Raw genomic sequence first — 72,089 nt, 5'->3', positions numbered from 1 at the left:
GGTCGTTAACTCGATCTGAAAAGTTGTTTTCTCGTTTTAGTATCATACCATATCCACAAAAGATTGTCCTAAGCTTAAAATATGGAAGAAAAAATACATTTACTCGTGTCGAAAAGACTTCACAACCTCGACCCTTACGAAATGTCCCTCGTGGAGGCACCCGAATGACTATGTGAAAAACCTTTGTTTCTTTCGATGTTTTTCGACGAATCTGTAAGGAAACGCTCAAGTTTAAGAGTCTTACACATATAAATGGTTAAAATACGAATTTTTTTCACTTTCGCTTCCGGGCCATTTTTCACTCAAAATCCATAGGTGTTAACATAGGAACTTTTTTGCCCATTGGGACAGGGTCGTTAACTCGATCTGAAAAGTTGTTTTCTCGTTTTAGTATCATACCATATCCACAAAAGATTGTCCTAAGCTTAAAATATGGAAGAAAAAATACATTTACTCGTGTCGAAAAGACTTCACAACCTCGACCCTTACGAAATGTCCCTCGTGGAGGCACCCGAATTACTATGTGAAAAACCTTTGTTTCTTTCGATGTTTTTCGACGAATCTGTAAGGAAACGCTCAAGTTTAAGAGTCTTACACATATAAATGGTTAAAATACGAATTTTTTTCACTTTCGCTTCCGGGCCATTTTTCACTCAAAATCCATAGGTGTTAACATAGGAACTTTTTTGCCCATTGGGACAGGGTCGTTAACTCGATCTGAAAAGTTGTTTTCTCGTTTTAGTATCATACCATATCCACTATAGATTGTCCTAAGCTTAAAATATGGAAGAAAAAATACATTTACTCGTGTCGAAAAGACTTCACAACCTCAACCCTTACGAAAAGACCCTCGTGGAGGCACCCGAATCACTATGTGAAAAACCTTTGTATCTTTCGATGTTTTTCGACGAATCTGTAAGGAAACGCTCAAGTTTAAGAGTCTTACACATACAAATGGTTAAAATACGAATTTTTTTCACTTTCATTTCCGGGCCATTTTTCACTCAAAATCCATAGGTGTTAACATAGGAACTTTTTTGCCCATTGAGACAGGGTCGTTAACTCGATCTGAAAAGTTGTTTTCTCGTTTTAGTATCATACCATATCCACAAAAGATTGTCCTAAGCTTAAAATATGGAAGAAAAAATACATTTACTCGTGTCGAAAAGACTTCACAACCTCAACTCTTACGAAAAGACCCTCGTGGAGGCACCCGAATTACTATGTGAAAAACCTTTGTTCTCTTTCGATGTTTGTCGACGAATTTGTAAGGAAACGCTCAAGTTTAAGAGTCTTACACATATAAATGGTTAAAATACGAATTTTTTTCACTTTCATTTCCGGGCCATTTTTCACTCAAAATCCATAGGTGTTAACATAGGAACTTTTTTGCCCATTGAGACAGGGTCGTTAACTCGATCTGAAAAGTTGTTTTCTCGTTTTAGTATCATACCATATCCACAAAAGATTGTCCTAAGCTTAAAATATGGAAGAAAAAATACATTTACTCGTGTCGAAAAGACTTCACAACCTCGACCCTTACGAAATGTCCCTCGTGGAGGCACCCGAATTACTATGTGAAAAACCTTTGTTTCTTTCGATGTTTTTCGACGAATCTGTAAGGAAACGCTCAAGTTTAAGAGTCTTACACATATAAATGGTTAAAATACGAATTTTTTTCACTTTCGCTTCCGGGCCATTTTTCACTCAAAATCCATAGGTGTTAACATAGGAACTTTTTTGCCCATTGGGACAGGGTCGTTAACTCGATCTGAAAAGTTGTTTTCTCGTTTTAGTATCATACCATATCCACTATAGATTGTCCTAAGCTTAAAATATGGAAGAAAAAATACATTTACTCGTGTCGAAAAGACTTCACAACCTCAACCCTTACGAAAAGACCCTCGTGGAGGCACCCGAATCACTATGTGAAAAACCTTTGTATCTTTCGATGTTTTTCGACGAATCTGTAAGGAAACGCTCAAGTTTAAGAGTCTTACACATACAAATGGTTAAAATACGAATTTTTTTCACTTTCATTTCCGGGCCATTTTTCACTCAAAATCCATAGGTGTTAACATAGGAACTTTTTTGCCCATTGAGACAGGGTCGTTAACTCGATCTGAAAAGTTGTTTTCTCGTTTTAGTATCATACCATATCCACAAAAGATTGTCCTAAGCTTAAAATATGGAAGAAAAAATACATTTACTCGTGTCGAAAAGACTTCACAACCTCAACTCTTACGAAAAGACCCTCGTGGAGGCACCCGAATTACTATGTGAAAAACCTTTGTTCTCTTTCGATGTTTGTCGACGAATTTGTAAGGAAACGCTCAAGTTTAAGAGTCTTACACATATAAATGGTTAAAATACGAATTTTTTTCACTTTCATTTCCGGGCCATTTTTCACTCAAAATCCATAGGTGTTAACATAGGAACTTTTTTGCCCATTGAGACAGGGTCGTTAACTCGATCTGAAAAGTTGTTTTCTCGTTTTAGTATCATACCATATCCACAAAAGATTGTCCTAAGCTTAAAATATGGAAGAAAAAATACATTTACTCGTGTCGAAAAGACTTCACAACCTCAACTCTTACGAAAAGACCCTCGTGGAGGCACCCGAATGACTATGTGAAAAACCTTTGTTCTCTTTCGATGTTTGTCGACGAATTTGTAAGGAAACGCTCAAGTTTAAGAGTCTTACACATATAAATGGTTAAAATACGAATTTTTTTCACTTTCATTTCCGGGCCATTTTTCACTCAAAATCCATAGGTGTTAACATAGGAACTTTTTTGCCCATTGAGACAGGGTCGTTAACTCGATCTGAAAAGTTGTTTTCTCGTTTTAGTATCATACCATATCCACTATAGATTGTCCTAAGCTTAAAATATGGAAGAAAAAATACATTTACTCGTGTCGAAAAGACTTCACAACCTCGACCCTTACGAAATGTCCCTCGTGGAGGCACCCGAATTACTATGTGAAAAACCTTTGTTTCTTTCGATGTTTTTCGACGAATCTGTAAGGAAACGCTCAAGTTTAAGAGTCTTACACATATAAATGGTTAAAATATGAATTTTTTTCACTTTCGCTTCCGGGCCATTTTTCACTCAAAATCCATAGGTGTTAACATAGGAACTTTTTTGCCCATTGGGACAGGGTCGTTAACTCGATCTGAAAAGTTGTTTTCTCGTTTTAGTATCATACCATATCCACAAAAGATTGTCCTAAGCTTAAAATATGGAAGAAAAAATACATTTACTCGTGTCGAAAAGACTTCACAACCTCGACCCTTACGAAATGTCCCTCGTGGAGGCACCCGAATTACTATGTGAAAAACCTTTGTTTCTTTCGATGTTTTTCGACGAATCTGTAAGGAAACGCTCAAGTTTAAGAGTCTTACACATATAAATGGTTAAAATACGAATTTTTTTCACTTTCGCTTCCGGGCCATTTTTCACTCAAAATCCATAGGTGTTAACATAGGAACTTTTTTGCCCATTGGGACAGGGTCGTTAACTCGATCTGAAAAGTTGTTTTCTCGTTTTAGTATCATACCATATCCACTATAGATTGTCCTAAGCTTAAAATATGGAAGAAAAAATACATTTACTCGTGTCGAAAAGACTTCACAACCTCGACCCTTACGAAATGTCCCTCGTGGAGGCACCCGAATGACTATGTGAAAAACCTTTGTTTCTTTCGATGTTTTTCGACGAATCTGTAAGGAAACGCTCAAGTTTAAGAGTCTTACACATATAAATGGTTAAAATACGAATTTTTTTCACTTTCGCTTCCGGGCCATTTTTCACTCAAAATCCATAGGTGTTAACATAGGAACTTTTTTGCCCATTGGGACAGGGTCGTTAACTCGATCTGAAAAGTTGTTTTCTCGTTTTAGTATCATACCATATCCACAAAAGATTGTCCTAAGCTTAAAATATGGAAGAAAAAATACATTTACTCGTGTCGAAAAGACTTCACAACCTCGACCCTTACGAAATGTCCCTCGTGGAGGCACCCGAATGACTATGTGAAAAACCTTTGTTTCTTTCGATGTTTTTCGACGAATCTGTAAGGAAACGCTCAAGTTTAAGAGTCTTACACATATAAATGGTTAAAATACGAATTTTTTTCACTTTCGCTTCCGGGCCATTTTTCACTCAAAATCCATAGGTGTTAACATAGGAACTTTTTTGCCCATTGGGACAGGGTCGTTAACTCGATCTGAAAAGTTGTTTTCTCGTTTTAGTATCATACCATATCCACAAAAGATTGTCCTAAGCTTAAAATATGGAAGAAAAAATACATTTACTCGTGTCGAAAAGACTTCACAACCTCGACCCTTACGAAATGTCCCTCGTGGAGGCACCCGAATTACTATGTGAAAAACCTTTGTTTCTTTCGATGTTTTTCGACGAATCTGTAAGGAAACGCTCAAGTTTAAGAGTCTTACACATATAAATGGTTAAAATACGAATTTTTTTCACTTTCGCTTCCGGGCCATTTTTCACTCAAAATCCATAGGTGTTAACATAGGAACTTTTTTGCCCATTGGGACAGGGTCGTTAACTCGATCTGAAAAGTTGTTTTCTCGTTTTAGTATCATACCATATCCACTATAGATTGTCCTAAGCTTAAAATATGGAAGAAAAAATACATTTACTCGTGTCGAAAAGACTTCACAACCTCAACCCTTACGAAAAGACCCTCGTGGAGGCACCCGAATCACTATGTGAAAAACCTTTGTATCTTTCGATGTTTTTCGACGAATCTGTAAGGAAACGCTCAAGTTTAAGAGTCTTACACATACAAATGGTTAAAATACGAATTTTTTTCACTTTCATTTCCGGGCCATTTTTCACTCAAAATCCATAGGTGTTAACATAGGAACTTTTTTGCCCATTGAGACAGGGTCGTTAACTCGATCTGAAAAGTTGTTTTCTCGTTTTAGTATCATACCATATCCACAAAAGATTGTCCTAAGCTTAAAATATGGAAGAAAAAATACATTTACTCGTGTCGAAAAGACTTCACAACCTCAACTCTTACGAAAAGACCCTCGTGGAGGCACCCGAATTACTATGTGAAAAACCTTTGTTCTCTTTCGATGTTTGTCGACGAATTTGTAAGGAAACGCTCAAGTTTAAGAGTCTTACACATATAAATGGTTAAAATACGAATTTTTTTCACTTTCATTTCCGGGCCATTTTTCACTCAAAATCCATAGGTGTTAACATAGGAACTTTTTTGCCCATTGAGACAGGGTCGTTAACTCGATCTGAAAAGTTGTTTTCTCGTTTTAGTATCATACCATATCCACTATAGATTGTCCTAAGCTTAAAATATGGAAGAAAAAATACATTTACTCATGTCGAAAAGACTTCACAACCTCGACCCTTACGAAATGTCCCTCGTGGAGGCACCCGAATGACTATGTGAAAAACCTTTGTTTCTTTCGATGTTTTTCGACGAATCGGTAAGGAAACGCTCAAGTTTAAGAGTCTTACACATATAAATGGTTAAAATACGAATTTTTTTCACTTTCGCTTCCGGGCCATTTTTCACTCAAAATCCATAGGTGTTAACATAGGAACTTTTTTGCCCATTGGGACAGGGTCGTTAACTCGATCTGAAAAGTTGTTTTCTCGTTTTAGTATCATACCATATCCACAAAAGATTGTCCTAAGCTTAAAATATGGAAGAAAAAATACATTTACTCGTGTCGAAAAGACTTCACAACCTCGACCCTTACGAAATGTCCCTCGTGGAGGCACCCGAATTACTATGTGAAAAACCTTTGTTTCTTTCGATGTTTTTCGACGAATCTGTAAGGAAACGCTCAAGTTTAAGAGTCTTACACATATAAATGGTTAAAATACGAATTTTTTTCACTTTCGCTTCCGGGCCATTTTTCACTCAAAATCCATAGGTGTTAACATAGGAACTTTTTTGCCCATTGGGACAGGGTCGTTAACTCGATCTGAAAAGTTGTTTTCTCGTTTTAGTATCATACCATATCCACTATAGATTGTCCTAAGCTTAAAATATGGAAGAAAAAATACATTTACTCGTGTCGAAAAGACTTCACAACCTCAACCCTTACGAAAAGACCCTCGTGGAGGCACCCGAATCACTATGTGAAAAACCTTTGTATCTTTCGATGTTTTTCGACGAATCTGTAAGGAAACGCTCAAGTTTAAGAGTCTTACACATACAAATGGTTAAAATACGAATTTTTTTCACTTTCATTTCCGGGCCATTTTTCACTCAAAATCCATAGGTGTTAACATAGGAACTTTTTTGCCCATTGAGACAGGGTCGTTAACTCGATCTGAAAAGTTGTTTTCTCGTTTTAGTATCATACCATATCCACAAAAGATTGCCCTAAGCTTAAAATATGGAAGAAAAAATACATTTACTCGTGTCGAAAAGACTTCACAACCTCAACTCTTACGAAAAGACCCTCGTGGAGGCACCCGAATTACTATGTGAAAAACCTTTGTTCTCTTTCGATGTTTGTCGACGAATTTGTAAGGAAACGCTCAAGTTTAAGAGTCTTACACATATAAATGGTTAAAATACGAATTTTTTTCACTTTCATTTCCGGGCCATTTTTCACTCAAAATCCATAGGTGTTAACATAGGAACTTTTTTGCCCATTGAGACAGGGTCGTTAACTCGATCTGAAAAGTTGTTTTCTCGTTTTAGTATCATACCATATCCACTATAGATTGTCCTAAGCTTAAAATATGGAAGAAAAAATACATTTACTCGTGTCGAAAAGACTTCACAACCTCGACCCTTACGAAATGTCCCTCGTGGAGGCACCCGAATGACTATGTGAAAAACCTTTGTTTCTTTCGATGTTTTTCGACGAATCTGTAAGGAAACGCTCAAGTTTAAGAGTCTTACACATATAAATGGTTAAAATACGAATTTTTTTCACTTTCGCTTCCGGGCCATTTTTCACTCAAAATCCATAGGTGTTAACATAGGAACTTTTTTGCCCATTGGGACAGGGTCGTTAACTCGATCTGAAAAGTTGTTTTCTCGTTTTAGTATCATACCATATCCACAAAAGATTGTCCTAAGCTTAAAATATGGAAGAAAAAATACATTTACTCGTGTCGAAAAGACTTCACAACCTCGACCCTTACGAAATGTCCCTCGTGGAGGCACCCGAATTACTATGTGAAAAACCTTTGTTTCTTTCGATGTTTTTCGACGAATCTGTAAGGAAACGCTCAAGTTTAAGAGTCTTACACATATAAATGGTTAAAATACGAATTTTTTTCACTTTCGCTTCCGGGCCATTTTTCACTCAAAATCCATAGGTGTTAACATAGGAACTTTTTTGCCCATTGGGACAGGGTCGTTAACTCGATCTGAAAAGTTGTTTTCTCGTTTTAGTATCATACCATATCCACTATAGATTGTCCTAAGCTTAAAATATGGAAGAAAAAATACATTTACTCGTGTCGAAAAGACTTCACAACCTCAACCCTTACGAAAAGACCCTCGTGGAGGCACCCGAATCACTATGTGAAAAACCTTTGTATCTTTCGATGTTTTTCGACGAATCTGTAAGGAAACGCTCAAGTTTAAGAGTCTTACACATACAAATGGTTAAAATACGAATTTTTTTCACTTTCATTTCCGGGCCATTTTTCACTCAAAATCCATAGGTGTTAACATAGGAACTTTTTTGCCCATTGAGACAGGGTCGTTAACTCGATCTGAAAAGTTGTTTTCTCGTTTTAGTATCATACCATATCCACAAAAGATTGTCCTAAGCTTAAAATATGGAAGAAAAAATACATTTACTCGTGTCGAAAAGACTTCACAACCTCGACCCTTACGAAATGTCCCTCGTGGAGGCACCCAAATGACTATGTGAAAAACCTTTGTTCTCTTTCGATGTTTTTCGACGAATCTGTAAGGAAACGCTCAAGTTTAAGAGTCTTACACATATAAATGGTTAAAATACGAATTTTTTTCACTTTCATTTCCGGGCCATTTTTCACTCAAAATCCATAGGTGTTAACATAGGAACTTTTTTGCCCATTGAGACAGGGTCGTTAACTCGATCTGAAAAGTTGTTTTCTCGTTTTAGTATCATACCATATCCACTATAGATTGTCCTAAGCTTAAAATATGGAAGAAAAAATACATTTACTCATGTCGAAAAGACTTCACAACCTCGACCCTTACGAAAAGACCCTCGTGGAGGCACCCGAATCACTATGTGAAAAACCTTTGTATCTTTCGATGTTTTTCGACGAATCTGTAAGGAAACGCTCAAGTTTAAGAGTCTTACACATACAAATGGTTAAAATACGAATTTTTTTCACTTTCATTTCCGGGCCATTTTTCACTCAAAATCCATAGGTGTTAACATAGGAACTTTTTTGCCCATTGAGACAGGGTCGTTAACTCGATCTGAAAAGTTGTTTTCTCGTTTTAGTATCATACCATATCCACAAAAGATTTTCCTAAGCTGAAAATATGGAAGAAAAAATACATTTACTCGTGTCGAAAAGACTTCACAACCTCGACCCTTACGAAATGTCCCTCGTGGAGGCACCCAAATGACTATGTGAAAAACCTTTGTTTCTTTCGATGTTTTTCGACGAATCTGTAAGGAAACGCTCAAGTTTAAGAGTCTTACACATATAAATGGTTAAAATACGAATTTTTTTCACTTTCGCTTCCGGGCCATTTTTCACTCAAAATCCATAGGTGTTAACATAGGAACTTTTTTGCCCATTGGGACAGGGTCGTTAACTCGATCTGAAAAGTTGTTTTCTCGTTTTAGTATCATACCATATCCACTATAGATTGTCCTAAGCTTAAAATATGGAAGAAAAAATACATTTACTCGTGTCGAAAAGACTTCACAACCTCAACCCTTACGAAAAGACCATCGTGGAGGCACCCGAATTACTATGTGAAAAACCTTTGTTCTCTTTCGATGTTTTTCGACGAATCTGTAAGGAAACGCTCAAGTTTAAGAGTCTTACACATATAAATGGTTAAAATACGAATTTTTTTCACTTTCATTTCCGGGCCATTTTTCACTCAAAATCCATAGGTGTTAACATAGGAACTTTTTTGCCCATTGAGACAGGGTCGTTAACTCGATCTTAATGTTGTTTTCTCGTTTTAGTATCATACCATATCCACTATAGATTGTCCTAAGCTTAAAATATGGAAGAAAAAATACATTTACTCATGTCGAAAAGACTTCACAACCTCGACCCTTACGAAAAGACCCTCGTGGAGGCACCCGAATCACTATGTGAAAAACCTTTGTATCTTTCGATGTTTTTCGACGAATCTGTAAGGAAACGCTCAAGTTTAAGAGTCTTACACATACAAATGGTTAAAATACGAATTTTTTTCACTTTCATTTCCGGGCCATTTTTCACTCAAAATCCATAGGTGTTAACATAGGAACTTTTTTGCCCATTGAGACAGGGTCGTTAACTCGATCTGAAAAGTTGTTTTCTCGTTTTAGTATCATACCATATCCACAAAAGATTTTCCTAAGCTGAAAATATGGAAGAAAAAATACATTTACTCGTGTCGAAAAGACTTCACAACCTCGACCCTTACGAAATGTCCCTCGTGGAGGCACCCAAATGACTATGTGAAAAACCTTTGTTTCTTTCGATGTTTTTCGACGAATCTGTAAGGAAACGCTCAAGTTTAAGAGTCTTACACATATAAATGGTTAAAATACGAATTTTTTTCACTTTTGCTTCCGGGCCATTTTTCACTCAAAATCCATAGGTGTTAACATAGGAACTTTTTTGCCCATTGGGACAGGGTCGTTAACTCGATCTGAAAAGTTGTTTTCTCGTTTTAGTATCATACCATATCCACTATAGATTGTCCTAAGCTTAAAATATGGAAGAAAAAATACATTTACTCGTGTCGAAAAGACTTCACAACCTCAACCCTTACGAAAAGACCCTCGTGGAGGCACCCGAATTACTATGTGAAAAACCTTTGTTCTCTTTCGATGTTTTTCGACGAATCTGTAAGGAAACGCTCAAGTTTAAGAGTCTTACACATATAAATGGTTAAAATACGAATTTTTTTCACTTTCATTTCCGGGCCATTTTTCACTCAAAATCCATAGGTGTTAACATAGGAACTTTTTTGCCCATTGAGACAGGGTCGTTAACTCGATCTGAAAAGTTGTTTTCTCGTTTTAGTATCATACCATATCCACTATAGATTGTCCTAAGCTTAAAATATGGAAGAAAAAATACATTTACTCATGTCGAAAAGACTTCACAACCTCGACCCTTACGAAATGTCCCTCGTGGAGGCACCCGAATGACTATGAAAAGACCCTCATGGAGGCACCCTAATCAGTATCGGAAAAACCTTTGTTTCTCTCGATATTTTTCGACGAATCTGTAAGGAACGGTCAAGATTAAGAACCGTACACATATAATTGGTGAAAATACGAATTTTTTTCACTTTCGCTTCCGGGCCATTTTGCACTAAAATTCCATAGGTGTTAACATAGGAACTTTTTTACCCTTTGGGACAGGGTCATTAACTCGATCTGAAAAGTTGTTTTCTCGTTTTAGTATCATACCATATCCATTAAAGATTGTCCTAAGTGAAAAATATGGAACAAACAAATCATTTACTCGTGTCGATAAGACTTCACAACCTCAACCCTTATGAAAAGACCCTCGTGGAGGCACCCGAATCAGTATCGGAAAAACCTTTGTTTCACTCGCTATTTTTCGACGAATCTGTAAGGAACGGTCAAGATTAAGAACCTTACACATATAATTGGTGAAAATACGAATTTTTTTCACTTCCGCTTCCGGGCCATTTTGCACTCAAATTCCATAGGTGTTAACATAGGAACTTTTTTCCGCTTTGGGACAGGGTCGTTAACTCGATCTGAAAAGTTGTTTTCTCGTTTTAGTATCATACCATATCCATTAAAGATTGTCCTAAGTGAAAAATATGGAACAAACAAATCATTTACTCGTGTCGATAAGACTTCACAACCTCAACCCTTATGAAAAGACCCTCGTGGAGGCACCCGAATCAGTATCGGAAAAACCTTTGTTTCACTCGCTATTTTTCGACGAATCTGTAAGGAACGGTCAAGATTAAGAACCTTACACATATAATTGGTGAAAATACGAATTTTTTTCACTTCCGCTTCCGGGCCATTTTGCACTCAAATTCCATAGGTGTTAACATAGGAACTTTTTTCCCCTTTGGGACAGGGTCGTTAACTAGATCTGAAAAGTTGTTTTCTCGTTTTAGTATCATACCATATCCACTAAAGATGGTCCTAAGTGAAAAATATGTTAGAAAAAAAACATTTACTCGTGTCGATAAGACTTCACAACCTCAACCCTTATGAAAAGACCCTCATGGAGGCACCCTAATCAGTATCGGAAAAACCTTTGTTTCTCTCGATATTTTTCGACCAATCTGTAAGGAACGGTCAAGATTAAGAACCGTACACATATAATTGGTGAAAATACGAATTTTTTTCACTTTCGCTTCCGGGCCATTTTGCACTAAAATTCCATAGGTGTTAACATAGGAACTTTTTTACCCTTTGGGACAGGGTCATTAACTCGATCTGAAAAGTTGTTTTCTCGTTTTAGTATCATACCATATCCATTAAAGATTGTCCTAAGTGAAAAATATGGAACAAACAAATCATTTACTCGTGTCGATAAGACTTCACAACCTCAACCCTTATGAAAAGACCCTCGTGGAGGCACCCGAATCAGTATCGGAAAAACCTTTGTTTCACTCGCTATTTTTCGACGAATCTGTAAGGAACGGTCAAGATTAAGAACCGTACACATATAATTGGTGAAAATACGAATTTTTTTCACTTTCGCTTCCGGGCCATTTTGCACTCAAATTCCATAGGTGTTAACATAGGAACTTTTTTCCCCTTTGGGACAGGGTCGTTAACTCGATCTGAAAAGTTGTTTTCTCGTTTTAGTATCATACCATATCCATTAAAGATTGTCCTAAGTGAAAAATATGGAACAAACAAATCATTTACTCGTGTCGATAAGACTTCACAACCTCAACCCTTATGAAAAGACCCTCGTGGAGGCACCCGAATCAGTATCGGAAAAACCTTTGTTTCACTCGCTATTTTTCGACGAATCTGTAAGGAACGGTCAAGATTAAGAACCTTACACATATAATTGGTGAAAATACGAATTTTTTTTCACTTTCGCTTCCGGGCCATTTTGCACTCAAATTCCATAGGTGTTAACATAGGAACTTTTTTCCACTTTGGGACAGGGTCGTTAACTAGATCTGAAAAGTTGTTTTCTCGTTTTAGTATCATACCATATCCACTAAAGATGGTCCTAAGTGAAAAATATGTTAGAAAAAAAACATTTACTCGTGTCGATAAGACTTCACAACCTCAACCCTTATGAAAAGACCCTCATGGAGGCACCCTAATCAGTATCGGAAAAACCTTTGTTTCTCTCGATATTTTTCGACGAATCTGTAAGGAACGGTCAAGATTAAGAACCGTACACATATAATTGGTGAAAATACGAATTTTTTTCACTTTCGCTTCCGGGCCATTTTGCACTAAAATTCCATAGGTGTTAACATAGGAACTTTTTTACCCTTTGGGACAGGGTCATTAACTCGATCTGAAAAGTTGTTTTCTCGTTTTAGTATCATACCATATCCATTAAAGATTGTCCTAAGTGAAAAATATGGAACAAACAAATCATTTACTCGTGTCGATAAGACTTCACAACCTCAACCCTTATGAAAAGACCCTCGTGGAGGCACCCGAATCAGTATCGGAAAAACCTTTGTTTCACTCGCTATTTTTCGACGAATCTGTAAGGAACGGTCAAGATTAAGAACCTTACACATATAATTGGTGAAAATACGAATTTTTTTTCACTTTCGCTTCCGGGCCATTTTGCACTCAAATTCCATAGGTGTTAACATAGGAACTTTTTTCCACTTTGGGACAGGGTCGTTAACTAGATCTGAAAAGTTGTTTTCTCGTTTTAGTATCATACCATATCCACTAAAGATGGTCCTAAGTGAAAAATATGTTAGAAAAAAAACATTTACTCTTGTCGATAAGACTTCACAACCTCAACCCTTATGAAAAGACCCTCATGGAGGCACCCTAATCAGTATCGGAAAAACCTTTGTTTCTCTCGATATTTTTCGACGAATCTGTAAGGAACGGTCAAGATTAAGAACCGTACACATATAATTGGTGAAAATACGAATTTTTTTCACTTTCGCTTCCGGGCCATTTTGCACTAAAATTCCATAGGTGTTAACATAGGAACTTTTTTACCCTTTGGGACAGGGTCATTAACTCGATCTGAAAAGTTGTTTTCTCGTTTTAGTATCATACCATATCCATTAAAGATTGTCCTAAGTGAAAAATATGGAACAAACAAATCATTTACTCGTGTCGATAAGACTTCACAACCTCAACCCTTATGAAAAGACCCTCGTGGAGGCACCCGAATCAGTATCGGAAAAACCTTTGTTTCACTCGCTATTTTTCGACGAATCTGTAAGGAACGGTCAAGATTAAGAACCTTACACATATAATTGGTGAAAATACGAATTTTTTTTCACTTTCGCTTCCGGGCCATTTTGCACTCAAATTCCATAGGTGTTAACATAGGAACTTTTTTCCACTTTGGGACAGGGTCGTTAACTAGATCTGAAAAGTTGTTTTCTCGTTTTAGTATCATACCATATCCACTAAAGATGGTCCTAAGTGAAAAATATGTTAGAAAAAAAACATTTACTCTTGTCGATAAGACTTCACAACCTCAACCCTTATGAAAAGACCCTCATGGAGGCACCCTAATCAGTATCGGAAAAACCTTTGTTTCTCTCGATATTTTTCGACGAATCTGTAAGGAACGGTCAAGATTAAGAACCGTACACATATAATTGGTGAAAATACGAATTTTTTTCACTTTCGCTTCCGGGCCATTTTGCACTAAAATTCCATAGGTGTTAACATAGGAACTTTTTTACCCTTTGGGACAGGGTCATTAACTCGATCTGAAAAGTTGTTTTCTCGTTTTAGTATCATACCATATCCATTAAAGATTGTCCTAAGTGAAAAACATGGAACAAACGAATCATTTACTCGTGTCGATAAGACTTCACAACCTCAACCCTTATGAAAAGACGCTCGTGGAGGCACCCGAATCAGTATCGGAAAAACCTTTGTTTCACTCGCTATTTTTCGACGAATCTGTAAGGAACGGTCAAGATTAAGAACCGTACACATATAATTGGTGAAAATACGAATTTTTTTCACTTTCGCTTCCGGGCCATTTTGCACTCAAATTCCATAGGTGTTAACATAGGAACTTTTTTCCCCTTTGGGACAGGGTCGTTAACTCGATCTGAAAAGTTGTTTTCTCGTTTTAGTATCATACCATATCCATTAAAGATTGTCCTAAGTGAAAAATATGGAACAAACAAATCATTTACTCGTGTCGATAAGACTTCACAACCTCAACCCTTATGAAAAGACCCTCGTGGAGGCACCCGAATCAGTATCGGAAAAACCTTTGTTTCACTCGCTATTTTTCGACGAATCTGTAAGGAACGGTCAAGATTAAGAACCTTACACATATAATTGGTGAAAATACGAATTTTTTTTCACTTTCGCTTCCGGGCCATTTTGCACTCAAATTCCATAGGTGTTAACATAGGAACTTTTTTCCACTTTGGGACAGGGTCGTTAACTAGATCTGAAAAGTTGTTTTCTCGTTTTAGTATCATACCATATCCACTAAAGATGGTCCTAAGTGAAAAATATGTTAGAAAAAAAACATTTACTCTTGTCGATAAGACTTCACAACCTCAACCCTTATGAAAAGACCCTCATGGAGGCACCCTAATCAGTATCGGAAAAACCTTTGTTTCTCTCGATATTTTTCGACGAATCTGTAAGGAACGGTCAAGATTAAGAACCGTACACATATAATTGGTGAAAATACGAATTTTTTTCACTTTCGCTTCCGGGCCATTTTGCACTAAAATTCCATAGGTGTTAACATAGGAACTTTTTTACCCTTTGGGACAGGGTCATTAACTCGATCTGAAAAGTTGTTTTCTCGTTTTAGTATCATACCATATCCATTAAAGATTGTCCTAAGTGAAAAACATGGAACAAACGAATCATTTACTCGTGTCGATAAGACTTCACAACCTCAACCCTTATGAAAAGACGCTCGTGGAGGCACCCGAATCAGTATCGGAAAAACCTTTGTTTCACTCGCTATTTTTCGACGAATCTGTAAGGAACGGTCAAGATTAAGAACCGTACACATATAATTGGTGAAAATACGAATTTTTTTCACTTTCGCTTCCGGGCCATTTTGCACTCAAATTCCATAGGTGTTAACATAGGAACTTTTTTCCCCTTTGGGACAGGGTCGTTAACTCGATCTGAAAAGTTGTTTTCTCGTTTTAGTATCATACCATATCCATTAAAGATTGTCCTAAGTGAAAAATATGGAACAAACAAATCATTTACTCGTGTCGATAAGACTTCACAACCTCAACCCTTATGAAAAGACCCTCGTGGAGGCACCCGAATCAGTATCGGAAAAACCTTTGTTTCACTCGCTATTTTTCGACGAATCTGTAAGGAACGGTCAAGATTAAGAACCTTACACATATAATTGGTGAAAATACGAATTTTTTTTCACTTTCGCTTCCGGGCCATTTTGCACTCAAATTCCATAGGTGTTAACATAGGAACTTTTTTCCACTTTGGGACAGGGTCGTTAACTAGATCTGAAAAGTTGTTTTCTCGTTTTAGTATCATACCATATCCACTAAAGATGGTCCTAAGTGAAAAATATGTTAGAAAAAAAACATTTACTCGTGTCGATAAGACTTCACAACCTCAACCCTTATGAAAAGACCCTCATGGAGGCACCCTAATCAGTATCGGAAAAACCTTTGTTTCTCTCGATATTTTTCGACGAATCTGTAAGGAACGGTCAAGATTAAGAACCGTACACATATAATTGGTGAAAATACGAATTTTTTTCACTTTCGCTTCCGGGCCATTTTGCACTAAAATTCCATAGGTGTTAACATAGGAACTTTTTTACCCTTTGGGACAGGGTCATTAACTCGATCTGAAAAGTTGTTTTCTCGTTTTAGTATCATACCATATCCATTAAAGATTGTCCTAAGTGAAAAATATGGAACAAACAAATCATTTACTCGTGTCGATAAGACTTCACAACCTCAACCCTTATGAAAAGACCCTCGTGGAGGCACCCGAATCAGTATCGGAAAAACCTTTGTTTCACTCGCTATTTTTCGACGAATCTGTAAGGAACGGTCAAGATTAAGAACCTTACACATATAATTGGTGAAAATACGAATTTTTTTCACTTCCGCTTCCGGGCCATTTTGCACACAAATTCCATAGGTGTTAACATAGGAACTTTTTTCCCCTTTGGGACAGGGTCGTTAACTCGATCTGAAAAGTTGTTTTCTCGTTTTAGTATCATAACATATCCATTAAAGATTGTCCTAAGTTAAAAATATGGAAGAAACAAAACATTTATTCGTGTCGATAAGACTTCACAACCTCAACCCTTATGAAAAGACCCTCATGGAGGCACCCGAATCAGTATCGGAAAAACCTTTGTTTCTCTCGATATTTTTCGACGAATCTGTAAGGAACGGTCAAGATTAAGAACCTTACACATATAATTGGTGAAAATAAAATTTTTTTTCACTTTCGCTTCCGGGCCATTTTGCACTCAAATTCGATAGGTGTTAACATAGGAACTTTTTTCCCCTTTGGGACAGGGTCGTTAACTCGATCTGAAAAGTTGTTTTCTCGTTTTAGTATCATACCATATCCACTAAAGATGGTCCTAAGTGAAAAATATGTTAGAAAAAAAACATTTACTCGTGTCGATAAGACTTCACAACCTCAACCCTTATGAAAAGACCCTCATGGAGGCACCCTAATCAGTATCGGAAAAACCTTTGTTTCTCTCGATATTTTTCGACGAATCTGTAAGGAACGGTCAAGATTAAGAACCGTACACATATAATTGGTGAAAATACGAATTTTTTTCACTTTCGCTTCCGGGCCATTTTGCACTAAAATTCCATAGGTGTTAACATAGGAACTTTTTTACCCTTTGGGACAGGGTCATTAACTCGATCTGAAAAGTTGTTTTCTCGTTTTAGTATCATACCATATCCATTAAAGATTGTCCTAAGTGAAAAATATGGAACAAACAAATCATTTACTCGTGTCGATAAGACTTCACAACCTCAACCCTTATGAAAAGACCCTCGTGGAGGCACCCGAATCAGTATCGGAAAAACCTTTGTTTCACTCGCTATTTTTCGACGAATCTGTAAGGAACGGTCAAGATTAAGAACCTTACACATATAATTGGTGAAAATACGAATTTTTTTCACTTCCGCTTCCGGGCCATTTTGCACTCAAATTCCATAGGTGTTAACATAGGAACTTTTTTCCCCTTTGGGACAGGGTCGTTAACTCGATCTGAAAAGTTGTTTTCTCGTTTTAGTATCATAACATATCCATTAAAGATTGTCCTAAGTTAAAAATATGGAAGAAACAAAACATTTACTCGTGTCGATAAGACTTCACAACCTCAACCCTTATGAAAAGACCCTCATGGAGGCACCCGAATCAGTATCGGAAAAACCTTTGTTTCTCTCGATATTTTTCGACGAATCTGTAAGGAACGGTCAAGATTAAGAACCTTACACATATAATTGGTGAAAATACGATTTTTTTTCACTTTCGCATCCGGGCCATTTTGCACTCAAATTCCATAGGTGTTAACATAGGAACTTTTTCCCCCTTTGGGACAGGGTCGTTAACTCGATCTGAAAAGTTGTTTTCTCGTTTTAGTATCATACCATATCCACTAAAGATTGTCCTAAGTGAAAAATATGGAAGAAAAAAAATATTTACTCGTGTCGATAAGACTTCACAACCTCAACCATTATGAAAAGACCCTCATGGAGGCACCCGAATCAGTATCGGAAAAACCTTTGTTTCTCTCGATATTTTTCGACGAATCTGTAAGGAACGGTAAAGATTAAGAACCTTACACATATATTTGGTGAAAATACGAATTTTTTTCACTTTCGCTTCCGGGCCATTTTGCACTCAAATTCCATAGGTGTTAACATAGGAACTTTTTTCCGCTTTGGGACAGGGTCGTTAACTCGATCTGAAAAGTTGTTTTCTCGTTTTAGTATCATACCATATCCACTAAAGATGGTCCTAAGTGAAAAATATATTAGAAAAAAAACATTTACTCGTGTCGATAAGACTTCACAACCTCAACCCTTATGAAAAGACCCTCATGGAGGCACCCGAATCAGTATCGGAAAAACCTTTGTTTCTCTCGATATTTTTCGACGAATCTGTAAGGAACGGTCAAGATTAAGAACCTTACACATATAATTGGTGAAAATACAATTTTTTTTCACTTTCGCTTCCGGGCCATTTTGCACTCAAATTCCATAGGTGTTAACATAGGAACTTTTTTCCGCTTTGGGACAGGGTCGTTAACTCGATCTGAAAAGTTGTTTTCTCGTTTTAGTATCATACCATATCCACTAAAGATGGTCCTAAGTGAAAAATATATTAGAAAAAAAACATTTACTCGTGTCGATAAGACTTCACAACCTCAACCCTTATGAAAAGACCCTCATGGAGGCACCCGAATCAGTATCGGAAAAACCTTTGTTTCTCTCGATATTTTTCGACGAATCTGTAAGGAACGGTCAAGATTAAGAACCTTACACATATAATTGGTGAAAATACGATTTTTTTTCACTTTCGCATCCGGGCCATTTTGCACTCAAATTCCATAGGTGTTAACATAGGAACTTTTTCCCCCTTTGGGACAGGGTCGTTAACTCGATCTGAAAAGTTGTTTTCTCGTTTTAGTATCATACCATATCCACTAAAGATTGTCCTAAGTGAAAAATATGGAAGAAAAAAAATATTTACTCGTGTCGATAAGACTTCACAACCTCAACCATTATGAAAAGACCCTCATGGAGGCACCCGAATCAGTATCGGAAAAACCTTTGTTTCTCTCGATATTTTTCGACGAATCTGTAAGGAACGGTAAAGATTAAGAACCTTACACATATATTTGGTGAAAATACGAATTTTTTTCACTTTCGCTTCCGGGCCATTTTGCACTCAAATTCCATAGGTGTTAACATAGGAACTTTTTTCCGCTTTGGGACAGGGTCGTTAACTCGATCTGAAAAGTTGTTTTCTCGTTTTAGTATCATACCATATCCACTAAAGATGGTCCTAAGTGAAAAATATATTAGAAAAAAAACATTTACTCGTGTCGATAAGACTTCACAACCTCAACCCTTATGAAAAGACCCTCATGGAGGCACCCGAATCAGTATCGGAAAAACCTTTGTTTCTCTCGATATTTTTCGACGAATCTGTAAGGAACGGTCAAGATTAAGAACCTTACACATATAATTGGTGAAAATACAATTTTTTTTCACTTTCGCTTCCGGGCCATTTTGCACTCAAATTCCATAGGTGTTAACATAGGAACTTTTTTCCGCTTTGGGACAGGGTCGTTAACTCGATCTGAAAAGTTGTTTTCTCGTTTTAGTATCATACCATATCCACTAAAGATGGTCCTAAGTGAAAAATATATTAGAAAAAAAACATTTACTCGTGTCGATAAGACTTCACAACCTCAACCCTTATGAAAAGACCCTCATGGAGGCACCCGAATCAGTATCGGAAAAACCTTTGTTTCTCTCGATATTTTTCGACGAATCTGTAAGGAACGGTCAAGATTAAGAACCTTACACATATAATTGGTGAAAATACGATTTTTTTTCACTTTCGCTTCCGGGCCATTTTGCACTCAAATTCCATAGGTGTTAACATAGGAACTTTTTTCCCCTTTGGGACAGGGTCGTTAACTCGATCTGAAAAGTTGTTTTCTCGTTTTAGTATCATACCATATCCACTAAAGATGGTCCTAAGTGAAAAATATGTTAGAAAAAAAACATTTACTCGTGTCGATAAGACTTCACAACCTCAACCCTTATGAAAAGACCCTCATGGAGGCACCCGAATCAGTATCGGAAAAACCTTTGTTTCTCTCGATATTTTTCGACGAATCTGTAAGGAACGGTCAAGATTAAGAACCTTACACATATAATTGGTGAAAATACGATTTTTTTTCACTTTCGCTTCCGGGCCATTTTGCACTCAAATTCCATAGGTGTTAACATAGGAACTTTTTTCCCCTTTGGGACAGGGTCGTTAACTCGATCTGAAAAGTTGTTTTCTCGTTTTAGTATCATACCATATCCACTAAAGATGGTCCTAAGTGAAAAATATGTTTGAAAAAAAACATTTACTCGTGTCGATAAGACTTCACAACCTCAACCCTTATGAAAAGACCCTCATGGAGGCACCCGAATCAATATCGGAAAAACCTTTGTTTCTCTCGATATTTTTCGACGAATCTGTAAGGAACGGTCAAGATTAAGAACCTTACACATATAATTGGTGAAAATACGATTTTTTTTCACTTTCGCTTCCGGGCCATTTTGCACTCAAATTCCATAGGTGTTAACATAGGAACTTTTTTCCGCTTTGGGACAGGGTCGTTAACTCGATCTGAAAAGTTGTTTTCTCGTTTTAGTATCATACCATATCCACTAAAGATGGTCCTAAGTGAAAAATATATTAGAAAAAAAACATTTACTCGTGTCGATAAGACTTCACAACCTCAACCCTTATGAAAAGACCCTCATGGAGGCACCCGAATCAGTATCGGAAAAACCTTTGTTTCTCTCGATATTTTTCGACGAATCTGTAAGGAACGGTCAAGATTAAGAACCTTACACATATAATTGGTGAAAATACGATTTTTTTTCACTTTCGCTTCCGGGCCATTTTGCACTCAAATTCCATAGGTGTTAACATAGGAACTTTTTTCCCCTTTGGGACAGGGTCGTTAACTCGATCTGAAAAGTTGTTTTCTCGTTTTAGTATCATACCATATCCACTAAAGATGGTCCTAAGTGAAAAATATGTTAGAAAAAAAACATTTACTCGTGTCGATAAGAATTCACAACCTCAACCCTTATGAAAAGACCCTCATGGAGGCACCCGAATCAGTATCGGAAAAACCTTTGTTTCTCTCGATATTTTTCGACGAATCTGTAAGGAACGGTGAAGATTAAGAACCGTACACATATAATTGGTGAAAATACGAATTTTTTTCACTTTCGCTTCCGGGCCATTTTGCACTCAAATTCCATAGGTGTTAACATAGGAACTTTTTTCCGCTTTGGGACAGGGTCGTTAACTCGATCTGAAAAGTTGTTTTCTCGTTTTAGTATCATACCATATCCACTAAAGATGGTCCTAAGTGAAAAATATATTAGAAAAAAAATATTTACTCGTGTCGATAAGACTTCACAACCTCAACCCTTATGAAAAGACCCTCATGGAGTCACCCGAATCAGTATCGGAAAAACCTTTGTTTCTCTCGATATTTTTCGACGAATCTGTAAGGAACGGTCAAGATTAAGAACCTTACACATATAATTGGTGAAAATACAATTTTTTTTCACTTTCGCTTCCGGGCCATTTTGCACTCAAATTCCATAAGTGTTAACATAGGAACTTTTTTCCGCTTTGGGACAGGGTCGTTAACTCGATCTGAAAAGTTGTTTTCTCGTTTTAGTATCATACCATATCCACTAAAGATGGTCCTAAGTGAAAAATATATTAGAAAAAAAACATTTACTCGTGTCGATAAGACTTCACAACCTCAACCCTTATGAAAAGACCCTCATGGAGGCACCCGAATCAGTATCGGAAAAACCTTTGTTTCTCTCGATATTTTTCGACGAATCTGTAAGGAACGGTCAAGATTAAGAACCTTACACATATAATTGGTGAAAATACGAATTTTTTTCACTTTCGCTTCCGGGAAATTTTGAACTCAAATTCCATAGGTGTTAACATAGGAACTTTTTTCCCCTTTGGGACGGGGTCGTTAACTCGATCTGAAAAGTTGTTTTCTCGTTTTAGTATCATAACATATCCATTAAAGATTGTCCTAAGTTAAAAATATGGAAGAAACAAAACATTTACTCGTGTCGATAAGACTTCACAACCTCAACCCTTATGAAAAGACCCTCATGGAGGCACCCGAATCAGTATCGGAAAAACCTTTGTTTCTCTCGATATTTTTCGACGAATCTGTAAGGAACGGTCAAGATTAAGAACCTTACACATATAATTGGTGAAAATACGAATTTTTTTCACTTTCGCTTCCGGGCCATTTTGCACTCAAATTCCATAGGTGTTAACATAGGAACTTTTTTCCCCTTTGGGACAGGGTCGTTAACTCGATCTGAAAAGTTGTTTTCTCGTTTTAGTATCATACCATATCCATTAAAGATGGTCCTAAGTGAAAAATATGTTAGAAAAAAAACATTTACTCGTGTCGATAAGACTTCACAACCTCAACCCTTATGAAAAGACCCTCATGGAGGCACCCGAATCAATATCGGAAAAACCTTTGTTTCTCTCGATATTTTTCGACGAATCTGTAAGGAACGGTCAAGATTAAGAACCTTACACATATAATTGGTGAAAATACGATTTTTTTTCACTTTCGCTTCCGGGCCATTTTGCACTCAAATTCCATAGGTGTTAACATAGGAACTTTTTTCCGCTTTGGGACAGGGTCGTTAACTCGATCTGAAAAGTTGTTTTCTCGTTTTAGTATCATACCATATCCACTAAAGATGGTCCTAAGTGAAAAATATATTAGAAAAAAAACATTTACTCGTGTCGATAAGACTTCACAACCTCAACCCTTATGAAAAGACCCTCATGGAGGCACCCGAATCAGTATCGGAAAAACCTTTGTTTCTCTCGATATTTTTCGACGAATCTGTAAGGAACGGTCAAGATTAAGAACCTTACACATATAATTGGTGAAAATACGATTTTTTTTCACTTTCGCTTCCGGGCCATTTTGCACTCAAATTCCATAGGTGTTAACATAGGAACTTTTTTCCCCTTTGGGACAGGGTCGTTAACTCGATCTGAAAAGTTGTTTTCTCGTTTTAGTATCATACCATATCCACTAAAGATGGTCCTAAGTGAAAAATATGTTAGAAAAAAAACATTTACTCGTGTCGATAAGAATTCACAACCTCAACCCTTATGAAAAGACCCTCATGGAGGCACCCGAATCAGTATCGGAAAAACCTTTGTTTCTCTCGATATTTTTCGACGAATCTGTAAGGAACGGTGAAGATTAAGAACCGTACACATATAATTGGTGAAAATACGAATTTTTTTCACTTTCGCTTCCGGGCCATTTTGCACTCAAATTCCATAGGTGTTAACATAGGAACTTTTTTCCGCTTTGGGACAGGGTCGTTAACTCGATCTGAAAAGTTGTTTTCTCGTTTTAGTATCATACCATATCCACTAAAGATTGTCCTAAGTGAAAAATATGGAAGAAAAAAAATATTTACTCGTGTCGATAAGACTTCACAACCTCAACCATTATGAAAAGACCCTCATGGAGGCACCCGAATCAGTATCGGAAAAACCTTTGTTTCTCTCGATATTTTTCGACGAATCTGTAAGGAACGGTAAAGATTAAGAACCTTACACATATATTTGGTGAAAATACGAATTTTTTTCACTTTCGCTTCCGGGCCATTTTGCACTCAAATTCCATAGGTGTTAACATAGGAACTTTTTTCCGCTTTGGGACAGGGTCGTTAACTCGATCTGAAAAGTTGTTTTCTCGTTTTAGTATCATACCATATCCACTAAAGATGGTCCTAAGTGAAAAATATATTAGAAAAAAAACATTTACTCGTGTCGATAAGACTTCACAACCTCAACCCTTATGAAAAGACCCTCATGGAGGCACCCGAATCAGTATCGGAAAAACCTTTGTTTCTCTCGATATTTTTCGACGAATCTGTAAGGAACGGTCAAGATTAAGAACCTTACACATATAATTGGTGAAAATACAATTTTTTTTCACTTTCGCTTCCGGGCCATTTTGCACTCAAATTCCATAGGTGTTAACATAGGAACTTTTTTCCGCTTTGGGACAGGGTCGTTAACTCGATCTGAAAAGTTGTTTTCTCGTTTTAGTATCATACCATATCCACTAAAGATGGTCCTAAGTGAAAAATATATTAGAAAAAAAACATTTACTCGTGTCGATAAGACTTCACAACCTCAACCCTTATGAAAAGACCCTCATGGAGGCACCCGAATCAGTATCGGAAAAACCTTTGTTTCTCTCGATATTTTTCGACGAATCTGTAAGGAACGGTCAAGATTAAGAACCTTACACATATAATTGGTGAAAATACGATTTTTTTTCACTTTCGCTTCCGGGCCATTTTGCACTCAAATTCCATAGGTGTTAACATAGGAACTTTTTTCCCCTTTGGGACAGGGTCGTTAACTCGATCTGAAAAGTTGTTTTCTCGTTTTAGTATCATACCATATCCACTAAAGATGGTCCTAAGTGAAAAATATGTTAGAAAAAAAACATTTACTCGTGTCGATAAGACTTCACAACCTCAACCCTTATGAAAAGACCCTCATGGAGGCACCCGAATCAGTATCGGAAAAACCTTTGTTTCTCTCGATATTTTTCGACGAATCTGTAAGGAACGGTCAAGATTAAGAACCTTACACATATAATTGGTGAAAATACGATTTTTTTTCACTTTCGCTTCCGGGCCATTTTGCACTCAAATTCCATAGGTGTTAACATAGGAACTTTTTTCCCCTTTGGGACAGGGTCGTTAACTCGATCTGAAAAGTTGTTTTCTCGTTTTAGTATCATACCATATCCACTAAAGATGGTCCTAAGTGAAAAATATGTTTGAAAAAAAACATTTACTCGTGTCGATAAGACTTCACAACCTCAACCCTTATGAAAAGACCCTCATGGAGGCACCCGAATCAATATCGGAAAAACCTTTGTTTCTCTCGATATTTTTCGACGAATCTGTAAGGAACGGTCAAGATTAAGAACCTTACACATATAATTGGTGAAAATACGATTTTTTTTCACTTTCGCTTCCGGGCCATTTTGCACTCAAATTCCATAGGTGTTAACATAGGAACTTTTTTCCGCTTTGGGACAGGGTCGTTAACTCGATCTGAAAAGTTGTTTTCTCGTTTTAGTATCATACCATATCCACTAAAGATGGTCCTAAGTGAAAAATATATTAGAAAAAAAACATTTACTCGTGTCGATAAGACTTCACAACCTCAACCCTTATGAAAAGACCCTCATGGAGGCACCCGAATCAGTATCGGAAAAACCTTTGTTTCTCTCGATATTTTTCGACGAATCTGTAAGGAACGGTCAAGATTAAGAACCTTACACATATAATTGGTGAAAATACGATTTTTTTTCACTTTCGCTTCCGGGCCATTTTGCACTCAAATTCCATAGGTGTTAACATAGGAACTTTTTTCCCCTTTGGGACAGGGTCGTTAACTCGATCTGAAAAGTTGTTTTCTCGTTTTAGTATCATACCATATCCACTAAAGATGGTCCTAAGTGAAAAATATGTTAGAAAAAAAACATTTACTCGTGTCGATAAGAATTCACAACCTCAACCCTTATGAAAAGACCCTCATGGAGGCACCCGAATCAGTATCGGAAAAACCTTTGTTTCTCTCGATATTTTTCGACGAATCTGTAAGGAACGGTGAAGATTAAGAACCGTACACATATAATTGGTGAAAATACGAATTTTTTTCACTTTCGCTTCCGGGCCATTTTGCACTCAAATTCCATAGGTGTTAACATAGGAACTTTTTTCCGCTTTGGGACAGGGTCGTTAACTCGATCTGAAAAGTTGTTTTCTCGTTTTAGTATCATACCATATCCACTAAAGATGGTCCTAAGTGAAAAATATATTAGAAAAAAAATATTTACTCGTGTCGATAAGACTTCACAACCTCAACCCTTATGAAAAGACCCTCATGGAGTCACCCGAATCAGTATCGGAAAAACCTTTGTTTCTCTCGATATTTTTCGACGAATCTGTAAGGAACGGTCAAGATTAAGAACCTTACACATATAATTGGTGAAAATACAATTTTTTTTCACTTTCGCTTCCGGGCCATTTTGCACTCAAATTCCATAAGTGTTAACATAGGAACTTTTTTCCGCTTTGGGACAGGGTCGTTAACTCGATCTGAAAAGTTGTTTTCTCGTTTTAGTATCATACCATATCCACTAAAGATGGTCCTAAGTGAAAAATATATTAGAAAAAAAACATTTACTCGTGTCGATAAGACTTCACAACCTCAACCCTTATGAAAAGACCCTCATGGAGGCACCCGAATCAGTATCGGAAAAACCTTTGTTTCTCTCGATATTTTTCGACGAATCTGTAAGGAACGGTCAAGATTAAGAACCTTACACATATAATTGGTGAAAATACGAATTTTTTTCACTTTCGCTTCCGGGAAATTTTGAACTCAAATTCCATAGGTGTTAACATAGGAACTTTTTTCCCCTTTGGGACGGGGTCGTTAACTCGATCTGAAAAGTTGTTTTCTCGTTTTAGTATCATAACATATCCATTAAAGATTGTCCTAAGTTAAAAATATGGAAGAAACAAAACATTTACTCGTGTCGATAAGACTTCACAACCTCAACCCTTATGAAAAGACCCTCATGGAGGCACCCGAATCAGTATCGGAAAAACCTTTGTTTCTCTCGATATTTTTCGACGAATCTGTAAGGAACGGTCAAGATTAAGAACCTTACACATATAATTGGTGAAAATACGAATTTTTTTCACTTTCGCTTCCGGGCCATTTTGCACTCAAATTCCATAGGTGTTAACATAGGAACTTTTTTCCCCTTTGGGACAGGGTCGTTAACTCGATCTGAAAAGTTGTTTTCTCGTTTTAGTATCATACCATATCCATTAAAGATGGTCCTAAGTGAAAAATATGTTAGAAAAAAAACATTTACTCGTGTCGATAAGACTTCACAACCTCAACCCTTATGAAAAGACCCTCATGGAGGCACCCGAATCAATATCGGAAAAACCTTTGTTTCTCTCGATATTTTTCGACGAATCTGTAAGGAACGGTCAAGATTAAGAACCTTACACATATAATTGGTGAAAATACGATTTTTTTTCACTTTCGCTTCCGGGCCATTTTGCACTCAAATTCCATAGGTGTTAACATAGGAACTTTTTTCCGCTTTGGGACAGGGTCGTTAACTCGATCTGAAAAGTTGTTTTCTCGTTTTAGTATCATACCATATCCACTAAAGATGGTCCTAAGTGAAAAATATATTAGAAAAAAAACATTTACTCGTGTCGATAAGACTTCACAACCTCAACCCTTATGAAAAGACCCTCATGGAGGCACCCGAATCAGTATCGGAAAAACCTTTGTTTCTCTCGATATTTTTCGACGAATCTGTAAGGAACGGTCAAGATTAAGAACCTTACACATATAATTGGTGAAAATACGATTTTTTTTCACTTTCGCTTCCGGGCCATTTTGCACTCAAATTCCATAGGTGTTAACATAGGAACTTTTTTCCCCTTTGGGACAGGGTCGTTAACTCGATCTGAAAAGTTGTTTTCTCGTTTTAGTATCATACCATATCCACTAAAGATGGTCCTAAGTGAAAAATATGTTAGAAAAAAAACATTTACTCGTGTCGATAAGAATTCACAACCTCAACCCTTATGAAAAGACCCTCATGGAGGCACCCGAATCAGTATCGGAAAAACCTTTGTTTCTCTCGATATTTTTCGACGAATCTGTAAGGAACGGTGAAGATTAAGAACCGTACACATATAATTGGTGAAAATACGAATTTTTTTCACTTTCGCTTCCGGGCCATTTTGCACTCAAATTCCATAGGTGTTAACATAGGAACTTTTTTCCGCTTTGGGACAGGGTCGTTAACTCGATCTGAAAAGTTGTTTTCTCGTTTTAGTATCATACCATATCCACTAAAGATGGTCCTAAGTGAAAAATATATTAGAAAAAAAATATTTACTCGTGTCGATAAGACTTCACAACCTCAACCCTTATGAAAAGACCCTCATGGAGGCACCCGAATCAGTATCGGAAAAACCTTTGTTTCTCTCGATATTTTTCGACGAATCTGTAAGGAACGGTCAAGATTAAGAACCTTACACATATAATTGGTGAAAATACGATTTTTTTTCACTTTCGCTTCCGGGCCATTTTGCACTCAAATTCCATAGGTGTTAACATAGGAACTTTTTTCCCCTTTGGGACAGGGTCGTTAACTCGATCTGAAAAGTTGTTTTCTCGTTTTAGTATCATACCATATCCACTAAAGATGGTCCTAAGTGAAAAATATGTTAGAAAAAAAACATTTACTCGTGTCGATAAGACTTCACAACCTCAACCCTTATGAAAAGACCCTCATGGAGGCACTCGAATCAATATCGGAAAAACCTTTGTTTCTCTCGATATTTTTCGACGAATCTGTAAGGAACGGTCAAGATTAAGAACCTTACACATATAATTGGTGAAAATACGATTTTTTTTCACTTTCGCTTCCGGGCCATTTTGCACTCAAATTCCATAGGTGTTAACATAGGAACTTTTTTCCCCTTTGGGACAGGGTCGTTAACTCGATCTGAAAAGTTGTTTTCTCGTTTTAGTATCATACCATATCCACTAAAGATGGTCCTAAGTGAAAAATATGTTAGAAAAAAAACATTTACTCGTGTCGATAAGAATTCACAACCTCAACCCTTATGAAAAGACCCTCATGGAGGCACCCGAATCAGTATCGGAAAAACCTTTGTTTCTCTCGATATTTGTCGACGAATCTGTAAGGAACGGTGAAGATTAAGAACCGTACACATATAATTGGTGAAAATACGAATTTTTTTCACTTTCGCTTCCGGGCCATTTTGCACTCAAATTCCATAGGTGTTAACATAGGAACTTTTTTCCCCTTTGGGACAGGGTCGTTAACTCGATCTGAAAAATTGTTTTCTCGTTTTAGTATCATACCATATCCACTAAAGATGGTCCAAAGTGAAAAATATGTTAGAAAAAAACATTTACTCGTGTCGATAAGAATTCACAACCTCAACCCTTATGAAAAGACCCTCATGGAGGCACCCGAATCAGTATCGGAAAAACCTTTGTTTCTCTCGATATTTTTCGACGAATCTGTAAGGAACGGTCAAGATTAAGAACCTTACACATATAATTGGTGAAAATACGATTTTTTTTCACTTTCGCTTCCGGGCCATTTTGCACTCAAATTCCATAGGTGTTAACATAGGAACTTTTTTCCCCTTTGGGACAGGGTCGTTAACTCGATCTGAAAAGTTGTTTTCTCGTTTTAGTATCATACCATATCCACTAAAGATGGTCCTAAGTGAAAAATATATTAGAAAAAAAACATTTACTCGTGTCGATAAGAATTCACAACCTCAACCCTTATGAAAAGACCCTCATGGAGGCACCCGAATCAGTATCGGAAAAACCTTTGTTTCTCTCGATATTTTTCGACGAATCTGTAAGGAACGGTGAAGATTAAGAACCGTACACATATAATTGGTGAAAATACGAATTTTTTTCACTTTCGCTTCCGGGCCATTTTGCACTCAAATTCCATAGGTGTTAACATAGGAACTTTTTTCCGCTTTGGGACAGGGTCGTTAACTCGATCTGAAAAGTTGTTTTCTCGTTTTAGTATCATACCATATCCACTAAAGATGGTCCTAAGTGAAAAATATATTAGAAAAAAAACATTTACTCGTGTCGATAAGACTTCACAACCTCAACCCTTATGAAAAGACCCTCATGGAGGCACCCGAATCAGTATCGGAAAAACCTTTGTTTCTCTCGATATTTTTCGACGAATCTGTAAGGAACGGTCAAGATTAAGAACCTTACACATATAATTGGTGAAAATACGAATTTTTTTCACTTTCGCTTCCGGGAAATTTTGAACTCAAATTCCATAGGTGTTAACATAGGAACTTTTTTCCCCTTTGGGACGGGGTCGTTAACTCGATCTGAAAAGTTGTTTTCTCGTTTTAGTATCATAACATATCCATTAAAGATTGTCCTAAGTTAAAAATATGGAAGAAACAAAACATTTACTCGTGTCGATAAGACTTCACAACCTCAACCCTTATGAAAAGACCCTCATGGAGGCACCCGAATCAGTATCGGAAAAACCTTTGTTTCTCTCGATATTTTTCGACGAATCTGTAAGGAACGGTCAAGATTAAGAACCTTACACATATAATTGGTGAAAATACGAATTTTTTTCACTTTCGCTTCCGGGCCATTTTGCACTCAAATTCCATAGGTGTTAACATAGGAACTTTTTTCCCCTTTGGGACAGGGTCGTTAACTCGATCTGAAAAGTTGTTTTCTCGTTTTAGTATCATACCATATCCATTAAAGATGGTCCTAAGTGAAAAATATGTTAGAAAAAAAACATTTACTCGTGTCGATAAGACTTCACAACCTCAACCCTTATGAAAAGACCCTCATGGAGGCACTCGAATCAATATCGGAAAAACCTTTGTTTCTCTCGATATTTTTCGACGAATCTGTAAGGAACGGTCAAGATTAAGAACCTTACACATATAATTGGTGAAAATACGATTTTTTTTCACTTTCGCTTCCGGGCCATTTTGCACTCAAATTCCATAGGTGTTAACATAGGAACTTTTTTCCGCTTTGGGACAGGGTCGTTAACTCGATCTGAAAAGTTGTTTTCTCGTTTTAGTATCATACCATATCCACTAAAGATGGTCCTAAGTGAAAAATATGTTAGAAAAAAAACATTTACTCGTGTCGATAAGACTTCACAACCTCAACCCTTATGAAAAGACCCTCATGGAGGCACCCGAATCAGTATCGGAAAAACCTTTGTTTCTCTCGATATTTTTCGACGAATCTGTAAGGAACGGTCAAGATTAAGAACCTTACACATATAATTGGTGAAAATACGATTTTTTTTCACTTTCGCTTCCGGGCCATTTTGCACTCAAATTCCATAGGTGTTAACATAGGAACTTTTTTCCCCTTTGGGACAGGGTCGTTAACTCGATCTGAAAAGTTGTTTTCTCGTTTTAGTATCATACCATATCCACTAAAGATGGTCCTAAGTGAAAAATATGTTAGAAAAAAAACATTTACTCGTGTCGATAAGAATTCACAACCTCAACCCTTATGAAAAGACCCTCATGGAGGCACCCGAATCAGTATCGGAAAAACCTTTGTTTCTCTCGATATTTGTCGACGAATCTGTAAGGAACGGTGAAGATTAAGAACCGTACACATATAATTGGTGAAAATACGAATTTTTTTCACTTTCGCTTCCGGGCCATTTTGCACTCAAATTCCATAGGTGTTAACATAGGAACTTTTTTCCCCTTTGGGACAGGGTCGTTAACTCGATCTGAAAAATTGTTTTCTCGTTTTAGTATCATACCATATCCACTAAAGATGGTCCAAAGTGAAAAATATGTTAGAAAAAAACATTTACTCGTGTCGATAAGAATTCACAACCTCAACCCTTATGAAAAGACCCTCATGGAGGCACCCGAATCAGTATCGGAAAAACCTTTGTTTCTCTCGATATTTGTCGACGAATCTGTAAGGAACGGTGAAGATTAAGAACCGTACACATATAATTGGTGAAAATACGAATTTTTTTCACTTTCGCTTCCGGGCCATTTTGCACTCAAATTCCATAGGTGTTAACATAGGAACTTTTTTCCGCTTTGGGACAGGGTCGTTAACTCGATCTGAAAAGTTGTTTTCTCGTTTTAGTATCATACCATATCCACTAAAGATGGTCCTAAGTGAAAAATATATTAGAAAAAAAACATTTACTCGTGTCGATAAGACTTCACAACCTCAACCCTTATGAAAAGACCCTCATGGAGGCACCCGAATCAGTATCGGAAAAACCTTTGTTTCTCTCGATATTTTTCGACGAATCTGTAAGGAACGGTCAAGATTAAGAACCTTACACATATAATTGGTGAAAATACGAATTTTTTTCACTTTCGCTTCCGGGAAATTTTGAACTCAAATTCCATAGGTGTTAACATAGGAACTTTTTTCCCCTTTGGGACGGGGTCGTTAACTCGATCTGAAAAGTTGTTTTCTCGTTTTAGTATCATAACATATCCATTAAAGATTGTCCTAAGTTAAAAATATGGAAGAAACAAAACATTTACTCGTGTCGATAAGACTTCACAACCTCAACCCTTATGAAAAGACCCTCATGGAGGCACCCGAATCAGTATCGGAAAAACCTTTGTTTCTCTCGATATTTTTCGACGAATCTGTAAGGAACGGTCAAGATTAAGAACCTTACACATATAATTGGTGAAAATACGATTTTTTTTCACTTTCGCTTCCGGGCCATTTTGCACTCAAATTCCATAGGTGTTAACATAGGAACTTTTTTCCCCTTTGGGACAGGGTCGTTAACTCGATCTGAAAAGTTGTTTTCTCGTTTTAGTATCATACCATATCCACTAAAGATGGTCCTAAGTGAAAAATATGTTAGAAAAAAAACATTTACTCGTGTCGATAAGACTTCACAACCTCAACCCTTATGAAAAGACCCTCATGGAGGCACCCGAATCAATATCGGAAAAACCTTTGTTTCTCTCGATATTTTTCGACGAATCTGTAAGGAACGGTCAAGATTAAGAACCTTACACATATAATTGGTGAAAATACGATTTTTTTTCACTTTCGCTTCCGGGCCATTTTGCACTCAAATTCCATAGGTGTTAACATAGGAACTTTTTTCCCCTTTGGGACAGGGTCGTTAACTCGATCTGAAAAGTTGTTTTCTCGTTTTAGTATCATACCATATCCACTAAAGATGGTCCTAAGTGAAAAATATGTTAGAAAAAAAACATTTACTCGTGTCGATAAGAATTCACAACCTCAACCCTTATGAAAAGACCCTCATGGAGGCACCCGAATCAGTATCGGAAAAACCTTTGTTTCTCTCGATATTTGTCGACGAATCTGTAAGGAACGGTGAAGATTAAGAACCGTACACATATAATTGGTGAAAATACGAATTTTTTTCACTTTCGCTTCCGGGCCATTTTGCACTCAAATTCCATAGGTGTTAACATAGGAACTTTTTTCCCCTTTGGGACAGGGTCGTTAACTCGATCTGAAAAATTGTTTTCTCGTTTTAGTATCATACCATATCCACTAAAGATGGTCCAAAGTGAAAAATATGTTAGAAAAAAACATTTACTCGTGTCGATAAGAATTCACAACCTCAACCCTTATGAAAAGACCCTCATGGAGGCACCCGAATCAGTATCGGAAAAACCTTTGTTTCTCTCGATATTTTTCGACGAATCTGTAAGGAACGGTCAAGATTAAGAACCTTACACATATAATTGGTGAAAATACGATTTTTTTTCACTTTCGCTTCCGGGCCATTTTGCACTCAAATTCCATAGGTGTTAACATAGGAACTTTTTTCCCCTTTGGGACAGGGTCGTTAACTCGATCTGAAAAGTTGTTTTCTCGTTTTAGTATCATACCATATCCACTAAAGATGGTCCTTAGTGAAAAATATGTTAGAAAAAAAACATTTACTCGTGTCGATAAGAATTCACAACCTCAACCCTTATGAAAAGACCCTCATGGAGGCACCCGAATCAGTATCGGAAAAACCTTTGTTTCTCTCGATATTTTTCGACGAATCTGTAAGGAACGGTGAAGATTAAGAACCGTACACATATAATTGGTGAAAATACGAATTTTTTTCACTTTCGCTTCCGGGCCATTTTGCACTCAAATTCCATAGGTGTTAACATAGGAACTTTTTTCCCCTTTGGGACAGGGTCGTTAACTCGATCTGAAAAATTGTTTTCTCGTTTTAGTATCATACCATATCCACTAAAGATGGTCCAAAGTGAAAAATATGTTAGAAAAAAACATTTACTCGTGTCGATAAGAATTCACAACCTCAACCCTTATGAAAAGACCCTCATGGAGGCACCCGAATCAGTATCGGAAAAACCTTTGTTTCTCTCGATATTTTTCGACGAATCTGTAAGGAACGGTCAAGATTAAGAACCTTACACATATAATTGGTGAAAATACGATTTTTTTTCACTTTCGCTTCCGGGCCATTTTGCACTCAAATTCCATAGGTGTTAACATAGGAACTTTTTTCCCCTTTGGGACAGGGTCGTTAACTCGATCTGAAAAGTTGTTTTCTCGTTTTAGTATCATACCATATCCACTAAAGATGGTCCTAAGTGAAAAATATGTTAGAAAAAAAACATTTACTCGTGTCGATAAGACTTCACAACCTCAACCCTTATGAAAAGACCCTCATGGAGGCACCCGAATCAGTATCGGAAAAACCTTTGTTTCTCTCGATATTTTTCGACGAATCTGTAAGGAACGGTCAAGATTAAGAACCTTACACATATAATTGGTGAAAATACGATTTTTTTTCACTTTCGCTTCCGGGCCATTTTGCACTCAAATTCCATAGGTGTTAACATAGGAACTTTTTTCCCCTTTGGGACAGGGTCGTTAACTCGATCTGAAAAGTTGTTTTCTCGTTTTAGTATCATACCATATCCACTAAAGATGGTCCTAAGTGAAAAATATGTTAGAAAAAAAACATTTACTCGTGTCGATAAGACTTCACAACCTCAACCCTTATGAAAAGACCCTCATGGAGGCACCCGAATCAATATCGGAAAAACCTTTGTTTCTCTCGATATTTTTCGACGAATCTGTAAGGAACGGTCAAGATTAAGAACCTTACACATATAATTGGTGAAAATACGATTTTTTTTCACTTTCGCTTCCGGGCCATTTTGCACTCAAATTCCATAGGTGTTAACATAGGAACTTTTTTCCCCTTTGGGACAGGGTCGTTAACTCGATCTGAAAAGTTGTTTTCTCGTTTTAGTATCATACCATATCCACTAAAGATGGTCCTAAGTGAAAAATATGTTAGAAAAAAAACATTTACTCGTGTCGATAAGAATTCACAACCTCAACCCTTATGAAAAGACCCTCATGGAGGCACCCGAATCAGTATCGGAAAAACCTTTGTTTCTCTCGATATTTGTCGACGAATCTGTAAGGAACGGTGAAGATTAAGAACCGTACACATATAATTGGTGAAAATACGAATTTTTTTCACTTTCGCTTCCGGGCCATTTTGCACTCAAATTCCATAGGTGTTAACATAGGAACTTTTTTCCCCTTTGGGACAGGGTCGTTAACTCGATCTGAAAAATTGTTTTCTCGTTTTAGTATCATACCATATCCACTAAAGATGGTCCAAAGTGAAAAATATGTTAGAAAAAAACATTTACTCGTGTCGATAAGAATTCACAACCTCAACCCTTATGAAAAGACCCTCATGGAGGCACCCGAATCAGTATCGGAAAAACCTTTGTTTCTCTCGATATTTTTCGACGAATCTGTAAGGAACGGTCAAGATTAAGAACCTTACACATATAATTGGTGAAAATACGATTTTTTTTCACTTTCGCTTCCGGGCCATTTTGCACTCAAATTCCATAGGTGTTAACATAGGAACTTTTTTCCCCTTTGGGACAGGGTCGTTAACTCGATCTGAAAAGTTGTTTTCTCGTTTTAGTATCATACCATATCCACTAAAGATGGTCCTAAGTGAAAAATATGTTAGAAAAAAAACATTTACTCGTGTCGATAAGACTTCACAACCTCAACCCTTATGAAAAGACCCTCATGGAGGCACCCGAATCAGTATCGGAAAAACCTTTGTTTCTCTCGATATTTTTCGACGAATCTGTAAGGAACGGTCAAGATTAAGAACCTTACACATATAATTGGTGAAAATACGATTTTTTTTCACTTTCGCTTCCGGGCCATTTTGCACTCAAATTCCATAGGTGTTAACATAGGAACTTTTTTCCCCTTTGGGACAGGGTCGTTAACTCGATCTGAAAAGTTGTTTTCTCGTTTTAGTATCATACCATATCCACTAAAGATGGTCCTAAGTGAAAAATATGTTAGAAAAAAAACATTTACTCGTGTCGATAAGAATTCACAACCTCAACCCTTATGAAAAGACCCTCATGGAGGCACCCGAATCAGTATCGGAAAAACCTTTGTTTCTCTCGATATTTTTCGACGAATCTGTAAGGAACGGTGAAGATTAAGAACCGTACACATATAATTGGTGAAAATACGAATTTTTTTCACTTTCGCTTCCGGGCCATTTTGCACTCAAATTCCATAGGTGTTAACATAGGAACTTTTTTCCCCTTTGGGACAGGGTCGTTAACTCGATCTGAAAAATTTTTTTCTCGTTTTAGTATCATACCATATCCACTAAAGATGGTCCAAAGTGAAAAATATGTTAGAAAAAAACATTTACTCGTGTCGATAAGAATTCACAACCTCAACCCTTATGAAAAGACCCTCATGGAGGCACCCGAATCAGTATCGGAAAAACCTTTGTTTCTCTCGATATTTTTCGACGAATCTGTAAGGAACGGTCAAGATTAAGAACCTTACACATATAATTGGTGAAAATACGATTTTTTTTCACTTTCGCTTCCGGGCCATTTTGCACTCAAATTCCATAGGTGTTAACATAGGAACTTTTTTCCCCTTTGGGACAGGGTCGTTAACTCGATCTGAAAAATTGTTTTCTCGTTTTAGTATCATACCATATCCACTAAAGATGGTCCTAAGTGAAAAATATGTTAGAAAAAAACATTTACTCGTGTCGATAAGAATTCACAACCTCAACCCTTATGAAAAGACCCTCATGGAGGCACCCGAATCAGTATCGGAAAAACCTTTGTTTCTCTCGATATTTTTCGACGAATCTGTAAGGAACGGTCAAGATTAAGAACCTTACACATATAATTGGTGAAAATACGATTTTTTTTCACTTTCGCTTCCGGGCCATTTTGCACTCAAATTCCATAGGTGTTAACATAGGAACTTTTTTCCCCTTTGGGACAGGGTCGTTAACTCGATCTGAAAAGTTGTTTTCTCGTTTTAGTATCATACCATATCCACTAAAGATGGTCCTAAGTGAAAAATATGTTAGAAAAAAAACATTTACTCGTGTCGATAAGACTTCACAACCTCAACCCTTATGAAAAGACCCTCATGGAGGCACCCGAATCAATATCGGAAAAACCTTTGTTTCTCTCGATATTTTTCGACGAATCTGTAAGGAACGGTCAAGATTAAGAACCTTACACATATAATTGGTGAAAATACGATTTTTTTTCACTTTCGCTTCCGGGCCATTTTGCACTCAAATTCCATAGGTGTTAACATAGGAACTTTTTTCCGCTTTGGGACAGGGTCGTTAACTCGATCTGAAAAGTTGTTTTCTCGTTTTAGTATCATACCATATCCACTAAAGATGGTCCTAAGTGAAAAATATATTAGAAAAAAAACATTTACTCGTGTCGATAAGACTTCACAACCTCAACCCTTATGAAAAGACCCTCATGGAGGCACCCGAATCAGTATCGGAAAAACCTTTGTTTCTCTCGATATTTTTCGACGAATCTGTAAGGAACGGTCAAGATTAAGAACCTTACACATATAATTGGTGAAAATACGATTTTTTTTCACTTTCGCTTCCGGGCCATTTTGCACTCAAATTCCATAGGTGTTAACATAGGAACTTTTTTCCCCTTTGGGACAGGGTCGTTAACTCGATCTGAAAAGTTGTTTTCTCGTTTTAGTATCATACCATATCCACTAAAGATGGTCCTAAGTGAAAAATATGTTAGAAAAAAAACATTTACTCGTGTCGATAAGAATTCACAACCTCAACCCTTATGAAAAGACCCTCATGGAGGCACCCGAATCAGTATGTGAAAAACCTTTGTTTCTTTCGATGTTTTTCGACGAATCTGTAAGGAAACGCTCAAGTTTAAGAGTCTTACACATATAAATGGTTAAAATACGAATTTTTTCCCTTTCGCTTCCGGGCCATTTTTCACTCAAAATCCATAGGTGTTAACATAGGAACTTTTTTGCCCATTGGGACAGGGTCGTTAACTCGATCTGAAAAGTTGTTTTCTCGTTTTAGTATCATACCATATCCACTAAAGATTGTCCTAAGCTTAAAATATGGAAGAAAAAATACATTTACTCGTGTCGAAAAGACTTCACAACCTCAACCCTTACGAAAAGACCCTCGTGGAGGCACCCGAATGACTATGTGAAAAACCTTTGTTTCTTTCGATGTTTTTCGACGAATCTGTAAGGAAACGCTCAAGTTTAAGAGTCTTACACATATAAATGGTTAAAATACGAATTTTTTCCCTTTCGCTTCCGGGCCATTTTTCACTCAAAATCCATAGGTGTTAACATAGGAACTTTTTTGCCCATTGGGACAGGGTCGTTAACTCGATCTGAAAAGTTGTTTTCTCGTTTTAGTATCATACCATATCAACAAAAGATTGTCCTAAGCTTAAAATATGGAAGAAAAAATACATTTACTCGTGTCGAAAAGACTTCACAACCTCAACTCTTACGAAAAGACCCTCGTGGAGGCACCCGAATTACTATGTGAAAAACCTTTGTTTCTTTCGATGTTTTTCGACGAATCTGTAAGGAAACGCTCAAGTTTAAGAGTCTTACACATATAAATGGTTAAAATACGAATTTTTTTCACTTTCGCTACCGGGCCATTTTTCACTCAAAATCCATAGGTGTTAACATAGGAACTTTTTTGCCCATTGAGACAGGGTCGTTAACTCGATCTGAAAAGTTGTTTTCTCGTTTTAGTATCATACCATATCCACAAAAGATTGTCCTAAGCTTAAAATATGGAAGAAAAAATACATTTACTCGTGTCGAAAAGACTTCACAACCTCAACTCTTACGAAAAGACCCTCGTGGAGGCACCCAAATGACTATGTGAAAAACCTTTGTTTCTTTCGTTGTTTTTCGACGAATCTGTAAGGAAACGCTCAAGTTTAAGAGTCTTACACATATAAATGGTTAAAATACGAATTTTTTTCACTTTCGCTTCTGGGCCATTTTTCACTCAAAATCCATAGGTGTTAACATAGAAACTTTTTTGCCCATTGGGACAGGGTCGTTAACTCGATCTGAAAAGTTGTTTTCTCGTTTTAGTATCATACCATATCAACAAAAGATTGTCCTAAGCTTAAAATATGGAAGAAAAAATACATTTACTCGTGTCGAAAAGACTTCACAACCTCAACTCTTACGAAAAGACCCTCGTGGAGGCACCCGAATTACTATGTGAAAAACCTTTGTTTCTTTCGATGTTTTTCGACGAATCTGTAAGGAAACGCTCAAGTTTAAGAGTCTTACACATATAAATGGTTAAAATACGAATTTTTTTCACTTTCATTTCCGGGCCATTTTTCACTCAAAATCCATAGGTGTTAACATAGGAACTTTTTTGCCCATTGAGACAGGGTCGTTAACTCGATCTGAAAAGTTGTTTTCTCGTTTTAGTATCATACCATATCCACTATAGATTGTCCTAAGCTTAAAATATGGAAGAAAAAATACATTTACTCGTCGAAAAGACTTCACAACCTCGACCCTTACGAAAAGTCCCTCGTGGAGGCACCCGAATTACTATGTGAAAAACCTTTGTTTCTTTCGATGTTTTTCGACGAATCTGTAAGGAAACGCTCAAGTTTAAGAGTCTTACACATATAAATGGTTAAAATACGAATTTTTTTCACTTTCATTTCCGGGCCATTTTTCACTCAAAATCCATAGGTGTTAACATAGGAACTTTTTTGCCCATTGAGACAGGGTCGTTAACTCGATCTGAAAAGTTGTTTTCTCGTTTTAGTATCATACCATATCAACAAAAGATTGTCCTAAGCTTAAAATATGGAAGAAAAAATACATTTACTCGTGTCGAAAAGACTTCACAACCTCAACTCTTACGAAAAGACCCTCGTGGAGGCACCCGAATTACTATGTGAAAAACCTTTGTTCTCTTTCGATGTTTGTCGACGAATTTGTAAGGAAACGCTCAAGTTTAAGAGTCTTACACATATAAATGGTTAAAATACGAACTTTTTTCACTTTCATTTCCGGGCCATTTTTCACTCAAAATCCATAGGTGTTAACATAGGAACTTTTTTGCCCATTGAGACAGGGTCGTTAACTCGATCTGAAAAGTTGTTTTCTCGTTTTAGTATCATACCATATCCACTATAGATTGTCCTAAGCTTAAAATATGGAAGAAAAAATACATTTACTCGTGTCGAAAAGACTTCACAACCTCAACTCTGACGAAAAGACCCTCGTGGAGGCACCCGAATCACTATGTGAAAAACCTTTGTTTCTTTCGATGTTTTTCGACGAATCTGTAAGGAAACACTCAAGTTTAAGAGTCTTACACATATAATTGGTTAAAATACGAATTTTTTTCACTTTCATTTCCGGGCCATTTTTCACTCAAAATCCATAGGTGTTAACATAGGAACTTTTTTGCCCATTGAGACAGGGTCGTTAACTCGATCTGAAAAGTTGTTTTCTCGTTTTAGTATCATACCATATCCACAAAAGATTGTCCTAAGCTTAAAATATGGAAGAAAAAATACATTTACTCGTGTCGAAAAGACTTCACAACCTCAACTCTTACGAAAAGACCCTCGTGGAGGCACCCGAATTACTATGTGAAAAACCTTTGTTTGTTTCGATGTTTTTCGACGAATCTGTAAGGAAACGCTCAAGTTTAAGAGTCTTACACATATAAATGGTTAAAATACGAATTTTTTTCACTTTCATTTCCGGGCCATTTTTCACTCAAAATCCATAGGTGTTAACATAGGAACTTTTTTGCCCATTGAGACAGGGTCGTTAACTCGATCTGAAAAGTTGTTTTCTCGTTTTAGTATCATACCATATCCACTATAGATTGTCCTAAGCTTAAAATATGGAAGAAAAAATACATTTACTCGTCGAAAAGACTTCACAACCTCGACCCTTACGAAAAGTCCCTCGTGGAGGCACCCGAATAACTATGTGAAAAACCTTTGTTCTCTTTCGATGTTTTTCGACGAATCTGTAAGGAAACGCTCAAGTTTAAGAGTCTTACACATATAAATGGTTAAAATACGAATTTTTTTCACTTTCGCTTCTGGGCCATTTTTCACTCAAAATCCATAGGTGTTAACAGAGGAACTTTTTTGCCCATTGAGACAGGGTCGTTAACTCGATCTGAAAAGTTGTTTTCTCGTTTTAGTATCATACCATATCAACTAAAGATTGTCCTAAGCTTAAAATATGTTAGAAAAAATACATTTACTCGTGTCGAAAAGACTTCACAACCTCAACCCTTACGAAAAGACCCTCGTGGAGGCACCCGAATCACTATGTGAAAAACCTTTGTTTCTTTCGATGTTTTTCGACGAATCTGTAAGGAAACGCTCAAGTTTAAGAGTCTTACACATATAAATGGTTAAAATACGAATTTTTTTCACTTTCATTTCCGGGCCATTTTTCACTCAAAATCCATAGGTGTTAACATAGGAACTTTTTTGCCCATTGAGACAGGGTCGTTAACTCGATCTGAAAAGTTGTTTTCTCGTTTTAGTATCATACCATATCCACAAAAGATTGTCCTAAGCTTAAAATATGGAAGAAAAAATACATTTACTCGTGTCGAAAAGACTTCACAACCTCAACTCTTACGAAAAGACCCTCGTGGAGGCACCCAAATGACTATGTGAAAAACCTTTGTTTCTTTCGTTGTTTTTCGACGAATCTGTAAGGAAACGCTCAAGTTTAAGAGTCTTACACATATAAATGGTTAAAATACGAATTTTTTTCACTTTCGCTTCTGGGCCATTTTTCACTCAAAATCCATAGGTGTTAACATAGAAACTTTTTTGCCCATTGGGACAGGGTCGTTAACTCGATCTGAAAAGTTGTTTTCTCGTTTTAGTATCATACCATATCAACAAAAGATTGTCCTAAGCTTAAAATATGGAAGAAAAAATACATTTACTCGTGTCGAAAAGACTTCACAACCTCGACCCTTACGAAAAGTCCCTCGTGGAGGCACCCGAATGACTATGTGAAAAACCTTTGTTTCTTTCGATGTTTTTCGACGAATCTGTAAGGAAACGCTCAATTTTAAGAGTCTTACACATATAAATGGTTAAAATACGAATTTTTTTCACTTTCATTTCCGGGCCATTTTTCACTCAAAATCCATAGGTGTTAACATAGGAACTTTTTTGCCCATTGAGACAGGGTCGTTAACTCGATCTGAAAAGTTGTTTTCTCGTTTTAGTATCATACCATATCCACAAAAGATTGTCCTAAGCTTAAAATATGGAAGAAAAAATACATTTACTCGTGTCGAAGCGACTTCACAATCTCAACTCTTACGAAAAGACCCTCGTGGAGGCACCCGAATTACTATGTGAAAAACCTTTGTTCTCTTTCGATGTTTGTCGACGAATTTGTAAGGAAACGCTCAAGTTTAAGAGTCTTACACATATAAATGGTTAAAATACGAACTTTTTTCACTTTCATTTCCGGGCCATTTTTCACTCAAAATCCATAGGTGTTAACATAGGAACTTTTTTGCCCATTGAGACAGGGTCGTTAACTCGATCTGAAAAGTTGTTTTCTCGTTTTAGTATCATACCATATCCACAAAAGATTGTCCTAAGCTTAAAATATGGAAGAAAAAAATACATTTACTCGTGTCGAAGCGGCTTCACAACCTCAACTCTTACGAAAAGACCCTCGTGGAGGCACCCGAATTACTATGTGAAAAACCTTTGTTCTCTTTCGATGTTTTTCGACGAATTTGTAAGGAAACGCTCAAGTTTAAGAGTCTTACACATATAAATGGTTAAAATACGAATTTTTTTCACTTTCATTTCCGGGCCATTTTTCACTCAAAATCCATAGGTGTTAACATAGGAACTTTTTTGCCCATTGAGACAGGGTCGTTAACTCGATCTGAAAAGTTGTTTTCTCGTTTTAGTATCATACCATATCCACTATAGATTGTCCTAAGCTTAAAATATGGAAGAAAAAATACATTTACTCGTGTCGAAAAGACTTCACAACCTCAACTCTTACGAAAAGACCCTCGTGGAGGCAGCCGAATCACTATGTGAAAAACCTTTGTTTCTTTCGATGTTTTTCGACGAATCTGTAAGGAAACACTCAAGTTTAAGAGTCTTACACATATAAATGGTTAAAATACGAATTTTTTTCACTTTCATTTCCGGGCCATTTTTCACTCAAAATCCATAGGTGTTAACATAGGAACTTTTTTGCCCATTGAGACAGGGTCGTTAACTCGATCTGAAAAGTTGTTTTCTCGTTTTAGTATCATACCATATCCACAAAAGATTGTCCTAAGCTTAAAATATGGAAGAAAAAATACATTTACTCGTGTCGAAAAGACTTCACAACCTCAACTCTTACGAAAAGACCCTCGTGGAGGCACCCAAATGACTATGTGAAAAACCTTTGTTTCTTTCGTTGTTTTTCGACGAATCTGTAAGGAAACGCTCAAGTTTAAGAGTCTTACACATATAAATGGTTAAAATACGAATTTTTTTCACTTTCGCTACCGGGCCATTTTTCACTCAAAATCCATAGGTGTTAACATAGAAACTTTTTTGCCCATTGGGACAGGGTCGTTAACTCGATCTGAAAAGTTGTTTTCTCGTTTTAGTATCATACCATATCAACAAAAGATTGTCCTAAGCTTAAAATATGGAAGAAAAAATACATTTACTAGTGTCGAAAAGACTTCACAACCTCAACTCTTACGAAAAGACCCTCGTGGAGGCACCCGAATCACTATGTGAAAAACCTTTGTTTCTTTCGATGTTTTTCGACGAATCTGTAAGGAAACACTCAAGTTTAAGAGTCTTACACATATAAATGGTTAAAATACGAATTTTTTTCACTTTCATTTCCGGGCCATTTTTCACTCAAAATCCATAGGTGTTAACATAGGAACTTTTTTGCCCATTGAGACAGGGTCGTTAACTCGATCTGAAAAGTTGTTTTCTCGTTTTAGTATCATACCATATCCACAAAAGATTGTCCTAAGCTTAAAATATGGAAGAAAAAATATATTTACTCGTGTCGAAAAGACTTCACAACCTCAACTCTTACGAAAAGACCCTCGTGGAGGCACCCGAATTACTATGTGAAAAACCTTAGTTCTCTTTCGATGTTTTTCGACGAATTTGTAAGGAAACGCTCCAGTTTAAGAGTCTTACACATATAAATGGTTAAAATACGAATTTTTTTCACTTTCATTTCCGGGCCATTTTTCACTCAAAATCCATAGGTGTTAACATAGGAACTTTTTTGCCCATTGAGACAGGGTCGTTAACTCGATCTGAAAAGTTGTTTTCTCGTTTTAGTATCATACCATATCCACAAAAGATTGTCCTAAGCTTAAAATATGGAAGAAAAAATACATTTACTCGTGTCGAAAAGACTTCACAACCTCAACTCTTACGAAAAGACCCTCGTGGAGGCACCCAAATGACTATGTGAAAAACCTTTGTTTCTTTCGTTGTTTTTCGACGAATCTGTAAGGAAACGCTCAAGTTTAAGAGTCTTACACATATAAATGGTTAAAATACGAATTTTTTTCACTTTCGCTACCGGGCCATTTTTCACTCAAAATCCATAGGTGTTAACATAGAAACTTTTTTGCCCATTGGGACAGGGTCGTTAACTCGATCTGAAAAGTTGTTTTCTCGTTTTAGTATCATACCATATCAACAAAAGATTGTCCTAAGCTTAAAATATGGAAGAAAAAATACATTTACTAGTGTCGAAAAGACTTCACAACCTCAACTCTTACGAAAAGACCCTCGTGGAGGCACCCGAATCACTATGTGAAAAACCTTTGTTTCTTTCGATGTTTTTCGACGAATCTGTAAGGAAACACTCAAGTTTAAGAGTCTTACACATATAAATGGTTAAAATACGAATTTTTTTCACTTTCATTTCCGGGCCATTTTTCACTCAAAATCCATAGGTGTTAACATAGGAACTTTTTTGCCCATTGAGACAGGGTCGTTAACTCGATCTGAAAAGTTGTTTTCTCGTTTTAGTATCATACCATATCCACAAAAGATTGTCCTAAGCTTAAAATATGGAAGAAAAAATATATTTACTCGTGTCGAAAAGACTTCACAACCTCAACTCTTACGAAAAGACCCTCGTGGAGGCACCCGAATTACTATGTGAAAAACCTTAGTTCTCTTTCGATGTTTTTCGACGAATTTGTAAGGAAACGCTCCAGTTTAAGAGTCTTACACATATAAATGGTTAAAATACGAATTTTTTTCACTTTCATTTCCGGGCCATTTTTCACTCAAAATCCATAGGTGTTAACATAGGAACTTTTTTGCCCATTGAGACAGGGTCGTTAACTCGATCTGAAAAGTTGTTTTCTCGTTTTAGTATCATACCATATCCACAAAAGATTGTCCTAAGCTTAAAATATGGAAGAAAAAATACATTTACTCGTGTCGAAAAGACTTCACAACCTCAACTCTTACGAAAAGACCCTCGTGGAGGCACCCGAATTACTATGTGAAAAACCTTTGTTTCTTTCGATGTTTTTCGACGAATCTGTAAGGAAACGCTCAAGTTTAAGAGTCTTACACATATAAATGGTTAAAATACGAATTTTTTTCACTTTCATTTCCGGGCCATTTTTCACTCAAAATCCATAGGTGTTAACATAGGAACTTTTTTGCCCATTGAGACAGGGTCGTTAACTCGATCTGAAAAGTTGTTTTCTCGTTTTAGTATCATACCATATCCACTATAGATTGTCCTAAGCTTAAAATATGGAAGAAAAAATACATTTACTCGTCGAAAAGACTTCACAACCTCGACCCTTACGAAAAGTCCCTCGTGGAGGCACCCGAATTACTATGTGAAAAACCTTTGTTTCTTTCGATGTTTTTCGACGAATCTGTAAGGAAACGCTCAAGTTTAAGAGTCTTACACATATAAATGGTTAAAATACGAATTTTTTTCACTTTCATTTCCGGGCCATTTTTCACTCAAAATCCATAGGTGTTAACATAGGAACTTTTTTGCCCATTGAGACAGGGTCGTTAACTCGATCTGAAAAGTTGTTTTCTCGTTTTAGTATCATACCATATCCACTATAGATTGTCCTAAGCTTAAAATATGGAAGAAAAAATACATTTACTCGTCGAAAAGACTTCACAACCTCGACCCTTACGAAAAGTCCCTCGTGGAGGCACCCGAATTACTATGTGAAAAACCTTTGTTTCTTTCGATGTTTTTCGACGAATCTGTAAGGAAACGCTCAAGTTTAAGAGTCTTACACATATAAATGGTTAAAATACGAATTTTTTTCACTTTCATTTCCGGGCCATTTTTCACTCAAAATCCATAGGTGTTAACATAGGAACTTTTTTGCCCATTGAGACAGGGTCGTTAACTCGATCTGAAAAGTTGTTTTCTCGTTTTAGTATCATACCATATCCACAAAAGATTGTCCTAAGCTTAAAATATGGAAGAAAAAATATATTTACTCGTGTCGAAAAGACTTCACAACCTCAACTCTTACGAAAAGACCCTCGTGGAGGCACCCGAATTACTATGTGAAAAACCTTAGTTCTCTTTCGATGTTTTTCGACGAATTTGTAAGGAAACGCTCCAGTTTAAGAGTCTTACACATATAAATGGTTAAAATACGAATTTTTTTCACTTTCATTTCCGGGCCATTTTTCACTCAAAATCCATAGGTGTTAACATAGGAACTTTTTTGCCCATTGAGACAGGGTCGTTAACTCGATCTGAAAAGTTGTTTTCTCGTTTTAGTATCATACCATATCCACAAAAGATTGTCCTAAGCTTAAAATATGGAAGAAAAAATACATTTACTCGTGTCGAAAAGACTTCACAACCTCAACTCTTACGAAAAGACCCTCGTGGAGGCACCCGAATTACTATGTGAAAAACCTTTGTTTCTTTCGATGTTTTTCGACGAATCTGTAAGGAAACGCTCAAGTTTAAGAGTCTTACACATATAAATGGTTAAAATACGAATTTTTTTCACTTTCATTTCCGGGCCATTTTTCACTCAAAATCCATAGGTGTTAACATAGGAACTTTTTTGCCCATTGAGACAGGGTCGTTAACTCGATCTGAAAAGTTGTTTTCTCGTTTTAGTATCATACCATATCCACTATAGATTGTCCTAAGCTTAAAATATGGAAGAAAAAATACATTTACTCGTCGAAAAGACTTCACAACCTCGACCCTTACGAAAAGTCCCTCGTGGAGGCACCCGAATTACTATGTGAAAAACCTTTGTTTCTTTCGATGTTTTTCGACGAATCTGTAAGGAAACGCTCAAGTTTAAGAGTCTTACACATATAAATGGTTAAAATACGAATTTTTTTCACTTTCATTTCCGGGCCATTTTTCACTCAAAATCCATAGGTGTTAACATAGGAACTTTTTTGCCCATTGAGACAGGGTCGTTAACTCGATCGGAAAAGTTGTTTTCTCGTTTTAGTATCATACCATATCAACAAAAGATTGTCCTAAGCTTAAAATATGGAAGAAAAAATACATTTACTCGTGTCGAAAAGACTTCACAACCTCAACTCTTATGAAAAGACCCTCGTGGAGGCACCCGAATTACTATGTGAAAAACCTTTGTTCTCTTTCGATGTTTGTCGACGAATTTGTAAGGAAACGCTCAAGTTTAACAGTCTTACACATATAAATGGTTAAAATACGAACTTTTTTCACTTTCATTTCCGGGCCATTTTTCACTCAAAATCCATAGGTGTTAACATAGGAACTTTTTTGCCCATTGAGACAGGGTCGTTAACTCGATCTGAAAAGTTGTTTTCTCGTTTTAGTATCATACCATATCAACAAAAGATTGTCCTAAGCTTAAAATATGGAAGAAAAAATACATTTACTCGTGTCGAAAAGACTTCACAACCTCAACTCTTATGAAAAGACCCTCGTGGAGGCACCCGAATTACTATGTGAAAAACCTTTGTTCTCTTTCGATGTTTGTCGACGAATTTGTAAGGAAACGCTCAAGTTTAACAGTCTTACACATATAAATGGTTAAAATACGAACTTTTTTCACTTTCATTTCCGGGCCATTTTTCACTCAAAATCCATAGGTGTTAACATAGGAACTTTTTTGCCCATTGAGACAGGGTCGTTAACTCGATCTGAAAAGTTGTTTTCTCGTTTTAGTATCATACCATATCCACTATAGATTGTCCTAAGCTTAAAATATGGAAGAAAAAATACATTTACTCGTGTCGAAAAGACTTCACAACCTCAACTCTTACGAAAAGACCCTCGTGGAGGCACCCGAATCACTATGTGAAAAACCTTTGTTTCTTTCGATGTTTTTCGACGAATCTGTAAGGAAACACTCAAGTTTAAGAGTCTTACACATATAAATGGTTAAAATACGAATTTTTTTCACTTTCATTTCCGGGCCATTATTCACTCAAAATCCATAGGTGTTAACATAGGAACTTTTTTGCCCATTGAGACAGGGTCGTTAACTCGATCTGAAAAGTTGTTTTCTCGTTTTAGTATCATACCATATCCACAAAAGATTGTCCTAAGCTTAAAATATGGAAGAAAAAATATATTTACTCGTGTCGAAAAGACTTCACAACCTCAACTCTTACGAAAAGACCCTCGTGGAGGCACCCGAATTACTATGTGAAAAACCTTTGTTTCTTTCGATGTTTTTCGACGAATCTGTAAGGAAACGCTCAAGTTTAAGAGTCTTACACATATAAATGGTTAAAATACGAATTTTTTTCACTTTCATTTCCGGGCCATTTTTCACTCAAAATCCATAGGTGTTAACATAGGAACTTTTTTGCCCATTGAGACAGGGTCGTTAACTCGATCTGAAAAGTTGTTTTCTCGTTTTAGTATCATACCATATCAACAAAAGATTGTCCTAAGCTTAAAATATGGAAGAAAAAATACATTTACTCGTGTCGAAAAGACTTCACAACCTCAACTCTTACGAAAAGACCCTCGTGGAGGCACCCGAATTACTATGTGAAAAACCTTTGTTCTCTTTCGATGTTTGTCGACGAATTTGTAAGGAAACGCTCAAGTTTAACAGTCTTACACATATAAATGGTTAAAATACGAACTTTTTTCACTTTCATTTCCGGGCCATTTTTCACTCAAAATCCATAGGTGTTAACATAGGAACTTTTTTGCCCATTGAGACAGGGTCGTTAACTCGATCTGAAAAGTTGTTTTCTCGTTTTAGTATCATACCATATCCACTATAGATTGTCCTAAGCTTAAAATATGGAAGAAAAAATACATTTACTCGTGTCGAAAAGACTTCACAACCTCAACTCTTACGAAAAGACCCTCGTGGAGGCACCCGAATCACTATGTGAAAAACCTTTGTTTCTTTCGATGTTTTTCGACGAATCTGTAAGGAAACACTCAAGTTTAAGAGTCTTACACATATAAATGGTTAAAATACGAATTTTTTTCACTTTCATTTCCGGGCCATTATTCACTCAAAATCCATAGGTGTTAACATAGGAACTTTTTTGCCCATTGAGACAGGGTCGTTAACTCGATCTGAAAAGTTGTTTTCTCGTTTTAGTATCATACCATATCCACAAAAGATTGTCCTAAGCTTAAAATATGGAAGAAAAAATATATTTACTCGTGTCGAAAAGACTTCACAACCTCAACTCTTACGAAAAGACCCTCGTGGAGGCACCCGAATTACTATGTGAAAAACCTTTGTTTCTTTCGATGTTTTTCGACGAATCTGTAAGGAAACGCTCAAGTTTAAGAGTCTTACACATATAAATGGTTAAAATACGAATTTTTTTCACTTTCATTTCCGGGCCATTTTTCACTCAAAATCCATAGGTGTTAACATAGGAACTTTTTTGCCCATTGAGAAAGGGTCGTTAACTCGATCTGAAAAGTTGTTTTCTCGTTTTAGTATCATACCATATCCACTATAGATTGTCCTAAGCTTAAAATATGGAAGAAAAAATACATTTACTCGTCGAAAAGACTTCACAACCTCGACCCTTACGAAAAGTCCCTCGTGGAGGCACCCGAATGACTATGTGAAAAACCTTTGTTCTCTTTCGATGTTTTTCGACGAATCTGTAAGGAAACGCTCAAGTTTAAGAGTCTTACACATATAAATGGTTAAAATACGAATTTTTTTTACTTTCATTTCCGGGCCATTTTTCACTCAAAATCCATAGGTGTTAACATAGGAACTTTTTTGCCCATTGAGACAGGGTCGTTAACTCGATCTGAAAAGTTGTTTTCTCGTTTTAGTATCATACCATATCCACTATAGATTGTCCTAAGCTTAAAATATGGAAGAAAAAATACATTTACTCGTCGAAAAGACTTCACAACCTCGACCCTTACGAAAAGTCCCTCGTGGAGGCACCCGAATGACTATGTGAAAAACCTTTGTTCTCTTTCGATGTTTTTCGATGAATCTGTAAGGAAACACTCAAGTTTAAGAGTCTTACACATATAAATGGTTAAAATACGAATTTTTTTCACTTTCATTTCCGGGCCATTTTTCACTCAAAATCCATAGGTGTTAACATAGGAACTTTTTTGCCTATTGAGACAGGGTCGTTAACTCGATCTGAAAAGTTGTTTTCTCGTTTTAGTATGATACCATATCCACAAAAGATTGTCCTAAGCTTAAAATATGGAAGAAAAAATACATTTACTCGTGTCGAAAAGACTTCACAACCTCAACTCTTACGAAAAGACCCTCGTGGAGGCACCCGAATTACTATGTGAAAAACCTTTGTTCTCTTTCGATGTTTTTCGACGAATCTGTAAGGAAACGCTCAAGTTTAACAGTCTTACACATATAAATGGTTAAAATACGAACTTTTTTCACTTTCATTTCCGGGCCATTTTTCACTCAAAATCCATAGGTGTTAACATAGGAACTTTTTTGCCCATTGAGACAGGGTCGTTAACTCGATCTGAAAAGTTGTTTTCTCGTTTTAGTATCATACCATATCCACTATAGATTGTCCTAAGCTTAAAATATGGAAGAAAAAATACATTTACTCGTGTCGAAAAGACTTCACAACCTCAACTCTGACGAAAAGACCCTCGTGGAGGCACCCGAATCACTATGTGAAAAACCTTTGTTTCTTTCGATGTTTTTCGACGAATCTGTAAGGAAACACTCAAGTTTAAGAGTCTTACACATATAAATGGTTAAAATACGAATTTTTTTCACTTTCATTTCCGGGCCATTTTTCACTCAAAATCCATAGGTGTTAACATAGGAACTTTTTTGCCCATTGAGACAGGGTCGTTAACTCGATCTGAAAAGTTGTTTTCTCGTTTTAGTATCATACCATATCCACAAAAGATTGTCCTAAGCTTAAAATATGGAAGAAAAAATACATTTACTCGTGTCGAAAAGACTTCACAACCTCAACTCTTACGAAAAGACCCTCGTGGAGGCACCCAAATGACTATGTGAAAAACCTTTGTTTCTTTCGTTGTTTTTCGACGAATCTGTAAGGAAACGCTCAAGTTTAAGAGTCTTACACATATAAATGGTTAAAATACGAATTTTTTTCACTTTCATTTCCGGGCCATTTTTCACTCAAAATCCATAGGTGTTAACATAGGAACTTTTTTGCCCATTGAGACAGGGTCGTTAACTCGATCTGAAAAGTTGTTTTCTCGTTTTAGTATCATACCATATCCACAAAAGATTGTCCTAAGCTTAAAATATGGAAGAAAAAAATACATTTACTCGTGTCGAAGCGGCTTCACAACCTCAACTCTTACGAAAAGACCCTCGTGGAGGCACCCGAATTACTATGTGAAAAACCTTTGTTCTCTTTCGATGTTTTTCGACGAATTTGTAAGGAAACGCTCCAGTTTAAGAGTCTTACACATATAAATGGTTAAAATACGAATTTTTTTCACTTTCATTTCCGGGCCATTTTTCACTCAAAATCCATAGGTGTTAACATAGGAACTTTTTTGCCCATTGAGACAGGGTCGTTAACTCGATCTGAAAAGTTGTTTTCTCGTTTTAGTATCATACCATATCCACAAAAGATTGTCCTAAGCTTAAAATATGGAAGAAAAAATACATTTACTCGTGTCGAAAAGACTTCACAACCTCAACTCTTACGAAAAGACCCTCGTGGAGGCACCCGAATTACTATGTGAAAAACCTTTGTTTCTTTCGATGTTTTTCGACGAATCTGTAAGGAAACGCTCAAGTTTAAGAGTCTTACACATATAAATGGTTAAAATACGAATTTTTTTCACTTTCATTTCCGGGCCATTTTTCACTCAAAATCCATAGGTGTTAACATAGGAACTTTTTTGCCCATTGAGACAGGGTCGTTAACTCGATCTGAAAAGTTGTTTTCTCGTTTTAGTATCATACCATATCCACTATAGATTGTCCTAAGCTTAAAATATGGAAGAAAAAATACATTTACTCGTCGAAAAGACTTCACAACCTCGACCCTTACGAAAAGTCCCTCGTGGAGGCACCCGAATTACTATGTGAAAAACCTTTGTTTCTTTCGATGTTTTTCGACGAATCTGTAAGGAAACGCTCAAGTTTAAGAGTCTTACACATATAAATGGTTAAAATACGAATTTTTTTCACTTTCATTTCCGGGCCATTTTTCACTCAAAATCCATAGGTGTTAACATAGGAACTTTTTTGCCCATTGAGACAGGGTCGTTAACTCGATCTGAAAAGTTGTTTTCTCGTTTTAGTATCATACCATATCAACAAAAGATTGTCCTAAGCTTAAAATATGGAAGAAAAAATACATTTACTCTTGTCGAAAAGACTTCACAACCTCAACTCTTATGAAAAGACCCTCGTGGAGGCACCCGAATTACTATGTGAAAAACCTTTGTTCTCTTTCGATGTTTGTCGACGAATTTGTAAGGAAACGCTCAAGTTTAACAGTCTTACACATATAAATGGTTAAAATACGAACTTTTTTCACTTTCATTTCCGGGCCATTTTTCACTCAAAATCCATAGGTGTTAACATAGGAACTTTTTTGCCCATTGAGACAGGGTCGTTAACTCGATCTGAAAAGTTGTTTTCTCGTTTTAGTATCATACCATATCCACTATAGATTGTCCTAAGCTTAAAATATGGAAGAAAAAATACATTTACTCGTCGAAAAGACTTCACAACCTCGACCCTTACGAAAAGTCCCTCGTGGAGGCACCCGAATGACTATGTGAAAAACCTTTGTTCTCTTTCGATGTTTTTCGACGAATCTGTAAGGAAACGCTCAAGTTTAAGAGTCTTACACATATAAATGGTTAAAATACGAATTTTTTTCACTTTCATTTCCGGGCCATTTTTCACTCAAAATCCATAGGTGTTAACATAGGAACTTTTTTGCCTATTGAGACAGGGTCGTTAACTCGATCTGAAAAGTTGTTTTCTCGTTTTAGTATGATACCATATCCACAAAAGATTGTCCTAAGCTTAAAATATGGAAGAAAAAATACATTTACTCGTGTCGAAAAGACTTCACAACCTCAACTCTTACGAAAAGACCCTCGTGGAGGCACCCGAATTACTATGTGAAAAACCTTTGTTCTCTTTCGATGTTTTTCGACGAATCTGTAAGGAAACGCTCAAGTTTAACAGTCTTACACATATAAATGGTTAAAATACGAACTTTTTTCACTTTCATTTCCGGGCCATTTTTCACTCAAAATCCATAGGTGTTAACATAGGAACTTTTTTGCCCATTGAGACAGGGTCGTTAACTCGATCTGAAAAGTTGTTTTCTCGTTTTAGTATCATACCATATCCACAAAAGATTGTCCTAAGCTTAAAATATGGAAGAAAAAATACATTTACTCGTGTCGAAAAGACTTCACAACCTCAACTCTTACGAAAAGACCCTCGTGGAGGCACCCAAATGACTATGTGAAAAACCTTTGTTTCTTTCGTTGTTTTTCGACGAATCTGTAAGGAAACGCTCAAGTTTAAGAGTCTTACACATATAAATGGTTAAAATACGAATTTTTTTCACTTTCATTTCCGGGCCATTTTTCACTCAAAATCCATAGGTGTTAACATAGGAACTTTTTTGCCCATTGAGACAGGGTCGTTAACTCGATCTGAAAAGTTGTTTTCTCGTTTTAGTATCATACCATATCCACAAAAGATTGTCCTAAGCTTAAAATATGGAAGAAAAAAATACATTTACTCGTGTCGAAGCGGCTTCACAACCTCAACTCTTACGAAAAGACCCTCGTGGAGGCACCCGAATTACTATGTGAAAAACCTTTGTTCTCTTTCGATGTTTTTCGACGAATTTGTAAGGAAACGCTCCAGTTTAAGAGTCTTACACATATAAATGGTTAAAATACGAATTTTTTTCACTTTCATTTCCGGGCCATTTTTCACTCAAAATCCATAGGTGTTAACATAGGAACTTTTTTGCCCATTGAGACAGGGTCGTTAACTCGATCTGAAAAGTTGTTTTCTCGTTTTAGTATCATACCATATCCACAAAAGATTGTCCTAAGCTTAAAATATGGAAGAAAAAATACATTTACTCGTGTCGAAAAGACTTCACAACCTCAACTCTTACGAAAAGACCCTCGTGGAGGCACCCGAATTACTATGTGAAAAACCTTTGTTTCTTTCGATGTTTTTCGACGAATCTGTAAGGAAACGCTCAAGTTTAAGAGTCTTACACATATAAATGGTTAAAATACGAATTTTTTTCACTTTCATTTCCGGGCCATTTTTCACTCAAAATCCATAGGTGTTAACATAGGAACTTTTTTGCCCATTGAGACAGGGTCGTTAACTCGATCTGAAAAGTTGTTTTCTCGTTTTAGTATCATACCATATCCACTATAGATTGTCCTAAGCTTAAAATATGGAAGAAAAAATACATTTACTCGTCGAAAAGACTTCACAACCTCGACCCTTACGAAAAGTCCCTCGTGGAGGCACCCGAATTACTATGTGAAAAACCTTTGTTTCTTTCGATGTTTTTCGACGAATCTGTAAGGAAACGCTCAAGTTTAAGAGTCTTACACATATAAATGGTTAAAATACGAATTTTTTTCACTTTCATTTCCGGGCCATTTTTCACTCAAAATCCATAGGTGTTAACATAGGAACTTTTTTGCCCATTGAGACAGGGTCGTTAACTCGATCTGAAAAGTTGTTTTCTCGTTTTAGTATCATACCATATCAACAAAAGATTGTCCTAAGCTTAAAATATGGAAGAAAAAATACATTTACTCTTGTCGAAAAGACTTCACAACCTCAACTCTTATGAAAAGACCCTCGTGGAGGCACCCGAATTACTATGTGAAAAACCTTTGTTCTCTTTCGATGTTTGTCGACGAATTTGTAAGGAAACGCTCAAGTTTAACAGTCTTACACATATAAATGGTTAAAATACGAACTTTTTTCACTTTCATTTCCGGGCCATTTTTCACTCAAAATCCATAGGTGTTAACATAGGAACTTTTTTGCCCATTGAGACAGGGTCGTTAACTCGATCTGAAAAGTTGTTTTCTCGTTTTAGTATCATACCATATCCACTATAGATTGTCCTAAGCTTAAAATATGGAAGAAAAAATACATTTACTCGTCGAAAAGACTTCACAACCTCGACCCTTACGAAAAGTCCCTCGTGGAGGCACCCGAATGACTATGTGAAAAACCTTTGTTCTCTTTCGATGTTTTTCGACGAATCTGTAAGGAAACGCTCAAGTTTAAGAGTCTTACACATATAAATGGTTAAAATACGAATTTTTTTCACTTTCATTTCCGGGCCATTTTTCACTCAAAATCCATAGGTGTTAACATAGGAACTTTTTTGCCTATTGAGACAGGGTCGTTAACTCGATCTGAAAAGTTGTTTTCTCGTTTTAGTATGATACCATATCCACAAAAGATTGTCCTAAGCTTAAAATATGGAAGAAAAAATACATTTACTCGTGTCGAAAAGACTTCACAACCTCAACTCTTACGAAAAGACCCTCGTGGAGGCACCCGAATTACTATGTGAAAAACCTTTGTTCTCTTTCGATGTTTTTCGACGAATCTGTAAGGAAACGCTCAAGTTTAACAGTCTTACACATATAAATGGTTAAAATACGAACTTTTTTCACTTTCATTTCCGGGCCATTTTTCACTCAAAATCCATAGGTGTTAACATAGGAACTTTTTTGCCCATTGAGACAGGGTCGTTAACTCGATCTGAAAAGTTGTTTTCTCGTTTTAGTATCATACCATATCCACAAAAGATTGTCCTAAGCTTAAAATATGGAAGAAAAAATACATTTACTCGTGTCGAAAAGACTTCACAACCTCAACTCTTACGAAAAGACCCTCGTGGAGGCACCCAAATGACTATGTGAAAAACCTTTGTTTCTTTCGTTGTTTTTCGACGAATCTGTAAGGAAACGCTCAAGTTTAAGAGTCTTACACATATAAATGGTTAAAATACGAATTTTTTTCACTTTCATTTCCGGGCCATTTTTCACTCAAAATCCATAGGTGTTAACATAGGAACTTTTTTGCCCATTGAGACAGGGTCGTTAACTCGATCTGAAAAGTTGTTTTCTCGTTTTAGTATCATACCATATCCACAAAAGATTGTCCTAAGCTTAAAATATGGAAGAAAAAAATACATTTACTCGTGTCGAAGCGGCTTCACAACCTCAACTCTTACGAAAAGACCCTCGTGGAGGCACCCGAATTACTATGTGAAAAACCTTTGTTCTCTTTCGATGTTTTTCGACGAATTTGTAAGGAAACGCTCCAGTTTAAGAGTCTTACACATATAAATGGTTAAAATACGAATTTTTTTCACTTTCATTTCCGGGCCATTTTTCACTCAAAATCCATAGGTGTTAACATAGGAACTTTTTTGCCCATTGAGACAGGGTCGTTAACTCGATCTGAAAAGTTGTTTTCTCGTTTTAGTATCATACCATATCCACAAAAGATTGTCCTAAGCTTAAAATATGGAAGAAAAAATACATTTACTCGTGTCGAAAAGACTTCACAACCTCAACTCTTACGAAAAGACCCTCGTGGAGGCACCCGAATTACTATGTGAAAAACCTTTGTTTCTTTCGATGTTTTTCGACGAATCTGTAAGGAAACGCTCAAGTTTAAGAGTCTTACACATATAAATGGTTAAAATACGAATTTTTTTCACTTTCATTTCCGGGCCATTTTTCACTCAAAATCCATAGGTGTTAACATAGGAACTTTTTTGCCCATTGAGACAGGGTCGTTAACTCGATCTGAAAAGTTGTTTTCTCGTTTTAGTATCATACCATATCCACTATAGATTGTCCTAAGCTTAAAATATGGAAGAAAAAATACATTTACTCGTCGAAAAGACTTCACAACCTCGACCCTTACGAAAAGTCCCTCGTGGAGGCACCCGAATTACTATGTGAAAAACCTTTGTTTCTTTCGATGTTTTTCGACGAATCTGTAAGGAAACGCTCAAGTTTAAGAGTCTTACACATATAAATGGTTAAAATACGAATTTTTTTCACTTTCATTTCCGGGCCATTTTTCACTCAAAATCCATAGGTGTTAACATAGGAACTTTTTTGCCCATTGAGACAGGGTCGTTAACTCGATCTGAAAAGTTGTTTTCTCGTTTTAGTATCATACCATATCAACAAAAGATTGTCCTAAGCTTAAAATATGGAAGAAAAAATACATTTACTCTTGTCGAAAAGACTTCACAACCTCAACTCTTATGAAAAGACCCTCGTGGAGGCACCCGAATTACTATGTGAAAAACCTTTGTTCTCTTTCGATGTTTGTCGACGAATTTGTAAGGAAACGCTCAAGTTTAACAGTCTTACACATATAAATGGTTAAAATACGAACTTTTTTCACTTTCATTTCCGGGCCATTTTTCACTCAAAATCCATAGGTGTTAACATAGGAACTTTTTTGCCCATTGAGACAGGGTCGTTAACTCGATCTGAAAAGTTGTTTTCTCGTTTTAGTATCATACCATATCCACTATAGATTGTCCTAAGCTTAAAATATGGAAGAAAAAATACATTTACTCGTCGAAAAGACTTCACAACCTCGACCCTTACGAAAAGTCCCTCGTGGAGGCACCCGAATGACTATGTGAAAAACCTTTGTTCTCTTTCGATGTTTTTCGACGAATCTGTAAGGAAACGCTCAAGTTTAAGAGTCTTACACATATAAATGGTTAAAATACGAATTTTTTTCACTTTCATTTCCGGGCCATTTTTCACTCAAAATCCATAGGTGTTAACATAGGAACTTTTTTGCCTATTGAGACAGGGTCGTTAACTCGATCTGAAAAGTTGTTTTCTCGTTTTAGTATGATACCATATCCACAAAAGATTGTCCTAAGCTTAAAATATGGAAGAAAAAATACATTTACTCGTGTCGAAAAGACTTCACAACCTCAACTCTTACGAAAAGACCCTCGTGGAGGCACCCGAATTACTATGTGAAAAACCTTTGTTCTCTTTCGATGTTTTTCGACGAATCTGTAAGGAAACGCTCAAGTTTAACAGTCTTACACATATAAATGGTTAAAATACGAACTTTTTTCACTTTCATTTCCGGGCCATTTTTCACTCAAAATCCATAGGTGTTAACATAGGAACTTTTTTGCCCATTGAGACAGGGTCGTTAACTCGATCTGAAAAGTTGTTTTCTCGTTTTAGTATCATACCATATCCACTATAGATTGTCCTAAGCTTAAAATATGGAAGAAAAAATACATTTACTCGTGTCGAAAAGACTTCACAACCTCAACTCTGACGAAAAGACCCTCGTGGAGGCACCCGAATCACTATGTGAAAAACCTTTGTTTCTTTCGATGTTTTTCGACGAATCTGTAAGGAAACACTCAAGTTTAAGAGTCTTACACATATAAATGGTTAAAATACGAATTTTTTTCACTTTCATTTCCGGGCCATTTTTCACTCAAAATCCATAGGTGTTAACATAGGAACTTTTTTGCCCATTGAGACAGGGTCGTTAACTCGATCTGAAAAGTTGTTTTCTCGTTTTAGCATCATACCATATCCACTAAAGATTGTCCTAAGCTTAAAATATGGAAGAAAAAATACATTTACTCGTGTCGAAAAGACTTCACAACCTCAACCCTTACGAAAAGACCCTCGTGGAGGCACCCGAATCACTATGTGAAAAACCTTTGTTTCTTTCGATGTTTTTCGACGAATCTGTAAGGAAACGCTCAAGTTTAAGAGTCTTACACATATAAATGGTTAAAATACGAATTTTTTTCACTTTCATTTCCGGGCCATTTTTCACTCAAAATCCATAGGTGTTAACATAGGAACTTTTTTGCCCATTGAGACAGGGTCGTTAACTCGATCTGAAAAGTTGTTTTCTCGTTTTAGTATCATACCATATCCACAAAAGATTGTCCTAAGCTTAAAATATGGAAGAAAAAATACATTTACTCGTGTCCAAAAGACTTCACAACCTCAACTCTTACGAAAAGACCCTCGTGGAGGCACCCGAATTACTATGTGAAAAACCTTTGTTCTCTTTCGATGTTTTTCGACGAATCTCTAAGGAAACGCTCAAGTTTAAGAGTCTTACACATATAAATGGTTAAAATACGAATTTTTTTCACTTTCATTTCCGGGCCATTTTTCACTCAAAATCCATAGGTGTTAACATAGGAACTTTTTTGCCCATTGAGACAGGGTCGTTAACTCGATCTGAAAAGTTGTTTTCTCGTTTTAGTATCATACCATATCCACAAAAGATTGTCCTAAGCTTAAAATATGGAAGAAAAAATATATTTACTCGTGTCGAAAAGACTTCACAACCTCAACTCTTACGAAAAGACCCTCGTGGAGGCACCCGAATTACTATGTGAAAAACCTTTGTTCTCTTTCGATGTTTGTCGACGAATTTGTAAGGAAACGCTCAAGTTTAAGAGTCTTACACATATAAATGGTTAAAATACGAACTTTTTTCACTTTCATTTCCGGGCCATTTTTCACTCAAAATCCATAGGTGTTAACATAGGAACTTTTTTGCCCATTGAGACAGGGTCGTTAACTCGATCTGAAAAGTTGTTTTCTCGTTTTAGTATCATACCATATCCACTATAGATTGTCCTAAGCTTAAAATATGGAAGAAAAAATACATTTACTCGTGTCGAAAAGACTTCACAACCTCAACTCTTACGAAAAGACCCTCGTGGAGGCACCCGAATCACTATGTGAAAAACCTTTGTTTCTTTCGATGTTTTTCGACGAATCTGTAAGGAAACACTCAAGTTTAAGAGTCTTACACATATAAATGGTTAAAATATGAATTTTTTTCACTTTCATTTCCGGGCCATTTTTCACTCAAAATCCATAGGTGTTAACATAGGAACTTTTTTGCCCATTGAGACAGGGTCGTTAACTCGATCTGAAAAGTTGTTTTCTCGTTTTAGTATCATACCATATCCACAAAAGATTGTCCTAAGCTTAAAATATGGAAGAAAAAAATACATTTACTCGTGTCGAAGCTGCTTCACAACCTCAACTCTTACGAAAAGACCCTCGTGGAGGCACCCGAATTACTATGTGAAAAACCTTTGTTCTCTTTCGATGTTTTTCGACGAATTTGTAAGGAAACGCTCAAGTTTAAGAGTCTTACACATATAAATGGTTAAAATACGAATTTTTTTCACTTTCATTTCCGGGCCATTTTTCACTCAAAATCCATAGGTGTTAACATAGGAACTTTTTTGCCCATTGAGACAGGGTCGTTAACTCGATCTGAAAAGTTGTTTTCTCGTTTTAGTATCATACCATATCCACAAAAGATTGTCCTAAGCTTAAAATATGGAAGAAAAAATATATTTACTCGTGTCGAAAAGACTTCACAACCTCAACTCTTACGAAAAGACCCTCGTGGAGGCACCCGAATTACTATGTGAAAAACCTTTGTTTCTTTCGATGTTTTTCGACGAATCTGTAAGGAAACGCTCAAGTTTAAGAGTCTTACACATATAAATGGTTAAAATACGAATTTTTTTCACTTTCATTTCCGGGCCATTTTTCACTCAAAATCCATAGGTGTTAACATAGGAACTTTTTTGCCCATTGAGAAAGGGTCGTTAACTCGATCTGAAAAGTTGTTTTCTCGTTTTAGTATCATACCATATCCACTATAGATTGTCCTAAGCTTAAAATATGGAAGAAAAAATACATTTACTCGTCGAAAAGACTTCACAACCTCGACCCTTACGAAAAGTCCCTCGTGGAGGCACCCGAATGACTATGTGAAAAACCTTTGTTCTCTTTCGATGTTTTTCGACGAATCTGTAAGGAAACGCTCAAGTTTAAGAGTCTTACACATATAAATGGTTAAAATACGAATTTTTTTCACTTTCATTTCCGGGCCATTTTTCACTCAAAATCCATAGGTGTTAACATAGGAACTTTTTTGCCTATTGAGACAGGGTCGTTAACTCGATCTGAAAAGTTGTTTTCTCGTTTTAGTATGATACCATATCCACAAAAGATTGTCCTAAGCTTAAAATATGGAAGAAAAAATACATTTACTCGTGTCGAAAAGACTTCACAACCTCAACTCTTACGAAAAGACCCTCGTGGAGGCACCCGAATTACTATGTGAAAAACCTTTGTTCTCTTTCGATGTTTTTCGACGAATCTGTAAGGAAACGCTCAAGTTTAAGAGTCTTACACATATAAATGGTTAAAATACGAATTTTTTTCACTTTCATTTCCGGGCCATTTTTCACTCAAAATCCATAGGTGTTAACATAGGAACTTTTTTGCCCATTGAGACAGGGTCGTTAACTCGATCTGAAAAGTTGTTTTCTCGTTTTAGCATCATACCATATCCACTAAAGATTGTCCTAAGCTTAAAATATGGAAGAAAAAATACATTTACTCGTGTCGAAAAGACTTCACAACCTCAACCCTTACGAAAAGACCCTCGTGGAGGCACCCGAATCACTATGTGAAAAACCTTTGTTTCTTTCGATGTTTTTCGACGAATCTGTAAGGAAACGCTCAAGTTTAAGAGTCTTACACATATAAATGGTTAAAATACGAATTTTTTTCACTTTCATTTCCGGGCCATTTTTCACTCAAAATCCATAGGTGTTAACATAGGAACTTTTTTGCCCATTGAGACAGGGTCGTTAACTCGATCTGAAAAGTTGTTTTCTCGTTTTAGTATCATACCATATCCACAAAAGATTGTCCTAAGCTTAAAATATGGAAGAAAAAATACATTTACTCGTGTCCAAAAGACTTCACAACCTCAACTCTTACGAAAAGACCCTCGTGGAGGCACCCGAATTACTATGTGAAAAACCTTTGTTCTCTTTCGATGTTTTTCGACGAATCTCTAAGGAAACGCTCAAGTTTAAGAGTCTTACACATATAAATGGTTAAAATACGAATTTTTTTCACTTTCATTTCCGGGCCATTTTTCACTCAAAATCCATAGGTGTTAACATAGGAACTTTTTTGCCCATTGAGACAGGGTCGTTAACTCGATCTGAAAAGTTGTTTTCTCGTTTTAGTATCATACCATATCCACAAAAGATTGTCCTAAGCTTAAAATATGGAAGAAAAAATATATTTACTCGTGTCGAAAAGACTTCACAACCTCAACTCTTACGAAAAGACCCTCGTGGAGGCACCCGAATTACTATGTGAAAAACCTTTGTTCTCTTTCGATGTTTGTCGACGAATTTGTAAGGAAACGCTCAAGTTTAAGAGTCTTACACATATAAATGGTTAAAATACGAACTTTTTTCACTTTCATTTCCGGGCCATTTTTCACTCAAAATCCATAGGTGTTAACATAGGAACTTTTTTGCCCATTGAGACAGGGTCGTTAACTCGATCTGAAAAGTTGTTTTCTCGTTTTAGTATCATACCATATCCACTATAGATTGTCCTAAGCTTAAAATATGGAAGAAAAAATACATTTACTCGTGTCGAAAAGACTTCACAACCTCAACTCTTACGAAAAGACCCTCGTGGAGGCACCCGAATCACTATGTGAAAAACCTTTGTTTCTTTCGATGTTTTTCGACGAATCTGTAAGGAAACACTCAAGTTTAAGAGTCTTACACATATAAATGGTTAAAATACGAATTTTTTTCACTTTCATTTCCGGGCCATTTTTCACTCAAAATCCATAGGTGTTAACATAGGAACTTTTTTGCCCATTGAGACAGGGTCGTTAACTCGATCTGAAAAGTTGTTTTCTCGTTTTAGTATCATACCATATCCACAAAAGATTGTCCTAAGCTTAAAATATGGAAGAAAAAAATACATTTACTCGTGTCGAAGCGGCTTCACAACCTCAACTCTTACGAAAAGACCCTCGTGGAGGCACCCGAATTACTATGTGAAAAACCTTTGTTCTCTTTCGATGTTTTTCGACGAATTTGTAAGGAAACGCTCAAGTTTAAGAGTCTTACACATATAAATGGTTAAAATACGAATTTTTTTCACTTTCATTTCCGGGCCATTTTTCACTCAAAATCCATAGGTGTTAACATAGGAACTTTTTTGCCCATTGAGACAGGGTCGTTAACTCGATCTGAAAAGTTGTTTTCTCGTTTTAGTATCATACCATATCCACTATAGATTGTCCTAAGCTTAAAATATGGAAGAAAAAATACATTTACTCGTGTCGAAAAGACTTCACAACCTCAACTCTTACGAAAAGACCCTCGTGGAGGCAGCCGAATCACTATGTGAAAAACCTTTGTTTCTTTCGATGTTTTTCGACGAATCTGTAAGGAAACACTCAAGTTTAAGAGTCTTACACATATAAATGGTTAAAATACGAATTTTTTTCACTTTCATTTCCGGGCCATTTTTCACTCAAATCCATAGGTGTTAACATAGGAACTTTTTTGCCCATTGAGACAGGGTCGTTAACTCGATCTGAAAAGTTGTTTTCTCGTTTTAGTATCATACCATATCCACAAAAGATTGTCCTAAGCTTAAAATATGGAAGAAAAAAATACATTTACTCGTGTCGAAGCGGCTTCACAACCTCAACTCTTACGAAAAGACCCTCGTGGAGGCACCCGAATTACTATGTGAAAAACCTTTGTTCTCTTTCGATGTTTTTCGACGAATTTGTAAGGAAACGCTCAAGTTTAAGAGTCTTACACATATAAATGGTTAAAATACGAATTTTTTTCACTTTCATTTCCGGGCCATTTTTCACTCAAAATCCATAGGTGTTAACATAGGAACTTTTTTGCCCATTGAGACAGGGTCGTTAACTCGATCTGAAAAGTTGTTTTCTCGTTTTAGTATCATACCATATCCACTATAGATTGTCCTAAGCTTAAAATATGGAAGAAAAAATACATTTACTCGTCGAAAAGACTTCACAACCTCGACCCTTACGAAAAGTCCCTCGTGGAGGCACCCGAATGACTATGTGAAAAACCTTTGTTCTCTTTCGATGTTTTTCGACGAATCTGTAAGGAAACGCTCAAGTTTAAGAGTCTTACACATATAAATGGTTAAAATACGAATTTTTTTCACTTTCATTTCCGGGCCATTTTTCACTCAAAATCCATAGGTGTTAACATAGGAACTTTTTTGCCCATTGAGACAGGGTCGTTAACTCGATCTGAAAAGTTGTTTTCTCGTTTTAGTATCATACCATATCCACTATAGATTGTCCTAAGCTTAAAATATGGAAGAAAAAATACATTTACTCGTGTCGAAAAGACTTCACAACCTCAACTCTTACGAAAAGACCCTCGTGGACGAAACCGAATCACTATGTGAAAAACCTTTGTTTCTTTCGATGTTTTTCGACGAATCTGTAAGGAAACACTCAAGTTTAAGAGTCTTACACATATAAATGGTTAAAATACGAATTTTTTTCACTTTCATTTCCGGGCCATTTTTCACTCAAAATCCATAGGTGTTAACATAGGAACTTTTTTGCCCATTGAGACAGGGTCGTTAACTCGATCTGAAAAGTTGTTTTCTCGTTTTAGTATCATACCATATCCACAAAAGATTGTCCTAAGCTTAAAATATGGAAGAAAAAAATACATTTACTCGTGTCGAAGCGGCTTCACAACCTCAACTCTTACGAAAAGACCCTCGTGGAGGCACCCGAATTACTATGTGAAAAACCTTTGTTCTCTTTCGATGTTTTTCGACGAATTTGTAAGGAAACGCTCAAGTTTAAGAGTCTTACACATATAAATGGTTAAAATACGAATTTTTTTCACTTTCATTTCCGGGCCATTTTTCACTCAAAATCCATAGGTGTTAACATAGGAACTTTTTTGCCCATTGAGACAGGGTCGTTAACTCGATCTGAAAAGTTGTTTTCTCGTTTTAGTATCATACCATATCCACTATAGATTGTCCTAAGCTTAAAATATGGAAGAAAAAATACATTTACTCGTGTCGAAAAGACTTCACAACCTCAACTCTTACGAAAAGACCCTCGTGGAGGCAGCCGAATCACTATGTGAAAAACCTTTGTTTCTTTCGATGTTTTTCGACGAATCTGTAAGGAAACACTCAAGTTTAAGAGTCTTACACATATAAATGGTTAAAATACGAATTTTTTTCACTTTCATTTCCGGGCCATTTTTCACTCAAAATCCATAGGTGTTAACATAGGAACTTTTTTGCCCATTGAGACAGGGTCGTTAACTCGATCTGAAAAGTTGTTTTCTCGTTTTAGTATCATACCATATCCACAAAAGATTGTCCTAAGCTTAAAATATGGAAGAAAAAAATACATTTACTCGTGTCGAAGCGGCTTCACAACCTCAACTCTTACGAAAAGACCCTCGTGGAGGCACCCGAATTACTATGTGAAAAACCTTTGTTCTCTTTCGATGTTTTTCGACGAATTTGTAAGGAAACGCTCAAGTTTAAGAGTCTTACACATATAAATGGTTAAAATACGAATTTTTTTCACTTTCATTTCCGGGCCATTTTTCACTCAAAATCCATAGGTGTTAACATAGGAACTTTTTTGCCCATTGAGACAGGGTCGTTAACTCGATCTGAAAAGTTGTTTTCTCGTTTTAGTATCATACCATATCCACTATAGATTGTCCTAAGCTTAAAATATGGAAGAAAAAATACATTTACTCGTCGAAAAGACTTCACAACCTCGACCCTTACGAAAAGTCCCTCGTGGAGGCACCCGAATGACTATGTGAAAAACCTTTGTTCTCTTTCGATGTTTTTCGACGAATCTGTAAGGAAACGCTCAAGTTTAAGAGTCTTACACATATAAATGGTTAAAATACGAATTTTTTTCACTTTCATTTCCGGGCCATTTTTCACTCAAAATCCATAGGTGTTAACATAGGAACTTTTTTGCCCATTGAGACAGGGTCGTTAACTCGATCTGAAAAGTTGTTTTCTCGTTTTAGTATCATACCATATCCACTATAGATTGTCCTAAGCTTAAAATATGGAAGAAAAAATACATTTACTCGTGTCGAAAAGACTTCACAACCTCAACTCTTACGAAAAGACCCTCGTGGAGGAAACCGAATCACTATGTGAAAAACCTTTGTTTCTTTCGATGTTTTTCGACGAATCTGTAAGGAAACACTCAAGTTTAAGAGTCTTACACATATAAATGGTTAAAATACGAATTTTTTTCACTTTCATTTCCGGGCCATTTTTCACTCAAAATCCATAGGTGTTAACATAGGAACTTTTTTGCCCATTGAGACAGGGTCGTTAACTCGATCTGAAAAGTTGTTTTCTCGTTTTAGTATCATACCATATCCACAAAAGATTGTCCTAAGCTTAAAATATGGAAGAAAAAAATACATTTACTCGTGTCGAAGCGGCTTCACAACCTCAACTCTTACGAAAAGACCCTCGTGGAGGCACCCGAATTACTATGTGAAAAACCTTTGTTCTCTTTCGATGTTTTTCGACGAATTTGTAAGGAAACGCTCAAGTTTAAGAGTCTTACACATATAAATGGTTAAAATACGAATTTTTTTCACTTTCATTTCCGGGCCATTTTTCACTCAAAATCCATAGGTGTTAACATAGGAACTTTTTTGCCCATTGAGACAGGGTCGTTAACTCGATCTGAAAAGTTGTTTTCTCGTTTTAGTATCATACCATATCCACTATAGATTGTCCTAAGCTTAAAATATGTTAGAAAAAATACATTTACTCGTGTCGAAAAGACTTCACAACCTCAACCCTTACGAAAAGACCCTCGTGGAGGCACCCGAATCACTATGTGAAAAACCTTTGTTTCTTTCGATGTTTTTCGACGAATCTGTAAGGAAACGCTCAAGTTTAAGAGTCTTACACATATAAATGGTTAAAATACGAATTTTTTTCACTTTCATTTCCGGGCCATTTTTCACTCAAAATCCATAGGTGTTAACATAGGAACTTTTTTGCCCATTGAGACAGGGTCGTTAACTCGATCTGAAAAGTTGTTTTCTCGTTTTAGTATCATACCATATCCACAAAAGATTGTCCTAAGCTTAAAATATGGAAGAAAAAATACATTTACTCGTGTCGAAAAGACTTCACAACCTCAACTCTTACGAAAAGACCCTCGTGGAGGCACCCAAATGACTATGTGAAAAACCTTTGTTTCTTTCGTTGTTTTTCGACGAATCTGTAAGGAAACGCTCAAGTTTAAGAGTCTTACACATATAAATGGTTAAAATACGAATTTTTTTCACTTTCGCTACCGGGCCATTTTTCACTCAAAATCCATAGGTGTTAACATAGAAACTTTTTTGCCCATTGGGACAGGGTCGTTAACTCGATCTGAAAAGTTGTTTTCTCGTTTTAGTATCATACCATATCAACAAAAGATTGTCCTAAGCTTAAAATATGGAAGAAAAAATACATTTACTCGTGTCGAAAAGACTTCACAACCTCAACTCTTACGAAAAGACCCTCGTGGAGGCAGCCGAATCACTATGTGAAAAACCTTTGTTTCTTTCGATGTTTTTCGACGAATCTGTAAGGAAACACTCAAGTTTAAGAGTCTTACACATATAAATGGTTAAAATACGAATTTTTTTCACTTTCATTTCCGGGCCATTTTTCACTCAAAATCCATAGGTGTTAACATAGGAACTTTTTTGCCCATTGAGACAGGGTCGTTAACTCGATCTGAAAAGTTGTTTTCTCGTTTTAGTATCATACCATATCCACAAAAGATTGTCCTAAGCTTAAAATATGGAAGAAAAAATACATTTACTCGTGTCGAAAAGACTTCACAACCTCAACTCTTACGAAAAGACCCTCGTGGAGGCACCCAAATGACTATGTGAAAAACCTTTGTTTCTTTCGTTGTTTTTCGACGAATCTGTAAGGAAACGCTCAAGTTTAAGAGTCTTACACATATAAATGGTTAAAATACGAATTTTTTTCACTTTCGCTACCGGGCCATTTTTCACTCAAAATCCATAGGTGTTAACATAGAAACTTTTTTGCCCATTGGGACAGGGTCGTTAACTCGATCTGAAAAGTTGTTTTCTCGTTTTAGTATCATACCATATCAACAAAAGATTGTCCTAAGCTTAAAATATGGAAGAAAAAATACATTTACTCGTGTCGAAAAGACTTCACAACCTCAACTCTTACGAAAAGACCCTCGTGGAGGCACCCGAATCACTATGTGAAAAACCTTTGTTTCTTTCGATGTTTTTCGACGAATCTGTAAGGAAACACTCAAGTTTAAGAGTCTTACACATATAAATGGTTAAAATACGAATTTTTTTCACTTTCATTTCCGGGCCATTTTTCACTCAAAATCCATAGGTGTTAACATAGGAACTTTTTTGCCCATTGAGACAGGGTCGTTAACTCGATCTGAAAAGTTGTTTTCTCGTTTTAGTATCATACCATATCCACAAAAGATTGTCCTAAGCTTAAAATATGGAAGAAAAAAATACATTTACTCGTGTCGAAGCGGCTTCACAACCTCAACTCTTACGAAAAGACCCTCGTGGAGGCACCCGAATTACTATGTGAAAAACCTTTGTTCTCTTTCGATGTTTTTCGACGAATTTGTAAGGAAACGCTCAAGTTTAAGAGTCTTACACATATAAATGGTTAAAATACGAATTTTTTTCACTTTCATTTCCGGGCCATTTTTCACTCAAAATCCATAGGTGTTAACATAGGAACTTTTTTGCCCATTGAGACAGGGTCGTTAACTCGATCTGAAAAGTTGTTTTCTCGTTTTAGTATCATACCATATCCACTATAGATTGTCCTAAGCTTAAAATATGGAAGAAAAAATACATTTACTCGTGTCGAAAAGACTTCACAACCTCAACTCTTACGAAAAGACCCTCGTGGAGGCAGCCGAATCACTATGTGAAAAACCTTTGTTTCTTTCGATGTTTTTCGACGAATCTGTAAGGAAACACTCAAGTTTAAGAGTCTTACACATATAAATGGTTAAAATACGAATTTTTTTCACTTTCATTTCCGGGCCATTTTTCACTCAAAATCCATAGGTGTTAACATAGGAACTTTTTTGCCCATTGAGACAGGGTCGTTAACTCGATCTGAAAAGTTGTTTTCTCGTTTTAGTATCATACCATATCCACAAAAGATTGTCCTAAGCTTAAAATATGGAAGAAAAAATACATTTACTCGTGTCGAAAAGACTTCACAACCTCAACTCTTACGAAAAGACCCTCGTGGAGGCACCCAAATGACTATGTGAAAAACCTTTGTTTCTTTCGTTGTTTTTCGACGAATCTGTAAGGAAACGCTCAAGTTTAAGAGTCTTACACATATAAATGGTTAAAATACGAATTTTTTTCACTTTCGCTACCGGGCCATTTTTCACTCAAAATCCATAGGTGTTAACATAGAAACTTTTTTGCCCATTGGGACAGGGTCGTTAACTCGATCTGAAAAGTTGTTTTCTCGTTTTAGTATCATACCATATCAACAAAAGATTGTCCTAAGCTTAAAATATGGAAGAAAAAATACATTTACTCGTGTCGAAAAGACTTCACAACCTCAACTCTTACGAAAAGACCCTCGTGGAGGCACCCGAATCACTATGTGAAAAACCTTTGTTTCTTTCGATGTTTTTCGACGAATCTGTAAGGAAACACTCAAGTTTAAGAGTCTTACACATATAAATGGTTAAAATACGAATTTTTTTCACTTTCATTTCCGGGCCATTTTTCACTCAAAATCCATAGGTGTTAACATAGGAACTTTTTTGCCCATTGAGACAGGGTCGTTAACTCGATCTGAAAAGTTGTTTTCTCGTTTTAGTATCATACCATATCCACAAAAGATTGTCCTAAGCTTAAAATATGGAAGAAAAAATACATTTACTCGTGTCGAAAAGACTTCACAACCTCAACTCTTACGAAAAGACCCTCGTGGAGGCACCCAAATGACTATGTGAAAAACCTTTGTTTCTTTCGTTGTTTTTCGACGAATCTGTAAGGAAACGCTCAAGTTTAAGAGTCTTACACATATAAATGGTTAAAATACGAATTTTTTTCACTTTCGCTACCGGGCCATTTTTCACTCAAAATCCATAGGTGTTAACATAGAAACTTTTTTGCCCATTGGGACAGGGTCGTTAACTCGATCTGAAAAGTTGTTTTCTCGTTTTAGTATCATACCATATCAACAAAAGATTGTCCTAAGCTTAAAATATGGAAGAAAAAATACATTTACTCGTGTCGAAAAGACTTCACAACCTCAACTCTTACGAAAAGACCCTCGTGGAGGCACCCGAATCACTATGTGAAAAACCTTTGTTTCTTTCGATGTTTTTCGACGAATCTGTAAGGAAACACTCAAGTTTAAGAGTCTTACACATATAAATGGTTAAAATACGAATTTTTTTCACTTTCATTTCCGGGCCATTTTTCACTCAAAATCCATAGGTGTTAACATAGGAACTTTTTTGCCCATTGAGACAGGGTCGTTAACTCGATCTGAAAAGTTGTTTTCTCGTTTTAGTATCATACCATATCCACAAAAGATTGTCCTAAGCTTAAAATATGGAAGAAAAAAATACATTTACTCGTGTCGAAGCGGCTTCACAACCTCAACTCTTACGAAAAGACCCTCGTGGAGGCACCCGAATTACTATGTGAAAAACCTTTGTTCTCTTTCGATGTTTTTCGACGAATTTGTAAGGAAACGCTCAAGTTTAAGAGTCTTACACATATAAATGGTTAAAATACGAATTTTTTTCACTTTCATTTCCGGGCCATTTTTCACTCAAAATCCATAGGTGTTAACATAGGAACTTTTTTGCCCATTGAGACAGGGTCGTTAACTCGATCTGAAAAGTTGTTTTCTCGTTTTAGTATCATACCATATCCACTATAGATTGTCCTAAGCTTAAAATATGGAAGAAAAAATACATTTACTCGTGTCGAAAAGACTTCACAACCTCAACTCTTACGAAAAGACCCTCGTGGAGGCAGCCGAATCACTATGTGAAAAACCTTTGTTTCTTTCGATGTTTTTCGACGAATCTGTAAGGAAACACTCAAGTTTAAGAGTCTTACACATATAAATGGTTAAAATACGAATTTTTTTCACTTTCATTTCCGGGCCATTTTTCACTCAAAATCCATAGGTGTTAACATAGGAACTTTTTTGCCCATTGAGACAGGGTCGTTAACTCGATCTGAAAAGTTGTTTTCTCGTTTTAGTATCATACCATATCCACAAAAGATTGTCCTAAGCTTAAAATATGGAAGAAAAAATACATTTACTCGTGTCGAAAAGACTTCACAACCTCAACTCTTACGAAAAGACCCTCGTGGAG

The sequence above is a fragment of the Cucurbita pepo genome, chromosome 20 (assembly GCF_057944985.1).
Source record: "Cucurbita pepo subsp. pepo isolate OVF chromosome 20, ASM5794498v1, whole genome shotgun sequence".
In the NCBI taxonomy this organism is placed as follows: domain Eukaryota; kingdom Viridiplantae; phylum Streptophyta; class Magnoliopsida; order Cucurbitales; family Cucurbitaceae; genus Cucurbita; species Cucurbita pepo.
The sequence above is the reverse complement of the archived record's forward strand: the minus strand, read 5'-3'. Positions refer to the sequence as shown.